The sequence below is a fragment of the Hordeum vulgare genome, chromosome 6H, assembly GCF_904849725.1.
Source record: "Hordeum vulgare subsp. vulgare chromosome 6H, MorexV3_pseudomolecules_assembly, whole genome shotgun sequence".
In the NCBI taxonomy this organism is placed as follows: domain Eukaryota; kingdom Viridiplantae; phylum Streptophyta; class Magnoliopsida; order Poales; family Poaceae; genus Hordeum; species Hordeum vulgare.
Genome location: NC_058523.1, coordinates 530,098,799 through 530,170,887, shown reverse-complemented (window position 1 = coordinate 530,170,887; position 72,089 = coordinate 530,098,799).

Genomic DNA, 72,089 nt, shown 5'->3' with positions numbered 1-72,089 from the left:
AAACAAAATACATAGAGTTCATACCAGCTTTTCCAGTCTCAGTCACTGATACGTCCATTTTGCATCATGCTTTCATGTTGATATTTCTTGCTTTTTGGGCTGTTATATTACTTGTGGTACCATATTTATGCCTTTTCTCTCTTATTTTGCAAGGATTATTTGAAGAGGGGGAATTCAGGCAGCTGGAATTCTGGACTTGAAAAGGAGCAAATCCTAGTCCACTATTCTGCACATCTCCAAATGCCCTGAAAATTTACGTGGATTTTTTCTGGAATATATTAAAAATACTGGGCGAAAGAACTACCGGAGGGGGGCCACCATGGCCCCACAAGCCCCCACTGCGCCACCACCCCCTGGTGGCGGTGGGCAAGCTTGTGGGCTGCCTGAAGGCCCACTAGCCCCCCTCTTTTGCTATATGAAGCGTCCTGGTCTGGAAAAAATCAAGAGGGAGCTTTTTCGTGGTTTCGCCGCCGCCACGGGGCGGAACTTGAGCAAATCCAATCTAGAGCTCCGGCAGGACGATCTTGTCGGGGAAACTTCCCTCCCGGAGGGGGAAATCATCGCCATCGTCATCACCAACACTCCTCTCGTCGGAGGGGAGGCATCTTCATCAACATCTTCATCAGCACCATCTCCTCTCCAATCCCTAGTTCATCTCTTGTAACCAATCTTCGTCTCGCAACTCCGATTGGTACTTGTAAGGTTGCTAGTAGTGTTGATTACTCTTTGTAGTTGATGCTAGTTGGATTACTTGGTGGAAGAGTTTATGTTCAGATCCTTGATGCTATTCATTACACCTCTGGTCATGATTATGATTATGTCTTGTGAGTAGTTACTTTTGTTCCTGAGGATGTGGGATAAGTCATGCTGATAATAGTCATGTGAATTTGATATTCGTTCGGTATTTTGATATGTTGTATGTTGTTCTTCCTCTAGTGGTGTTATGTGAACGTCGACTACATAACACTTCACCATATTTGGGCCTAGAGGAAGGCATTGGGAAGTAGTAAGTAGATGATGGGTTGTTGGAGTGACAGAAGCTTAAACTCCAGTATATGCATTGCTTCGTGAGGGGCTGATTTGGATCCATTAGTTTAATGCTATGGTTAGACTTTGTCTTAATTCTTCTTTTGTAGTTGCGGATGCTTGCGAGAGATGTTAATAATAAGTGGGATGCTTGTCCAAGTAAGGGCAGTACCCAAGCGCCGGTCCACCCACATATCAAACTCTCAAAGTAACGAACGTGAATCATATGAATATGATGAAACTAGCATGACAGAAATTCCTGTGTGTCCTCGGGAGCGTTTGTCCTCCTATAAGACTTTGTTCAGGCTTGTCCCTTGCTACAAAAGGTATTGGGCCACTTGCTGCACCGTTTATACTACTTGCTACTTGTTACTCTTTGCTTGCTACGTTTCACCTCGCTACACAATCACCTGTTATCGCTACTTTCAATGCTTGAAGTTATTACCTTGCTGAAATCCGTTTATCAGAGCCTTCTGCTCCTCTATGGGTTCGACACTCTTACTTATCAAAAGGACTACGATTGATCCCCTATACTTGTGGGTCATCAAGACTCTTTTCTGGCGCCCTTGCCGGGGAGTGAAGCGCCTTTGGTAAGTGGAAATTGGTAAGGAAACATTTATATACTATGCTGAAATTTATTGTCACTTGTCACTATGGAAACTGTTCCTTTGAGGAGTTTGTTCGGGGTATCTTCACCATGAACGGAAGCACGAGGAGTTGCTCCTCAACCTGAGGTACCTACTGAAAAATATCTTTTTATGAAATTCTTTCGGGTATGCTTGAGAAACTGCTGGCTAATCCTTTCACAGGAGATGGATCTTCACATGCAGACTTGCATCTAATCTATGTAGATGAAGTTTGTGGTTTATTTAAGCTTGCAGGTTTGCCCGAGGATGAGGTAAAGAAGAAAGTCTTTCCATTATCTTTGAAGGATAAGTCATTGACATGGTATAGGCTATGTGATGATACTGGATCATGGGGCTACAATCGGTTGAAATTGGAATTTCATCAAAAGTTATATCCAATGCATTTAGTACATCGTGATCGGAACTTTATTTATAACTTTTGGCCTCGTGACAAGGAAAGAATAGATCAAGCTTGGGGGAGTCTTAAATCAATGCTATATTCATACCCCAATCATGAGCTCTCGAGAGAAATTATCACTCAAAACTTTTATGCTCGACTTTCTCATGAAGATCGTACCATGCTTGACACTTCTTGTGTCGGTTCTTTTATGAAGAAGGATATTGATCACAAGTGGAATTTATTGGAGAGAATCAAACGCAACTCTGAAGATTGGGAGCTGGAGGAAGGTAAGGAGTCAGGTATGAATTTCCTGTTTGATTGCGTTAAATCTTTTGTTGAGACAAACACTTCTAGAGATTTTAGCGCTAAGTATGGACTTGACTCTGAGATAGTAGCTTCTCTTTGTGAATCTTTTGCTGCTCATGTTGATCTTCCCAAAGAGAAGTGGTTTAAATATCATCCTCCTGTAGAAAGCAACATAGCCAAAACCAATCTAGTTGAGGAGAAAACCATAGCTTTTAGTGATCATGTTGTTCCTTGTGCTTACATTGAGAAACCACCATACCCTGCTGGGATAAAGGATTATTCTAAAGCTCCAACTGTGATACGTAGGGGTTACATTAGACCACTTGCACCCCCTGAGGAGATTAGAGTTGAACCTAGTGTTGCTATTATCAAAGATCTCTTAGCCGAAGACATAGATGGGCATGTTATCAAATTCTGTGAGGACTCCGCTAGAATTGCTAAACCTCACGCGAAAGACAAACACGGACCTATAGTTGGCCTGCCCGTTGTTTCTGTTAAGATAGGAGATCACTGTTACCATGGTTTATGTGATATGGGAGCTAGTGTTAGTGAAATACTCCGTTCTCTCTATGATGAAATCAAAGATGAGATTGCACCTGCTGAGTTAGAACCCATTGATGTCACTATTACGCTAGCTAATAGAGACAATATCTGCCCTCTGGGAATTGTGAGAGACGTAGAAGTCCTGTGTGGTAAGACGAAGTATCCTACTGATTTCCTCGTCCTTGGTACTGCACAAGATAGCTTTTGTCCCATCATATTCGGTAGACCCTTTCTCAACACTGTCAATGCTCACATTGATTGCATTAAGCAGACCGTCACAGTAAGTTTCGAGGGTGTGTCTCATGAATTTAACTTCTCCAAGTTTGGAAGACAACCCCATGAAAGAGAGTCGTCTGGTAGAGATGAAACCATTGCTCTTGCTTCTATTGCCGTACGTCCTACGGATCCTTTAGAGCAATATCTGCTTGAGCACGAAATGATATGCATATGGAGGAGAGAGATGAGTTAGATAGAATTGTCTTAGAACAACATCCTATTCTCAAGAATAATCTCCTGTTGAACTGCTTGGGGATCCTCCCCCACCAAAGGGTGATCCTGTGTTCGAGCTTAAGAAGTTGCCTGATACTCTTAAGTATGCCTATCTTGATGAGAAGGAGATATATCATGTCATTATTAGTGCTCTCCTCTCAGAACGCGAAGAGAAGAAGTTACTAAAAACTCCGAGGAAGCACCGCGCTGCTATTGGATATACTCTTGATGATCTTAAGGGTATTAATCCTACTCTATGTCAGCACAAGATTAAAACCGATCCTGACTTTAAACCAGTTGCTGATCATCAACGGAGATTAAATCCTAAGATGAAAGAGGTCGTTAGAAAAGAAATATTAATGCTTCTGGAAGCAGGAATCATTTATCATGTTGCTCATAGTGATTGGGTAAGTCCAGTACATTGCGTACCTAAGAAGGGAGGTATCACCGTCGTTCCTAATGATAAGGATGAACTAATCCCACAAAGGATTATTAGCGGCTATAGAATGGTGATAGACTTCCGGAAACTGAACAAGGCAACCAGGAAAGATCATTATCCTTTGTCGTTCATCGACCAAATGCTAGAAAGGCTATCAAAGCACACACACTTCTGCTTTCTAGACGGTTATTCAGGTTTCTCGCAAATACTTGTTGCACAATCTGATCAAGAGAAAACCACTTTCACCTGCCTTTTCGGTACCTTCGCCTATAGACGTATGCCTTTTGGCTTATGTAATGCACCTGCCACCTTCCAAAGATGTATGATGCCTATATTCTCTGACTTTTGTGAAAATATTGTCGAGGTTTTCATGGATGACTTTTCCGTTTACGGGACTTCCTTTGATGATTGCCTCAGCAACCTTGATCGAGTCTTATAGAGATGCGAAGAAACCAACCTCATCTTGAATTGGGAGAAGAGCCACTTTATGGTTAATGAAGGTATCGTCTTAGGACACAAAATTTCTGAAAGAGGCATTGAAGTTGATAAGGCTAAGGTTGATGCAATTGAGAAAATGCCTTGCCCCACAGATATCAGAGGTATACGAAGTTTCCTAGGTCATGCTGGTTTCTATAGAAGGTTCATTAAAGACTTCTCTAAGATTTCTAGGCCTCTTACCAACCTCTTGCAGAAGGATGTTCCTTTTGTTTTTGATGAGGATTGTGAGGAAGCATTCGAAATACTTAAGAAGGCTTTGATAACCGCACCTATTGTTCAACCACCTCATTGGAACTTGCCCTTTTAAATCATGTGTGACGCTAGTGATTATGCTGTTGGTGTTGTTCTAGGACAAAGAGTTGACAAGAAGTTGAATGTCATTCACTACACTAGTAAAAATCTAGACAGTGCCCAAAGAAACTATGCCACTACGGAGAAGGAATTTTTAGCACTCGTGTTTGCATGTGAAAAGTTCAGATCTTGCATAGTTGACTCCAAAGTCACTATTCACTCTGATCATGCTGCTATTAAGTACCTCATGCAGAAAAAGGACACTAAGCCTAGGCTGATCAGATGGGTTCTCCTGCTACAGGAATTTGATTTGCACGTCGTTGACCGAAAGGGTGCTGATAACCCTGTAGCAGATAACTTGTCTAGGCTAGAGAATGTCCTTGATGACCCACTACCTATTGATGACAGCTTTCCTGATGAGCAACTAAATGTCATCCGCACTTCACTTAGTGCACCGTGGTATGCCGATTATGCAAACTATATCGTAGCCAAATACATAGCACCCAGTTTCACCTATCAACAAAAGAAGAAATTCTTCTTTGATTTGAGACACTACTTTTGGGATGATCCTCGCCTTTATAAGGAAGGAGTAGATGGTGTTATTAGACGTTGTGTGCCTGAACATGAACAGGGACAGATCCTGCAGAAGTGTCATTCCGAAGCCTACGGAGGACACCATGCTGGAGATAGAACTGCCCATAAGGTATTGCAATCAGGTTTCTATTGGCCCACTCTCTTCAAGGATGCCCGTAAGTTTGTCTTGTCTTGTGACGAATGCCAAAGGATAGGGAACATCAGTAAGCGTCAGGAAATGCCTATGAACTATTCACTTGTCATTGAACCATTTGATGTCTGGGGCTTTGATTATATGGGACCCTTCCCGAGTTCCAATGGGTACACTCACATCTTAGTTGCTGTGGATTATGTTACTAAGTGGATAGAAGCTATCCCCACTAAAAATGCTGATCACCACACCTCTATTAAGATGCTTAAAGAAGTCATATTCCCAAGATTTGGAGTCCCTAGATACTTGATGACTGATGGCAGTTCACACTTCATTCATGGTGTTTTCCGCAAGATGCTAGCTGAGTATGATGTCAACCATAGAGTTGCATCTCCTTATCATCCTCAGTCTAGTGGTCAAGAGGAGTTGAGTAATAGGGAGATCAAGTTGATCCTATAAAAGACCGTCAATAGATCTGGAAAGAACTGGTCTAGCAAACTTGACGATGCGGTATGGGCTTATAGGACTGCTTATAAGAATCCCATGGGCATGTCACTGTATAAAATGGTTTACGGTAAGGCCTGTCATTTACCTCTTGAGCTGGAACACAAAGCTTATTGGGCAATCAAAGAGCTCAACTTTGATTTCAAACTTGCCGGTGAGAAGCGGTTGTTTGACATCAGCTCGTTAGATGAATGGAGAGCCGAGGCATATGAGAATGCCAGGTTGTTCAAGGAAAAGGTTAAGAGATGGCACGACAAACAAATACAGAAACGATAGTTCAATGTAGGTGATTATGTCTTGCTATACAATTCTCGTTTGAGATTCTTTGCAGGCAAGCTTCTCTCTAAATGGGAAGGTCCCTATGTTGTCAAGGAAGTATATCGTTCCGGTGCCATCAAAATCAATAAAACGGAAGGAAATTTTCCTAGAGTGGTAAACGGGCAAAGAATCAAGCATTACATCTCTGGTACTCCCATAAATATTGAGACAAATATCATCAATGTCATAACTCCAGAGGAGTACATAAGGGATGTTTATCAGCCTGTTTCAGACCTTGAAAACGAAGATGTATCTATTTCGGCAAGAAATTGGACTCGGATACTTTTACAATAGGAAATTTCCTCAGTTTTGGATTTTTTGGAAAATTAGAAAAATAAAAAGCAGTCCGGAGAGCGAACGAGGCAGCCACGAGGGCCCACTCCGCCACCACCCCCTGGTGGCGGTGGGCAAGCTTGTGGGAACCTCGTGTGCCTCCTGGACTCCGTTTTCTTGCGGAGGACTCCTCCTGGCCCAGAAAAAATCAATATATAGTTGCCCGAAGGTTTTGATCTCTGTATCGCACAGTTTTCCTCTATTTTTGTTTTGAGCTTGTTGTCTGCCGCAGATTTAGGTCAAGATGTCTTCTCAAGATTCAGAAGAAGAGATCTATGTGGCCGATGATCGTGCCAACTCTAGGATTAATGGGGACTTGGAACCATATGGCTGGACCACTGATGAGGAAGAGGACTATGAGCCCAAAGGGAAGGAGCAAACGTGTTCCGATGAAGAGGAGGCTCCTCTACCTCAACCTACAAACACCCATGTGGAGTTCAAGAAGTCAAGCCTCCCTGACCATAGGAAGAAGCCTAAGACCTTGTTTATCCCTTCTCGTTTCTTGCAGGAGAGTAAGCAGGAGCTTTGTCACAGAGTTTTGAAACTTGAGGAGGAAAATGACGATCTAAGCGAGCAAAACTTTTTGCTCAAGTGGAAATTAGACAAGCTCAATACTGCTCCAACAACACCACCATCAACACCAAAGGAAGACAACTAAGCATTGGTATGGGCAATCCCCTTGGCTTCTGCCAAGCTTGGGGGAGTTGCCCTGGTATCGTATCACCTTTATATCTTTTGCTTTTACCTTTGTTTTAGTTCTTCCCTTTTCAGTTTTTATTTCTTCTTTTAGAGGAATAAGTCTTTAGTTTTTAGTTTGAGTCTTTTTCTTTTGTCTCTCCCCCTGTGTATTCAAGCTTACGAGCTATATAATAAAGAGTTTCTTAGTCAAGGGCTTTGCTTTGTGCCATGATCAATAGTATGAAAAGAATGATAGCATGAAAGATCATGAGACGATCTTATGGAAAGTGATAACTTCACGTATGAAAAGTATGATGATTGAAACTTGTTGAGAATAAATCAACATAGGCCTCAGTCATTGCTGCAATTCATAAGAAGTAATAAGGAAAGAGAGGTTCACATATAAATATATCATCTTAGACACTTTTTGCAATTGTGAGCACTCACCAAACTATTACATGCCTAGGAGTAGATGTTGGACAAGGAAGACAACATAATGAATTGTGTTTGCTTGGTTCCAAACAATGTTATATGATTAGAGATCCCTTAGCATGTGACGATTGCTTCCACCTCATATTAGCCAAAACTCCCGCACCAAGTAGAGATACTACTTGTGCATCCGTAAACCTCCAACCCATTTTTGCCATGAGAGTCCACCATACCTACCTATGGATTGAATAAGATCCTTCAAGTAAGTTGTCATCGGTGCAAGCAATAAAAATTGCTCTCTAATATGTATGATCTATTAGTGTGTGGAAAATAAGCTTTGTACGAACCTGTGATGAGGAAGACATAAAAGCGACAGACTGCATAATAAAGTTCTTTGTCACAGGAGGCAATATAAAGTGACGTTCCTTCGCACTAAGAGGACACGCATTCAAACCTCAAAAGCGCATGACAACCTCTGCTTCCCTGTGCGAAGGGCCTATCTTGTACTTTTACTTTTTACCCTTGTAAGAGTCATGGTGATCATCACCAATTCCCTTTTTACCTTTGTCTTGGCTACCGTCACATGCTTGGGAAAGATCTATATTCATATATCAACTTGGAGTTGAGTACTCATGCTTTATTATTGTTGACTTTACCCTTGAGGTAAACCGTTGGGAGGCAAAACTATAAGCCATATCTTCCTCTGTGTCCAGCTGAAACTTTGACACCATGAGTACCACGTGAGTTATAACAATTGTGGAAAACAAAAGAGATGATTGAGAATGTGGGTTTGCCTTACAAGCTCTTATTTGACTCTTTCTGATGTTGTGATAAATTGCAATTGCTTCAATGACTTTGGACTATTGTTGGTTACTTCCCGGTAAGGTTTTTGCTTCATGCTTTGCTTTGTGAAGGAATTGTTACTTTCCCATGAGAATCTTTATGATGTATTGTTGTCCTATGTGTGATCATGATGCCCTCTTGTCCGTATTATGTTTTATCGACACCTTCGTCCCTTAACATGCGGACATGTTTATGGAACTTGGTTTTCGCTTGAGGACAAGCGAGGTATAAGCTTGGGGGAGTTGATACGTCCATTTTGCATCATGCTTTCATGTTGATATTTATTGCTTTTGGGGCTGTTATATTACTTGTGGTACCATATTTATGCCTTTTCTCTCTTATTTTGCAAGAATTATTTGAAGAGGGAGAATTCAGGCATCTGGAATTCTGGACCGGAAAAGGAGCAAATCCTAGTCCACTATTCTACACATATCCAAATGCCCTGAAAATTTACGTGGATATTTTCTGGAATATATTAAAAATACCGGGCGAAAGAACTACCGGAGGGGGGCCACCAGGGCCCCACAAGCCCCCACTCCGCCACCACCCCCTGGTGGCGGTGGGCAAGCTTGTGGGCTGCCTGAAGGCCCACTAGCCCCCCTCTTTTGCTATATGAAGCGTCCTGGTCTGGAAAAAATCAAGAGGGAGCTTTTTCATGGTTTCGCCGCCGCCACGAGGCGGAACTTGAGCAGATCCAATCTAGAGCTCCGGCAGGACGATCCTGCCGGGGAAACTTCCCTCCCGGAGGGGGAAATCGTCGCCATCGTCATCACCAACACTCCTCTCTTCGGAGGGGAGGCATCTTCATCAACATCTTCATCAGCACCATCTCCTCTCCAATCCCTAGTTCATCTCTTGTAACCAATCTTCGTCTCGCAACTCCGATTGGTACTTGTAAGGTTGCTAGTAGTGTTGATTACTCTTTGTAGTTGATGCTAGTTGGATTACTTGGTGGAAGACTTTATGTTCAGATCCTTGATGCTATTCATTACACCTCTGGTCATGATTATGATTATGTCTTGTGAGTATTTACTTTTGTTCCTGAGGATATGGGATAAGTCATGCTGATAATAGTCATGTGAATTTGATATTCGTTCGGTATTTTGATATGTTGTATGTTGTTCTTCCTCTAGTGGTGTTATGTGAACGTCGACTACATAACACTTCACCATATTTGGGCCTAGAGGAAGGCATTGGGAAGTAGTAAGTAGATGATGGGTTGCTGGAGTGACAGAAGCTTAAACCCCAGTCTATGCGTTGCTTCATGAGGGGCTGATTTGGATCCATTAGCTTAATGCTATGGTTAGACTTTGTCTTAATTCTTCTTTTGTAGTTGTGGATGCTTGTGAGAGAGGTTAATCATAAGTGGGATGCTTTTCCAAGTAAGGGCAGTACCCAAGCGCCGGTCCACCCACATATCAAATTATCAAAGTAACGAACGTGAATCATATGAACATGATGAAACTAGCATGACAGAAATTCCCGTGTGTCCTCGGGAGCGTTTTTCCTCCTATAAGACTTTGTTCAGGCTTGTCCCTTGCTACAAAAGGGATTGGGCCACTTGCTGCACCGTTGCTACTACTTGTTACTTGTTACTCGTTGCTTGCTACGTTTCACCTTGCTACACAATCACTTGTTATCGGTACTTTCAGTGCTTGCAGTTATTACCTTGCCGAAATCCGTTTATCAGAGCTTTCTGCTCCTCGTTGGGTTCGAGACTCTTACTTATCGAAAGGACTACGATTGATCCCCTATACTTGTGGGTCATCAGTCACTTCATCATATATCATCATTATTGCCTTTCACTTGCACGATCGAACGATTTGAACAATAATAAGAGTGCTCATGCAATGGACTAAGCTGAATCTGCAGGCAAACACAAAGGAGAAGACAAAGTAATATGGCTCTTTGAAAGCTTAACAGGTATGCATGCAGAAGCCACTAAACATTGTAACAAATATCTTCTACCTTGACCCAAAGAAAAATAAAACTATTTACACGGGAAAGCTCCCAACAAGCAAAAGAAGAAAGGAAAATCTTTTTGGGTTTTCTCAAAAGGACACAAAACAAGAAAACAAGAAAAGGAAAATAAACTAGCATGGATGATACAGTGGCAAAGTGTAAACACCGACGAACAAAGTAAAAGCATAAGCATGAATGTAAGGTCGGGGAGAACACGTACTCCCCCAAGCTTAGGCTTTTGGCCTAGCTTGGTCTACTCCCAAGGGTGGTCCTGGCGAAACCAAAAATCATAATCGGGGTTATACGGGAGTGCTGCAGCCACTACCTGAATAGCTGCCTCACGAGGACGAGCAGCCGTCGCCTCCCTCTCATACTCCTCTGCCTCTCCTATGGTTATGTAGTATCTCCGTTTTACCTGAAAGTCAAAGAAAGCAGGAGCAGAAAGGGTAATGTGGAAGACACGCTGCCGGTTAAATATCAATCGGTATAGGAGGGATTCATCATCCCTCTCAAGAAACTGGTAGCGTGTCAAAGCGACGCGGTCAAGGAAAGCTGTATGGAGCGGGGGATCTCCTGCGCGGATGGGTACTCCAAGAAAATTTGCTATGCGAGTGGCATAGATGCCGCCAAAGAAATCTCCCTCGATAGCGTTCTTATTCAGCCTCCTTGCTATAATATCTCCCATGTTGAAGCTTTTGTCACCCGTAACTGCGCTCTTAAGGATAGTAAGGTCGGATGCGCACAGGTGACAATGTTCAACCTTACCGTTAATGCATCCACCTATGAATAGGGCAAAGTAGTGCAAGGCAGGGAAATGAATGCTTCCTATGGTAGCTTGCGTGATGTGTCTAGTTTCTCCAACAGATATACTAGAGAAAAAATCTCTAACCGAAAATTTAGCAGGATCTTTAAGATTACCCCCATCGGGTATTTTGCAAATCCTATTCAAATCCTCCAAATCCATGGCATAGGATTTATCATACAAATCAAACAGTATGGATGAGTCACTGCCAACTGAAAATTTAAATCTACGCACGAAAGAGGCAGTGAGCATAGCATACTGTTCACATTTATCTGAGAGGAATTCTTCTAACCCGGCATTGCGGACAAGTGTATCAAACTCATCCTTGAAGCCTACTTCGATCATAAACTCATCGGAAGGCCATTCACATGGTTGTACCGGTGCGTCCCTTAGTTGATAAGGATCGGGCTCCCGAAAAGAAAGACGGGGACCCTTCTTACTTGAGGAACCACCATGAAACTTCCTCCTGAACATAATTTCTCTGTGCTGAAATTTTGAAGTTCAAGAGAAAAGTGAATAAAGACCAACCACACCTTGTAGCAACTATTCCTACTAGTGCCTAGAGATCGTATCACGCGCTAAAACTACTTGGGACCAGCTAAAATCAACATTTCAAGCTCAAGAACAGGGTCACCAAGGTAGCAAGAATACGCGAAGGATAAAGCAGTAGAGCAAAAACTAATTGGACCAATGGAGGAGTCACTTACCAAGGAGTAATTTCCCCAAAACGGTTCGGAGAATGATGCTTTGAACAAGGAGATCGAAAATCACAGCCAAATGAGCAAGAACACGGGTTTGAGCTGTGAAACAATTTTTTCTGGAGGAAGAAGAAGAGGATGGAGATGGAATGAGTGGAGGGGGCCCCTGTGGGCCCCACAAGCTTGCTTGCCGCGGCCAGGGGGGTGGCCGCGGTGACAGGGATTGTGGCCCACTGGGGTGGCCCCCAGGCCAGCTCTCTGTCCCAGTATTTTTCAAAGATTCGAGAAAAAATCATACTAGATTTTCAGGACCATCGGAGAACAGGAAACAGGGAACTAAACTAAACATAACATTTTTCTTCTAAGCAAAAGAAAGTGAAAGCTTAAAACAGAGGTATGTGACTCTTTGATTCATCCATTTCATGGTCATCAAAAGAAATCCGTCAATGGGGTTGATCAAATCCTTATAAAAAAACTTTCTCGAATCGCAAGAGAGAATGGAGAATTTTCGAATAGCCACTAAGTCACCTCAATGGGGATATGAATATCCCCAACAAGCAAATCATACTTCATCTTGACACGAGGAATAGGGCATTCAAAGCTCCCAATAAGAATCGATGAAGTTTTTTCGATAGCATTGATGCAATGTACTTGATAGCGTTTCTTCGGAAAGTGCACAGTATGCTCATTACCATTGACATGGAAAGTGACATTGCCTTTGTTGCAAACTATAATAACTCATGAAGTGTTTAAAAAGGGTCTTCCAAGGATGACAAGCATGGCATCGTCCTCGCGAATATCCAAGATAACAAAGTCTGTCAAGATAGTGGTGTTAGCAACCACAACAGGTACATCCTCGCAAATGCCAACAGGGAAAGCAGTTCATTTGTCGGCCATTTGCAGAGAGATTTCAGTGGGTGTCAACTTATCTAGTTCAAGTCTACGATAAAGAGAGAGAGGCATAACACTAACACCGGCTCCAAGGTCCCATAAGGCAGTTCTTACGTAATTTCCTTTAATGGGGCAAGGTATAGTGGGCACTCCGGGATCACCAAGTTTCTTTGGAGTTCCACCCTTGAAAGTGTAATTGGCAAGCATGGTGGAGATCTCAAGATCTGGTATCTTCCGTTTATTGGTCACGATATCTTTCATGTACTTGGCATTCGGAGACATTTTGAGCATATCAACTAACCGCATCTGCAGAAAGACGGGTCCTAACATTTCAATAAAGCGCTCAAAATCCTCATCATCCTTTTTCTTGGATGGCTTAGGAGGAAAGGGCATTGGTCTCTGAACCCATGGCTCCCTTTCTTTACCATGATTCCTAGGAGTGAAGTCATTCTTATCGTATCTCATAGGTTGTGGGTTATCAGGATTAACCGTAGGTTCAATCTCCACATCCTCATCATTGCTACGTTGAGCATTATTATGAACATCACTGTCCATATTGTCACCAGGTTCATGTTCATCACCAGATTGTGTTTCTGCATCAGACGCAGAAATATCATTTGGTTCTTCAGGTGTGACAGTATTTGGTGAACTAGCATGCAGGTTTCTATCATCCTTCTTCTTCTTCTTAGGATGATTGGGTGTATCAGCATTAATTCCTTGAGAATCTTGATCGATTCTCTTAGGATGACCTTCAGGATACAAAGGTTCCTGAGTCATTTTGCCTCCTCTAGTAATGACTCTGACAGAGTTGTCATTTAATTCATTGAGCAGGTCATTCTGAGCTTTAGGTACTTGTTCTACCTGAGTAGTAATCATAGAGGCATGTTTACTCAGAAGCTTCAGATCATTGACATTTCTGTCTACACAAGCACTTAAATGACTAAGCATACGAGTACTTTGTTCCAAATGTGTGCTAACATAATCATTGAAACTCTGTTGTTTGGCAACAAAGTTGTCAAATTCATCAAAGCATAGGCTAGCAGGTTTATCAAATGGAATATCACTCTCATCAAACCTACGCAGAGAATTTACTTCTACTACCTGTATCGGGTTATCGAGACCATGGATCTCTTCGATAGGTGGTAGATTTTTGACATCTTCAGATCTAATGCCTTTCTCTTGTATAGATTTCTTGGCTTCTTGCATATCTTCGGGACTGAGGAATAGAATACCTCTTTTCTTCGGAGTTGGCTTAGGAGGTGGTTCGGGAATAGTCCAAGCATTATCATTGATCAAGATGTTATTCAGTAGGACCTCAACCTGTTCTACAGTTTGTTCCCTAAAAACACAACCGGCACAACTATCTAGGTGGTCTTTAGAGGCATCGGTAAGTCCGTTATAGAAGATATCAAGTATCTCGTTCTTCTTAAGAGGGTGATCAGGCAAAGCATTCTGTAGCTGGACGAGCCTCCCCCATGCTTGTGGGAGACTCTCTTCTTGGAGTTGAGCAAAGTTGTATATTTCCTGCAAGGCAGCTTGTTTCTTATGGGCAAAGAAATATTTCTCACAAAAGTAATAGACCATATCCTGGGACTACTCACACATCCAGGGGCAAGAGAATTGAACCAGGCTTTATCGTCATCCTTTAGAGAGAAAGGAAACAGCTTAAGGATATAGTAGTGGTGGATCTTCTCCTCACTAGTGAAAAGGGTAGCTATATCGTGTAGTTTGGTAAGATGGGCTACGACCGTCTCAGACTCATAACCGTGGAAAGGATCAGATTCGACTAGAGAGATCATCTCAGGATCGAGAGAGAATTCATAATCCTTATCGGTGATAAAGATAGGTGAAGTGGAAAACTTCGGGTCGTATTTCATCCTAGCTTTCAGAGATTTTTCCTTCCACTTGAGAAGTAATTTCTCAACGTCATAGGCATCCTTACACGCAAGGAAATCCTCAGCTATCTCTCCCTCCATAATGTAACCCTCAGGTATATCAGGCAATTCATATCTAGGAGAGCTAGATCTAGCAGGAGCAAAAGCAGGTTCTATCTCAATATTATCGGCAGTTTCAGAAGCATCACGAGCATTGGCAGTAACTCTAGCAATATGAGCATCAAGGAACACCCCTAGTGGCACATCAGGCAAAGTAGTATCTCTAGCAGTATCAAGCATAGCATCATCAGGCAAAATAGCATCTCTAGCATCATCAGGCAAAGCAGTATCAGGCATAGCATCTCTAGCATCAGGCATAGCATCTCTAGCAGTATCAGGCATAGTAGCATCATAAGCATCATCAAGCACATGCGACATATCAAGATTTCTAGCAGGAGATGATGTCGCAAACTTACTCATAACTGAAGGTGAATCAAGTGCAGAGCTAGATGGCAGTTCGTTACCTCCCCTCGTAGTTGAGGGCAAGACTTTGGTTTTTGGATCCTTCAGATTCTTCATAGTGATCAGCAGATATAAATCCCAAGTGACTCAAAGAATATAGCAATACCTTCCCCACCAACGACGCCAGAAAAATGTTGCTTAGCAGTCCCCGGCAACGACACTAGAAGAAGGTTGTTGACGAGTCCCTGACTTGATGCCTTCGCGACAACAGAGCCAGAACTGCTCCCGGTTGCTCAACAATTAGCAATTGTCTTGCAATGGCCCACCAGCGCGTGGGTTCGCGATAGTTTTCGAGGGTAGAGTATTCGACCCAAATTTTTTGGTACGCCAGTCAGGAGGTGAGAGAATACTCTCTAGTATTAGCAGTTGAATGTGTCAGATTCAACCACACCTGAAAGATTAGTATCTACAAGCAAAGTATCAACAACAAAGTAGTATGATAACAACGGTGTCAGAAACGATCTGTTGACGGCACACTATTCCTAACTGTCGTATCAATGGCGCCAGAAGTTGCCCGTTGATGGAAATTGTCTTTTCCCGTCAACGCCGAGCGAACCAGAATTGTAGCAGGTAGCAGCAGTGTAACGAGTAACAGCAGTGGCAAGGAACAACAGTAGTGATAGCGGTAGCAAGTAGCAACAGTAGCAAGTAGCAGGAGAGCAAGCGACAGTAGTAACAACAGTAGCAAGTAGCAACAATAGTAACAACAGCAGTGCAGAGCAAGTAACAACAGTAACAGCAGCAGAGCAAAACAAGTAATAACAGCAGTGGGACGAACTCGTAGGCAATGGGTCGGTGATTCGTTTGGATGATATTCATCATGCAACAGTTATAACAAGGAGAGATATGTGGCTAGCTCCCGTTCGTCAATGTGATGTAGGCATGCATTCTGTGTGTAGTCATACGTGCTTAGGGAAAAGAACTTGCATGACATCTATTGTCCATCCCTCCCGTGGCAGCGGGGTCCAAAAGGATACTACAGGATATTAAGGTTCTCCTTTTAATAAAGAACCGAAACAACGCATTTGCACTTGGTGAACACATGAACTCCTCAAACTATGGTCATCACCGGGAGTGGTTCTGGTTATTGTCACTCCGGGGTTGCCGGGTCATAACACATAGTAGGTAACTACAACTTGCAAGATCGAATCTAAAACACACATATATTGGTGACAAAATAATAATTTCAGATCTGAAATCATGGCACTCGGGCCCTAGTGACAAGCATTAAGCATGGCAAAGTAATAGCAAAATCAATCTCAGAACATGGTGGATACTAGGGATCAATCCCCGTCAAAACTAACTCGATTACATGATAGATCTTATCCTACTCATCACCGCCCAGCGAGCCTACGAATAGATTACTCACGAATGATGAAGAGCTTCATGGAATTGGAGAGGGAAGAAGGTTGATGATGACGCTGGCAACGATTTCCCCTCTCCGGAGCCCAAAACAGACTCCAGATCTGTCCTCCAGATGAACAACAGGATGTGGCGGCGCCTCCGTATCGCAAACGCGACGAAATCTTCTCTTCTAATTTTTTCTGGGCGAAAGTGAATTTATATAGCTGAGTTTGGGGGCGGCAGAGCCACGTGGGCCCCACAAGCTTGGTTGCCGCGGCCAGGGGGGTGGCCGCGGCAACAGGGCTTGTGGCCCACTGGCCCATCCCCTCCGGTGGATCTTTGTGCAGGTATTTTTCATATTTTCCAGAAAAAATCTCCGTAAATTTTCAGGACGTTCCAAGAACTTTCATTTCTGCACAAAAACAACACCATGGCAATTCTGCTGAAAACAGCGTCAGTCCGGGTTAGTTCCATTCAAATCATGCAAATTAGAGTCCAAAACAAGGGCAAAAGAGTTTGGAAAAGTAGATACGATGGAGACGTATCACCCGCCGACACCGACGGGTGGGGAAGGAGGGAGGAGGGGGCCGACGGAGGAAGGAGCTCGGGCCGCCCCGACCGCCTCCCGGGGAGGGGGCGCTAGGGCGAGATCTAGAGAGGGGAGGGGGCGGGGGAGGAAGGGAAGGGGGCGGAGCCTCGGGTAAGGGCAGCCGGTGGCGGGGGAGGGGTGGAGGAGGGGGGACCCTAACGGGAGCGGGAGCGGGAGCTCAGGTTTGTTGGGGGAAGGGGACAATCTCCAATTTCTAGTATTTCAATGTAACTCACAATGACTTGCACTGAAATTTCCACTTTTTCATTTTTTCTTATAGTGATTTTCACTGAAAATTCTAGTCGAAATTTAGTTTAATTACATTGTGGTCTTGTATAATTGCATAGTAGTGTAGAACTCTGTAACTTAAATTAGTTTGAACTGAAAATTCGAGTGTAATCCATATTGTAAATTCAGAGTGCAATTTTGTTGTATTTACTGTGTAATTACACTGTAATATCAGTGTGCTTACATCATAAATCACAGTGTAGAGTGAATTACAATGTAATCATAGTGATTACATTTACATGTGCTTCATGGCATAGTTGTGCCATACTTCTAGGTGATACTTTATGTGTGTGTCTTAGTTGTAGTCCTCATTGACTAATTCCTATCATCTTTAGTTACTTATACAAGTGGGTCTATCTATAATATATTATTTCGGTGAATGATAGTGTAGAATTGAAAGTATGTCTAAAGAAGAGGTGATTAGACTACTTGATAAGATTAAAACTTGGCCTTTTCTCAATTTTAAGTGTGGGCCAGTTTTAGCAATTTTGACTAGTCAAGTACACCCTACACATGCACATCTAAGAGTATCGCAGCGGAAAGTAAGACATGCAAATGTAAAGTAGAGGGTAAGGTAGGGAGATCAAACGCAAAGGTTGACACGGCGATTTTTGGCATGGTTCCGACAGGTGGCGCTATCGTACGTCCATGTTAGTGAAGACTTCAACCCACAGAGGGTAACGGCTGCGAGAGTCCACGGAGGGCTCCACCCACAAGGGGTCCACGAAGAAGCGGCCTTATATATTCCACCAGGACGTCCATCCACACAGGACTCGCCTCACTCACGGTAGATCTTCATGAAATAGGCGATCTCATTGCCATTACAAACATCTTGGTTCAACTCCACAACACGAAGTAGGAGGCTCCCAAGCAACACCTAATCAATCTAGGAGGCACCACCCTACAAAAGGTAATAGATGTGGTAGAACGATGAACTCCTTGCTCTTGTGCTTCTAAAGATAGTCTCCTGAACACTCAATCACTCTCTCTCAGATTTGGTAGGGGTAGGAGAGATTGATCTTGTGGAAAGCAACTTGGAGAGGCTAGAAAAAGGTTCGAATGGTTGGAATGGAATCTCTTGATCTCAACACATGAGTAGGTGGCTCTTTCTCAGAAAAATTGATCTGGCAAGTGTAAGTGTGTTCTGAGTGCTTCCTCTACGAATGAGAGGTAGGTGGAGGGGTATACATAGGCATCCCCCAAAATCCAACCGTTACAACATTATTACCCAACTCGGTGACACCGAAATGAATCTTGGTGGTACTGAGTTGCACTAAATGTCGCAACTTTTGAATTCTCGGTGAGACCGATATAGGAATCTCAGTGGTACCGATATGATGACCTAGACCACTTTTCAAATCTCGGTGAGATCTATTTCAAACTTGGAAATTCCAATTCTTGAAATCTTCTCAACAGAAAGTTGGTCACTCAATCTCGGTGGCACCAATGTGAAAGTTGGTGGTACCGATATGGTAGGGTTTGGCACAGGATTTTTCAAGTCTAAAATTGGTAGGGCCGGATGGAAATAGTTAGTGGCACCGATTTTGCAGGTTTGGGTTCGGACAGAGATATCTTGTGGGGGAATAGTGAGTATTTTTGATGGCTAACTGTAAGCACTTTAGCAACCAATTCATCATAATACATCACCCCATTTAATAGTATTGACTTTTCTATGGACTCAAAGTGATTTCTCACAAATGTAAAATGTAGAGTCTTCTTGCTTGAATCTTGAGCCAATCATATCCCTATCCTTCCATCAAGGGGAATCTCCTCACAATCCTATAGCCAAAACATCTTTGATTTTTTCTAAAATATATTTGGATAAGATCATTATCCCAATGATGCATATATTGTGATAATCAAGCCTGCATTGCCTGCTCATCAAGCCTTTAGCTTGGATGGGCTTGGCCTTCTACTTTGGCGGTGGTTTGTGCACAAAGAGGTGATTCTATCGAAAGATAATTTTATAAAATATAATTGAAAGGTTAGTCAAAGATGCAGCTTCTGTGATCAAGATGAAATCATCAAACGACATGGGGCCAGTGCCAGCGATAGTGTCTCTCTTCTGCCACCCATTTCTACTTCCCGTTGGCGTTCAGAGTCTAGTAGACGCGATCTCCAAGCCATCTATCTTCTCACATTTAAATATGAGTAATATTGCCACGAGCTTAAATAGGAGTTCTTAGACATCGGGTGCATATAGACCTGAGCCAAAGTGAATTTTCATAATGTTTCATCTTTCTTCTCAGGTTTTAATTGGAGGGCCATGATCTCACGCTTAAATAGGAGTACTACTACATTAACCATTTATTTGATTGCACCCATCTATTTTAAACTGACATAACGAACACGTGGATATTAATACACTATTGTGAGAGCTCCCTGGTAAGCATTATGAGCTTCCTTGGATGATCGAATTTAATATAATCATCATAGAATTTTTTGAATGTTTACCTTTTCAAAGTTTATCTAAACCATGTTCTAGAGCCTCCTGCATCATTCCCTCAGTGGTATGCCACTAATGTTGGATCACAAGATATCCAGGCTCACTCTATACATGTGAGCAACACTTCACATTCTATCATATTCTTCACTATACCCCAGATATAGTTAGGACGTTACACTACTATGTATGTCATGATCACTATATCCGTACTATCCTTGAAGCGGAGAGGTTGTGGAGGCCACCTCTCCCCCAGGAAAAACCAACCTATTGCGCAGAGTGGCATGCCACGTTGAAGAATGCGAAGACTGTGCTAGTGCAATCACCAATACACAGCCATGAAACCAATGTGGCACCAAATGTTCTCTAGCAAGCGCCAATGACTAAAGACTTGATGCACTAGTGGGGACAGGGCCTATAGCCCCGGCCCGTAAGGGGCTTTAGTCCCGGTTCACCAACCGGGACTAAAGGGCGGGACTAAAGGCCTAACCTTTAGACCCGGCCCTGTTACAAGCCGGGACTAAAGGTGCTCCACGTGGGCGCCTCGTAGCGCCCCACGGGCAGGACCTTTAGTCCCGGTTCATTACACGGGCCGGGACTAAAGATTTTCAGATTTTGCTGGTTTTTGGGTTTTTTTTGAATGAAATTATTTTTGGGTTTTAGGGTTTTAGGGTTTAGGTGTTCGGGAGATTAACGTGATGCCTCGTTTGGTTTTCGGGAATTAGTTTTCATATAATTTAAATAGAAATAATTATGCGTATATATATAAGATTAACTTATCTTACAAGCGAGCATATATATACAATTATATGCAGATCTGAATTATCGGGACTAGAGCCCGTCTATTCGATTACATGGACGAACATCAGTAATGGCCCCTAGCTACACTAAATCGTCCTTTGTCATCTATAGCTTCCGTCCTCAGAAATCCCGCAAGCTCCTCTGCAACAGCAATCGCGCGTTGGACCTTCGTCCTCATGGCCGTGTGCTATATAAGAAGAGGAGATGAATATGAATATCAATCATGATAACAAAGAATGACGGGTAAAAATAGAGGTGTGAATGTTCATTGCTTACATCGAATCTGTGATCCTTGAGCTCAGAGGTAAACGTGCGAATGGTCTCGCAAACATAGTATCCGCATAGATGCGTTCCCCGTGGCTGCTGGTCGCACTTTACGAGAATAGAATATATATAATCAAAATAATAATCTAGCATCATAAATGTATTGAAAATTAATATAAGTATATCATACTACTACTTACCTGAGCCGCTTTAAAGGTCAGCTTCTCAGGAAAGTTACCGGGAGTCACGCACTTGAACCGCTTCCAAACCCTGCCCGACAAGTATAATGATTTGCTAAGTTTTTCATTAATTGACATATCAGAAAGTCATCGAAAGAGGCCGATAGAGCGCAAGAATGATTAAAATTACCCTTGGAGCATGTCCTGCAGGCTTTGGAACTGTTCCAAGGGTCTCGATAATGGGTCAAAGGCATCAATTCTTCCCTTATCAATTTGAATGTCCAACAGAATTCAATGGAAGCTGCACATGTATATATATATATATATATATATATATATATATATATATGTCAGTAACTTATCAATTACACTTATAAGTGAATGGACACAACAGAGTAAAGACCCTCACTTGAAGTTGTCTGGAAACAGTATGTGGTCACAGAAATTTTGATCTGTTAGAAACCTTAGAAGGTTTTCCTCCGTATCCTTGGGATAATTAGTTAGCGTCGCTATATGTATTTTATCTGGGTCAATAAACCCAATATTTATGATGCTCTTACTTTTACAATCCAGAATCTTCATTCTGCATAATAGAGTACAAGTTATATATAGACAATGAATTGAAATAACTAAACAAGTTATATGTAGACAACGAATTGAAAAACTTACAGACAATAGCAACTCATAAGCGATTTGTCGAGGGCGTCGCCATTGTACATCTGGAAGAGTTCATCAAAGTCGATATGGATTTCTTCGGGGCGGCTGTAGTACTCCCGTGGCACACTCAGCACGATCATCGTTCTCCCCTTCTTTGATTCACTTAAGTACCATGTATGCAAGTAACGCATATTTGTTGGGACATCATCTTTGCTGACCAAAGGCTCACCCATGACAAACTTTGGCTTAGGGGCTACCACAGCCTTGGGTATCTTGTCGTCTTGGGAAGACAGCAATTCTTCAACCGAGATACCACATTGACCGCCAACTCCTTTGCTCTTTCTAAAGCTAGCCCCTGCACCGGAGGGGGAACATTCTCGGTTAACACCTTGAGGGGTGGGATCGACTGTTTGGCCTGTTGTCCAAGCTGAGGAACGTCTGATTTTTTTCTTGCTTGTAGTTGAACTGCTCTTTTTCACTTCCTTCTGCAATGTGCGTGTATAGTCATCAGGCTTATGGTGTAAGTCATAAGGTCTGATAGGAAGATTAGCAAACGTACCTTTGGGAGGGGCGACCGTTTGCGCTTTGGGGTGCTCTGTGGCTTAGGAATCGTCGACGGAGCGTTCTTGGTGGCACGCTCCCGCTTAGTATCCGGAGCGGGCGGCGGCAGAGACGGACGACCCAAGTCCGGCGGTGGTGATCGAGATCTTCTCTTTTTCACTTCCTTCTGCAATGTGCGTGTATAGTCATCAGGCTTATGGTATAAGTCATACTGTGATGGAAGGGTCGTGAAGTATTTTGCAAATGCTATTTGCTTCTAGGTGTATTCCGGGCGAGGCTCGGGTTCCTTCTTTTTCATCTACGCATCATGATGTTCCTTTGCTATCCTGGCGTTTTCCTCGGGGGTACGATCATAAGGTCCGATAGGAAGATTAGCATGACGTACCTTTGGGAGGGGCGACCGTTTGCGCTTTGGGGTGCTCTGTGGCTTAGGAATCAGCGGCGGAGACGGACGACCCAAGTCCGGCGACGGTGATCGAGATGGACTCGTGTTGTGCTGGCCGACGTCATGTGGAGGGCTTGGAGGTAATGGAGGTGTAGGTGACCTGCGACGACTCGGAGGCGGTGTTGTCCTTGGGGCCGAGCCTGGAAGCTTGATGTAGTTCTTGTCCCATAGGATGACTCCACCCAGTACTTCTCCGAGTGTCCTCTCATCTTTGGGTCCAGCTATGTCGAGCTCCATATCATTAAACCCTGTCATGATTTCATCCACCCCGACTTTAGCAAAGCCAGCTGGAATCTCACGGCCATGCCAGCGTGCATTAGGGCCAGAAGGTAAAGCTTGTCCGACGGCCACCTTCATGGATATGTTCTTGAATTTCTGATAAAGTTCACATGATGTTGAATCCTTGATTCCATCCACGGGTTAGCCGGGACCGCCCTCTATCATTCTTCGTTCATCGGCGGGCGGGGCCTCAGATTCAGCCACGCTGCTTTTCCGCTTAGATGGGGCGCCGCTAATATCAAGTGCAGGATCTTCCTGGCGCGGTACTCCTCTAAGCTCATCAATCTGCTTCTGTTGCTCGTTAATCCTAGCAAGCAACTGGTTGAACTTGTCATTCTCCTCATCCTGCTGCCGCTTCTTTGCTCTCTCTCGGCTTCTGTAAGTGTCTTGGTCTTTGGCAAACCCAAGCCACCACGGGTAAGATGGACCGAAGCCTCGCGTTCGTCCTCCATGTTCGTCATTGCCGAGGACCAGTGTGAGCAAATATTTATCTCTATCTGCAGTGAACTTTCTTTGTCCCTCCTTAATTTCTTTCACTATCCTTTTCCAATTCTCCCTGGGTATCCTAAGATTGTCATTGCAGATGAGGTCCCCTGTTTTTTCGTCGTACGACCCACCATGCGCAAGGAACCAATTTCTTGCTCTCAGTTCCACTCATCACGGAGTGGTTCAGGTACGATGCCTTTATCTATCAGATCTTGCTCTTTCTTTTCCCACTTTGGGATGGCAGTCTCATAGCCCCCTGGCCCCAGCTTGTGGTGATATTTCTTCTTGTCGGCATTTATCTTGTTCTTTTCTGATAATGCATGGGCATCTTCTGACTCCTTGAACTCTTGAAATTCCTTCAAGTGATTCGCCTGCTTGGCTAGATACCCCTCGAATACTGGCACTTTCTTTGTCTTCAGATAGTTTTTCCATAGCTTCTTCTTCCAGCTACGGAACAGTTCGGCCATCTTCTTTAGAGTCCACTGCTTGACTTTGGCCCTCAGTTTGTCTGCGGCGTCTTCATTCTCACATTCTGGCAGGTTGAAATGTGACATGAGATCATTCCAAAGATTATCTTTGTACCTTTCGGCGACATAGTCACTATCGGCTGCCCCTTTGCGCTTGTACCACTCCCGAACGCTGATCGGGACATGATCCCTAACGAGAACTCCGCATTGCTTCTTGAATGTGTCAGCGGCATTCTTAGGAAGCTTGGGTTCACCCGTAGGCATTATCACCTCAAAGGTGTAATGCGTCCGTGCATCCAACTTTCTAGTCGGGCCTCGTTTCGTAGATTTGCTCGATGTGGAGGCCTAAGAGGGAGAAACATTCGTCAAATGAATGTATATGTATACAATATAGAGCTATCTCCAATATTTTTCACATATTACAAGTGATTGTCGAACTTCATATGTATACCTCGCCGGACTTTATTATTTCTTCATCGGCTTCTCCACCGGCTTCTGCATCAGTGGAGCTATCACCTTCTCCATCATTGAACCTATCTCCTGCCCCATCGGCTTCATCTTCGTGTCGCTCGACCTCCATTCCATATCCGGAGTCGTTTAGATATGACGTCGGAGATTCAGCTGGTTCAACGTCGGGGCCGTCTTTGATTATATCTTCGAGAAGTTCTTCCTCTTCGAGGTTCCTGATATGTGGATCCATAGTTCTGCAAAAAACGAACATTTGATTAACTAATAAACTAACAAACTATATAAGAGGGGTTGGAAACTTCGAAGGCTCGTTTTATATAGGAGGACCTTTAGTCCCGGGTCTTGGCTAGAACCTAAACTCTAAAATACCAGCCGGGCGGAGCCCAGTCCCGGACACTTAAGCATATACAATAGCAAAATTAAACTAGTTCTATTAATTTTCTTGCTAAAATAAACTATTAACACTTAAGCATATACAATAGAAAAATTAAGCAATAATCTAAGAAACACTATTAACACTTAAGCATATACACTATACAATAGCAAAATTAAATGACAAAAAAAATAGTTCTTCTTCTTGTAACCCTAAACTAATTTTTCCTCTTCTTCTATTTGTCCTCTTCTTCTTCTTCTTCTTCTTCTACTTCTACTTCTCCTCTTCTTCTACTACTTCTCCTCTCCTCTTCTTCTATTTTTCCTCTTCTTCTCCTCTCCTCCTCTTCTTATTCTCCTTTTTCTTCTTTTTTTCTCCTCCTCTTCTTATTCTCCTTTTTCTTCCTTTCTTCTCCGTTTTCTTCCTTTCTTCCATGTTTCTTCTTTTCTTCTCCTTTTTCTTCTTTTCTTCTCCTTCCCTTTTTCTTCCTTTCTTCTCCTTTTTCTTCCTTTCTTCTCCTTTTTTTTTCCTTTCTTCTCCTTTTCTTCCTTTCTTCTATTTTTCTTCCTTTCTTCTCCTTTTTCTTCCTTTCTCTCCTTTTTCTTCTTTTCTTCTCCTTTTTCTTCCTTTCTTCTCCTTTTTCTTCTTTTCTTCTCCTTTTTCTTCCTTTCTTCTCGTTTTTCTTCTTTTATTCTCTTTTTTCTTCCTTTCTTCTCCTTTTTCTTCCTTTCTTCTCCTTTTTCTTCTTTGCTTGTGCTGGCCGGAGTGTTGGGGAGAAGGGGGCGTGGGGCTTACCGGCCGGAGGTGTCGACGGCGCACGGCGAGGAGGACGGCGGCGCGCGGCGAGGAGGACGGGGCGGCGCGCGGAGAGGAGGGCGGCGCGCGGCGAGCAGGACGGCGGCGGCGAGCAGGACGACGGCCACGAGGAGGACGGCACGCGGCGGCGAGCAGGACGGCAGGCGGCGGGGAGCAGGACGGCGGGCAGCCTGACGGCGTCGTCGAGTTCGTCGCTTGCCGCGCCGGGCAGGAGAACGAGAGGAAGAAGAAGAGAAATGGACGATTTGGGTTCGAAATTTTCTAACTCCCGCTTATACAGGTGGATCTTTAGTCCCGGTTCGTGGCTCGATCCGGGACTAAAGACCCTTTAGTCCCGGGTGGAGCCACGAACCGGGACTAAAGGCCCTTTTTCGGCTGACCAGAAGGCGGGAAGCAGGGGCCTTTAGTCCCGGGGCGTGGCTCGAACCGGGACTAAAGACACCCCTTTAGTCCCGGGTGGAGCCACGACCCGGGACTAAAGGCCCTTTTTCGGCTGACCAGAAGGCGGGAAGCAGGGGCCTTTAGTCCCCGGGCGTGGAAAGAACCGGGACTAAAGTTTTGCCTATATAAACCCTCACCCTGCCCACCATATCCCCTGTTTTTTGGTTGTTGAAGTGTGACCATGCCATGCTCTTGCCACTCTAGTTCATGCACATGACGTGTTCGATGAAATGCCCGAGCCACTCTACTTAAGCTTTCTCCTCTCCAAGCTCGACCTCCAAGCTCCATTTTCCTTAATATTTGTCTAGGTTTGGCGTGCACCAACTGCGAGCACCACCGTGGTGAGCCTCTTGTTCTTATCTTCTTTTTAAAATTAAAAAAATCTTACTTGTATGATTTACATACATACTTGTATAAATTACTCACTTTCATTATTTTTTGTTATTATATAGTTCGATGGTTTTGGTATCCGCCTCCGTCGGCCCTCGTCCTGTCTATGATTCGGATGTGGTATATATTATCTTTTATAACTATTTGTTTTATTTAGTGTTTATGACAATTATGACATATATTTTTTTAATCTAGGAGGTATGTGAACCGGAAATTCCAACCCACATAAAAATTCTTGTCGAGAAGTTAAATTTGGTTGAAAAAGAAAACAAATACTTGAAGAAAAAATTGAAAATAATTGAGGATAAGAATATGGAATTGGAGTTGCATGTCGCCGATGTCATCGATGATCGCAAGATGAAGATCGATGCGATGCGGTTGAAGATGGATGCAATGCGCTTGAAGATGGATGAAATGCGCTTGAAGATTAGGAATATTAGAAAATATGCCATTGATAAAGAGGCTTGGTATCATTATGCTGTTGGGTCAATTGTTACCTTAGTTGCGATTTTGATCGCGTTTGTTGTTGCATTTAAATGTTTTACATAGTTGTATGTTGTTTTATGAGAGAACTTTATGTATTTATTTTTGCAATAATAACATTTGATCACTACTGTTCTTTGGCTTTAATGTGATGATGAACTTGTATTAATTTGGTCATATGTTCTGCAATGGTTTTTTGATATATTTGATTTCATAATAGAGATGAATCGTCAATGATAATATTTAATTTCATAATATGGTTTTTTGAACTCCATACTTTTTGACTTCATTTGGTATATTTCGTGGATTTACTTATTTGTTTTGAGCTAGTTGACCCTGAAATTGAAAAGCACTACAAATGAACTCTGAAAATGTTGAAAGTTAGCATGCTATCATCATTTCACCCACATAGCATGTGTTAAAAAGTTGAGAGGGCTACGACAAAAACTGGATGCACTTCGTGTACAAAACGGACAATCTCTCTCGAAGTATCAGGGTTTCGAACGAGAACTCATCTCTTACAAAGGGATTTCATTTTTGTGAACTTATTTGAACTCCATACTTTTTGTGTGTTCAAAATGCACCATTCAAAGGTACAACACAAAATTTCAACAATTTCTGACTTCATTTGGTATATTTCGTGGATTTTCTTTTTTTTTGAGCTAGTTGACCCTGAAATTGAAAAGCACTACAAATGAACTCTGAAAATGTTGAAAGTTAGCATGCTATCATCATTTCACCCACATAGAATGTGCTAAAAAGTTGAGAGGGCTACGACAAAAACTGGATGCACTTTGTGTACAAAACGGACAATCTCTCTCGAAGTATCAGGGTTTAGAACGAGAACTCATCTCTTACATGGATAATATGAAAATGAAAAGTGTTTGAAATTTAGTACGTTCCATACATGCATTACATAAAAGGTTTAATACATTATTACATTATTGCACCAATATTCCTATCTATTATTTCTGTTTTCTTCTGGGGGAGAATCTTCATCATTCAGTAGGATGCTTGGGTCAGTTTTCACTTTGAAGGGCGGAATTTCATGAAACTTATTATAATCTTCTGACATGTCTATCTTGTCATCTACTCCCACGATGTTTCTTTTCCCTGAAAGAACTATGTGGCGTTTTGGCTCATCGGATGATATCTTCTTTTGTTGATTTCTTTTTCTCGTTAATGTAGACATGTCCTTCACATAGAAAACCTGAGCGACATCATTGGCTAGGACAAATGGTTCGTCCATGTACGCAAGATTGTTAAGATCCACTGTTGTCATGCCGTACTTTTGGTCTACAACTAACCCGCCTCCTGTCAGCTTCACCCATTTGCACCGAAATAAAGGGATCATAAAAGTAGGTCCATAGTCAAGTTCCCATATCTCCTTTATGTACCCGTAATATGTTTCCAAACAGTGCCCATTCTCGTATGTTGCATCAAAGCGGACACCACTATTTTGGTTGGTGCTCTTTTTATCTTGGGCAACCGTGTAAAATGTATTCCCATTTATCTCATACCCTTGGAAAGTACTTATAGTCGAAGATGGTGGCCTGGCCAAACAGTACAGCTCATCTTCAACGGTGTCGTCATTCATGAGATGTGTCTGCAACCAACTGCCGAAAGTCTTCTCGTGTTCCCCTTTAATCCAAGAGTCAGCCTTCCCCGGGTTTTCGGAGCGTAGAATATTCTTGTGTCTCACGATATACGGAGCCACCACGGTGGAATTGTGTAGAACTGTGTAGTGTGCTTGAGAGAAAGAATGCCCGTCCATACATACTTTGGCTTTCCTTCCTAGTGTGCCTTTTCCTGTCAGCCTACCCTCATACCGAGATTCAGGAACACCAATCGGCTTAAGGTCAGGAAGAAAGTCCACACAAAACTCAATGACCTCCTCTGTTCCATAGCCCTTGGAGATGCTTCCTTCTGGCCTAGCACGGTTACGAACATATTTCTTTAAGACTCCCATGAACCTCTCGAAGGGGAACATATTGTGTAGAAACACAGGACCGAGAATTCTAATCTCTTCGACTAGGTGAACTAGGAGGTGTGTCATTATATTGAAGAAGGATGGCGGGAACAACAACTCAAAGCTGACCAGACATTGGACCACATCAATCTGTAACCCTGATAGACTTTCTCGATCGATTACCTTTTGAGAAATTGCATTGAGGAATGCACATACCTTCACAATTGCCAGGCGAACATTTTCCGGTAGAATTCCCCTCAATGCAACCGGAAGCAATTGCGTCATAAGCACGTGGCAGTCATGAGACTTTAGGTTTTGGAATTTTTTGTCTTTCATATTTACGATTCCCTTTATATTCGACGAGAAGCCAGTCGGGACCTTGATACTGAAAAGGACTTCAAAGAAGATTTCCTTCTCTTCCTTAGTAAGAGCGTAGCTGGCACGCCCTTGAAACTGCCCTGGATGCATGCCATCTCTTCCTTTATGACGTTCCTGGTCCTCCCGTGCTTCCGGTGTATCTTTTGACTTCCCATACAAGCCCAGGAAGCCTAGAATATTCACGCAGAGATTCTTCGTCAGGTGCATCACGTCGATTGCCGAGCGGACCTCATGGACTTCCAAGTAGGGTAGCTCCCAAAATATAGATTTCTTCTTCCACATGGGTACGCGCTTATCAGGGCCGTTAGGAACAGGTTGGCTGCCAGGACCCTTTCCAAAGATTACTTTTAAATCTTTGACCATATCAAATACTTCAGCACCAGTACGGATGACAGGCTTCCCCCGGGGTTCTGCCTTGCCATTGAAATGCTTGCCTTTATTCTTTAAGGGATGCTTGGGCGGAAGAAAACAACGATTGTACGGATACATATTCTTCCTACAGTTGTCGAGATATATACTTTCTGTCTGATCCAAACAGTGCGTGCATGCATTGTATCCCTTGTTTGACTGTCCTGAAATGTTACTAAGAGCAGGCCAATCATTGATGGTTACGAAAAGCAACGCTTGAAGGTCAAATTCCTCTTGTTTGTGCTCGTCCCACACACGTACACCTGGTTCGGCCCACAGCTGTAAAAGTTCATCAACTAATGGCCTTAGGTACACATCAATATCGTTGACGGGTTGCTTTGGACCTTGTATAAGCACTGGCATCATAATGAACTTCCGCTTCATGCACAACCAAGGAGGAAGGTTGTAGATACATAGAGTAACGGGCCAGGTGCTGTGACTGCAACTCTGCTCCCCAAAAGGATTCATGCCATCTGTACTCAGACCTAACCATAAGTTCCTTGCGTCAGCTGCAAATCTCGGGAACTCTCTCTCGATTTTTCTCCACTGCCGACCATCAGCGGTGTGCCTCAACTTATCGTCTTTCATACGATCTTCCATGTGCCATCGCAACAACTTCGCATGATCTTTATTTCTGAACAAACGTTTCAACCGTGGTATTATAGGAGCATACCACATCACCTTGGCAGGAACCCTCTTCCTGGGTGGCTCGCCCTCAATATCACCAGGGTCATCTTTTCTGATCTTATACCGCAATGCAGTGCATATCGGGCATTTATCCATATTCTCGTACTTCTCACCGCGGTAGAGGATGCAGTCATTAGGGCATGCATGTATCTTCTGCACGTCTAATCCTAGAGGGCAGACAAGCTTCTTTGCTTCGTACGTGCTGGCGGGCAATTCGTTCTTTCTTGGAAGCATCTTCTTCATCAGTACCAGCAACTTTTCGAATGACGAGTCAGTCACACCGGTCTCTGCCTTCCACTTCAGCAATTCCAGTGTGCTACCCAGCTTCTTCTGGCCATCTTCACAAGTTGGGTACAACAATTTGTTGTGGTCCTATAACATCTGCTCGAACTGCGACCTCTCCTTTTCTGTGTCGCAACCTCGCCGTGCATCAGAAATGACCCGGCCAAGATCATCAGCGGGCTCATCTGGTTCCCGTTCTTCATCCTGATCTTCTTCTTCATTGTCTTCCATTGCGGTATCAGCATACTCAGGGAACATAGATCGGTAGTTGTCATCATCGTTCTCTTCTTCTTCATCATCGTCTTCCATCATAACCCCTCTTTCTCCGTGCTTGGTCCAAACATTATAGCCCGACATAAAACCGGACCGAAGCAGGTGGCTCTGAATGACTCTTGAGGAAGTGTAATCCTTCTCATTCCGACATTCAACACATGGACAAAACATATAGCCACCACCATGCTTGTTCGCATCGGCTGCATCTCGAAAAGAATGCACACCTTCTCTGTAAGCAGTTGTGCGTCGATCACCGTACATCCATGGATGGCTCATCTCTGCGTTATACGACAGTATATCAAATACAATCACGATCCTAAAAATTAGTACCGCACGGTCTAAACGAGGAAATATAGTTGCTAACCTTTTAGAATAAGTAGAAATAAAGAGGAAGAGGTTTAAGCGTGGCTCAGGCATCTCATATCGTAGTTGTGTTCGGTGAACTGAAGCGGCATCGCTCTAACACACATTTCAACAAACACCTCTAGTGCATCAAAAAAAGTGGAGAGCAAGCACCCACCCACAATCCTCCATCCAAGAAAAATGCAACGAAGAGGGGAGAGGGGGGCTGTGCTATATATAGGCAGAGGACTTTAGTCCCGGTTTGAGACACAAACCGGGACTAAAGGTGGTGCACATGCGGGCTGCCCACCGCGTAGCCCTTTAGTCCCGGCTTGGGACACGAACCGGGACTAAAGGCTCCTTACGGACCGGGACTAAAGCCTCGAGGGAAGATATGAGAATTGGGGCGACGTGGCCGGGCCTTTAGTCCCGGCCCAGAGGCAGGCCGGGACTAAAGGGTCCAGGCCAAAGGCCCGTTTTCTACTAGTGATGGTCAGTCAATGGAGTCCTTTTTTTAAGCTTTAGAGACTTTTTTTGGCTCCGGCTCAAATAGAAAATGGTGTTCATTGCCTGCTCATCAAGCCTTTAGCCTGGACGGGCTTGGCCTTCTACTCTGGCCGTGGTTTGTTCATAAGGAGGTGGTTCTAACGAAAGATAATTTGATAAAACATAATTGAAAGGGTAGTTAAAGATGCAGCTTTTGTGATCAAGATGAAACCATCAAACGACATGCGGCCAGAACTAGCCATAGTGTCTCTCTTCTACCACCCATTTATACTTCCCGTTGGTGTTCAGAGTCTAGTAGACGAGATCTTCAAGCCATCTATCTTCTCACATTTAAATATGAGAAATATTGCCATGAGCTTAAATATGCGTTCTTAGACAAGGGGTGCATATAGACCTATGAGCCAAAGTGGATTTCATAATGTTTCTTCTTTCTTCTCGGGTTTTAATTGGAGGACTATGATCTCACGCTTAAATAGAAGTACTACTACATTAACCATTTATTTGATTGCATCCATCTATTTTAATCTGACATAACGAGCACATGGATATTCATACACTTTTGTGAGAGCTCCTTGGTGATCATTATGAGCTTCCTTAGATGATTGATTTTAACATAATCGTCATAGAATTTTCTGAATGTTTACATTTTCAAAGTTTATCTAATAGCTGTTCTAGAACCTTCTGCATCATTCCCTCAGTGATATGTCATTCCAGGCTCACAATAGCTATTTTTCTAAATAATATGTTTTATTTATGAAATTTGTCACATATTACACGGGATCAAAAAATTATAAAAATGTGATCCACTCGGCCTAGAGGAAGCCGACTGGCTCCTGTTGGCTACGTGGAAGCCGGTTAGTACCTATTGGCTTCGGCTAAGCCGGCAGGCCAGTCGGCCGCATTCAAGTGACATAAAAAATATTATTTTAAACTAATTGCCTTAGCCATGACCAATTAGCTTCAATCGACTTAGCTTTGGCCAATTAGCTCCAATCGATGTTGACAAAACCGATAGGTACATGTATTGATATTTTCCCATCATCCCCACCACCACCACCACTCCCGAGCGGGTCGTTCGTTCAACTCTACATACATACGCGTGCATAACGAGAAAACCTCTACACGAGACGCCGCCTCGATCGCGACCTGGTTTTCTCTCCCGACATATGTACCTACCAAAAACGTTATTCTGTTGCTAGGCTAGTTTTCTCTCCCGACTCGAATGCTACTCTACTCTCCAGGGCGGCTGAATTTTTTCTGTGCTTTAACGGCGAATGCATCCACCTGCCGCTGCGAGCAACCAGTCACTACGGGCAAGCAGCGCCTCTACCGCCCGCCGCACCGCGACCTTTACTCTGCCACCGTCGGGTCCTCTAGCTAGCTAGGCCAACACCAACATGCGCGTGCGTCCAACTGCCCGGCCACCGTCCGGGTGTCCGGCGATGGCCTACGTCTACCTAGCTCACCGTCCGCAATGGAAATTAACCCTCACCGGCTGGCTTGATCCTCCATGAGTTGAATCCGCCATTGCCCCTCGTCAAGTTCCAAGCTTTTCATCACGCGGCATGAAGAATTCAGGATGCATGCATGTGACCTGCTTAATTCGAAATCACTAGTTAGCGAATACACATTCCAACGATTACTTTCACCTTCACATGTTGCGACAAGTGGTGTCGCAACCTGGAATTTTTTCCTTTTTTCGTAGATCCGTATTTTCAAAACGTTTTATCTCTTAAACCGTGTGTTCAAATCTCGAACCGTTTTCACCGTTGGCTTTCTTGCGTCGAGATCTTCAAAACTAGATCCCATGTTGGTAGGTTTTGACAAAAAAAATTTATAAAAAAACCGGAAGAAAAAAACCGGACGAAAAAAACATGCCTCACGCGATAGAAAAAACAAACAAAAAACACGCTTTTTTCCCTTTCTGAGAGGCACGGGTCGTGCCTCTCGCGAAGGCAAAACCGTGCCTCTAACGGAACCTAAACCGTGTCTCTCGCGGAAAAAAGAGAAAGGAGAAAACACATATTTTCCCCTTTTCAGGAGAAGCACGGGCGTGCCTCTCGCAAAGGAAAAACCGTGCCTCTCGAAAAAAACCAAGAAAACACGTTTTTTTCCCTTTCAGGAGAGGCACGAGCGTGCCTCTCGCGAAGGCAAAACAGTGCCTTTTGCAGAAGCAAAACCGTGCCTCTCGCAAAAAAAACACGAAAAACGCGTTTTTTCCCTTTCAGAAGAGACATGGGCGTGCCTCTCGCGAAGGCAAAAAAATCGTGCCTTTCACGGAAGCAAAACCATGCCTCTCGTAAAAAAAACAGAAAACGTGTCATTTTTTCCCTTTCGGGGAGAGGCATGGGCGTGCCTCTCGTGAAGGCAAAACCGTGTCTCTCGTAAAAAAATAGAAAACGCGTTAATTTTTCCTGTCTGAAAGGCACGGACGTGCCTCTCGCGATGGCAAAACCGTGTCTTTCGTGAAATCAAAACCGCGCCTCTCGTAAAAAAATGAAAACACGTTTTTTTCCTTTCCAAAAGGCACGTCCGTGCCTATCGTGAAGGTAAAACCGTGTCTCTTGCTGAAGCAAAACCGTGCCTCTCGTACAAAAAACAGAAAACAAGTTTTTCGTGTAAAAATACAGAAAACGCGTTTTTTCGCGAAAATAATTTGATTTTTTTTATTTTTTTTACGTCCAAAAATTACAAAAGACCGATGAAAAACCATAACATTTTTTTAAAACCACTCAAAAAAACGAAAATGCGTGCAAAAAAATAGAAAAAACAAAATCCAAAAACAAAAACGCTCAGAAGACGACACGTGACAGCGGCTAAGTAACCGAGCGATCGTTGAAAGGGTTCTGAGGGAAACACCAGGTCCTGCATGCATGCACGCATGGCCCGTCCCACTTGCCCAAAACCAGCAAGCCTACTCCAGCTCTAGGTGCATGCATGCCGTCGTCCTCCAATCGGTTTTGGCGAAGCCGATTCGGCCCTGTCGACTACGCCCAGGCCGACTAGACAGGGCTAGGCCGAGTAACAAGGTCCACCCAATAGAGAATCGCCACATGTATGAAGAGTCACTAATCGGCTGCCGGGAGAACGACGAGGTTCAGTCGGCTTCCGTGTAGCCGATAGGATCCAATCGGCTTCCTCTAGGCCAACGGGATCACATTTTTGTAATGTTTTCATTCGGTGTAATATGTGACAAATTTAATAATAAAATATACTCCATCCGTTACAAATATAAGACCTTATAGAGATTTCATTATAGACTACATATGAAGCAAAATAAATGAATCAATACTCTATAATATGTCTATATACATCCGCATGTAGTTAACTAAAATCTTTAAAATGTCTTATATTTAAAAACGGAAGGAGTATTATTTTAAAAAACTAGCCTCACTCTATACACGAGCAACACTTCACATTCTATCATCGTCTTCACGACCCGTGGACGGGTTTGGGACGTCACACTACTATATTTGTCATGGTCACTGCATCTACAACAGTGGCAAATCTAGGGGTGCTTCAACAGGCTTGAGCCCCCTTTAAAAATTAAAAAACAAAATATACTAGTATTCATCATAAAAATAATAATAATATTTTAATTAAAAACTGAGAGTTAGTGCATTTTTCTTCACACACTTAATATTGAGCCCCTCCTTCATTTTCTTGCAATATTCGTCACTGATCTACAATACCAACTGTTGAGAAATAAAATATGTGATCAATTGTATGGGAGGGATGCCTCCCAGTAAGTGTCTGTTGGGGGAAAAGGTGTCCGCCCAACACACCCATTTATCTTGTATATAAGTGGGTCTCCCACATTGCAATGAAACTAATGAATCATTTAGATTCTTTATTTGTCTCTTTGCTTTCACAATTCAATACGTTATCAGCACATAGTTTCTATCGCTAGAAAAAAAAAGGCCGAGACAACAGTTACGCATTGTGCGTGCGGCGGCGAGATTCCGGTTGTGCATCGGAGATCCAGCCTTTCACGGTGCAAGCCAGACTATCGGATGAAAACGCGCAGCATCTGCAACCGGCAGCACGTGGGACGACGAGAATTAATGAACCGGACTGTTTTTCAATCAGCGGTGTGATTGTGCTTTGTCTTTAAGTGATCAATTCATTAATTTATCTTGCGCGTGCATGCACTCCCAAGATCGTGGTGGCACTCCCAGGTTTGATAACCACATGAACTCCCGTCTCCTTGCGGAACGGTGGCCGCACACCGCGGAGGTGCAAGGCGAGACGACGACTCCCCATCGGTCTGGCGAATCTCATCGCACGCGACGCGTTTCCTGCAACTGGTGGCGACTCGTTTTGGCAACTGCCTGGTTCCACATATGGATTGGAATCTGTCAATAGATTGCTTAATTAATTAATCTTTCCCTGATAATAAATAACGGAGTGCTTCTGTCGTCCGTCCAGACTTCGTTCGTAGCAGCGTACGCTTCCTATTTTCACGCACAAGCCCTATTCTTTCACGCACAAGCAAGTAGCGGGGTGGTTTCACTCTTTCTACGCCAGCCTGAAGACCTGGGTTTGAGTCCCACCTTACACCTTTTTTCGTTTTCTCTTTAAAATCCCTTTTCTTCAACAGGTTTACGCATTCCTATTCTCACGCACAAGCCCTATTTTTTCACGCACAAGTAGCGGGTTGGTTTCAATCTTTTTATACCAGCGTGTAGACCTGGCTTCGAGTCCCACCTTTCACCTTTTTTCGTTTTCTCTTTAAAATCCTTTTTTTTTCATGCACGCGCTAGCTGTGGTGGCTCAGGTTCGATCCCTGATTGCCGCGCTTTTTTCATCACCTATTATTATTATTTGTTATGTAATTAAAATGCACATATGTATTGTATTGTCCCACCTCGCTCCCGAAAATATGTAAGGAGTTAATCCGTCTCTCCATAGAATCTTATCTTACCTACTAATAAAGCAAATATTGCTTCTTCCGTACGTCATCCAAATTACCCTTAAAGTTGACTAAAATTACCCACCAATGTCACCTATAAGTCATAAAAAACGTTTCAAACAAGAAAATCTCCGGACTGGGCCGGCTTATTTAAGCACCTCCTATATTACGCTCTGGGTGTTGAAAAAAGATGCAACACACCTGTTTGGGCCGGCCCATGCGTGGGCGCCTGTTTTTTTAGTTTAGTTTTTTATTTTTCTTTTCAGTTCCGTTTTGTTTTCTACTTTAAATAATTTAGAACTTCAAACAACTTTTCTCAATTTTAAGAAACTGAGAATTTCGAAATAAAATATTCAAAAAAACATTAAAAAAAATTAGAATTCAAAAACTACTCAGGAGTTTTGAAAAATGTTTGCATATAAAAAAATGTTTAAACTTTGAGAAAATGTCCATAAAATAAAAAAGTCAACGATTTTAAACAAAAGTCCGTGTAAAAATCTTAAAAACGGTTCATGCCTCTGTTTTTAGTCTCATTTTTTATTTTCATTTTTTTGTTCCATTTTTTAGTTTAAATAATTTATAACTTTGAAAAACTTTTGCAATTTATAAAACTGGGAATTTTGAAATAAAAGTTTGAAGAAAATATGAAATGTTTGTGAATTCAAAAAATGCTCACGATTTTTGTAAAAATATTCGCATATTCAGAAAAATGTTCATAATTTTGAGAACAATGTTGGTGAAAACAATAAAAGTCCATGATTTTGAAAAAAAGTTTGTGTGTTATTTTTTGAGTGCAATTGAAAAAAATGTTTGCTAATTCAAAAAATGTTCATGCATTTCAAGAAATGTCCTAAAATTTTAAAGACATAATATGATCAGCACCATTGGAGATTATAATTGTTTTTCTCCCGTTGCAACGCACGGGTCCTTTTGCTAGTTAATTAAAATGCACATATGTATTGTATTGTCCCACCTCGCTCCCGAAAATCTGTAAGGAGCTAATCCGTCTCTCCATAGAAAGAAAACTTGTGGGATTATTATGGGGAAGATTACTGAGGGAAAGAAAAAGACCGGGAGACGGAGAAAATTGTGGGGTTATGAAGAGAGACAAATCAGGAGAAAATTGACATGCAACAAATGAGAACGGAAGATTGCGGGATTATGGCATAGAATTAATGGCAGAGAGTGGCATAGACTTAATGATAGAGAGAGACCTGGAGAAAAAAATCAGAATTGATGGGAGAGCATCCACGCTGCCCTCAAAAAACATGTGCTATGTATGCATCCAGACCAGAAAGAAGATGACATGCTTAATGTTTCCAAAGATGGACACTAGAGGTGGCATGGATGAAAATTGTTAAAAAATATTAACAATTAAAAAGTTGTTTGCAAATAACAAAAATTGTTCATGAATTAAGGAAATGTTCTTGGTTTTAAAAAATGACAAAAGATTGTAAAAGTGTTCATGAATTTGAAAAATATTCACGATTTCAAATATGTTCATGAGTTTAAAAAATATTCATGAATCGCGGAATTGAGAATGATAATGTATCTCGATGATGCAGCAGAATGTGATCATGATCATTTAATATTATGGTTTTTTTTTCTCCCGTTGCAACGCACGGGCCCTTTTGCTAGTGATCTTTCAATTAATTTTCTCCTGTACATCTAGCACTCACGAGATTTACTTCTATCTGAGCACGTACACAAGGAGAAAACAAGAAGGAACTCACCGATTCCAAAAAGGAGAAAAAGATCATGGTGTGTTGACGAGCCTCATGACCAAGACGAAGATTGCTACCCGCCCAGCGCGTGATGCAGCGTCGTTGGGCACACCCGACGAACGAATTGTGTCGGCGAAGGCATCATCAGCTCGGTCCCTCATGACCGTGAATCCAGGTAGGGAGGCATCCATGGCCCCAGCGTGTCATGGCGGCGGAGGCGGTGCCAAGTGCACCCGTAGCCGACGGCTCTGGGGCGGCCTCGACCACGCGGTGGTCCACTCGCCGTGCGGTGAAGAGCTCCAGCACAGCCCAACCATACGGACGACGATGGTCGTATTCCCGTGAGGAATCGGCAACCGCACGGAAGAGAAATCCTATCTATTTGCTGATTTTGCAAACCAACCCTTGGGTTGTACATGAATCATGTAAAAGTCCTAGCACTTTCTGAGATAGCCCTGACGCTTATCTGAATTTGCTGCTAAGCCTTTGGCTTATTGAGAATTACAAATGAGCCATCAGGCTCATGGGACTTTGAAGTTTAGCCCTCAGGCTTGCTTTTTTTAACATTATAACCATAAGGTTATCGATATTTGCGTTTTATGGCCCGAGCATTCAGAGCAAATATACATAATAGACCATCAAGTCTTGCGGAATTGCATAATAATTGATTATGTACCATTTTACATCATGTAAAATTACCGCTTGAGGCCTCAAGTCCTCATATATGTTGCACAAGTATGGTCATACTTCTGCATCGATTTGTATTACATGTGTAATACTGTTGCAATGCAAAATGGTGATTCCATTATTCACATGGAATATACAAGTGTTTGACACTCCCTGGTTATGTCAAATTTATATTTGTCACACGGAATCGACAAATGGTACCTACTGCTTAATTGCAGATTATCCAATGTTATTATAGGTCTTTATTTTGTCGTTTCGACATAACGACCACCTTCAATTTTGCACATAACTTATGGATTGCTTTATGGCAATGAATTAAATTTCATTCACAACTGCGAGGTCTACACCATCATGTGGTGATTACCTTCAATGTGTTTTAATTAACATAAGGTTGTGAGAAGCTCCATAAGAAGTGAGGTATGCACTACTCAATAGTGTTTATCTCAATATGTTCAAAGCATACTGAAGGCACAAACTTATGACATAACCATTATGAGGCCTACGCCGTTGGTGCCTACCTTCATGATGTTTGTTCGAATACTTATCAATTTCATAGTATTTGTCATTGGTTTTGACTACAGTGTCACATACTCCATCAGGGGAGGAATCCAGGGCATTAGTAGCGACTATGCTACATATTGTGCTATCAAGAGAATTATGCAAAAACTTGCATACTTTGGTGATTACCTTCCATGAGCACACAACTTATGAGATGTGATCTTAGCAACGAATTAAATTTTGTGCGGAACTGAGAGGTTTATGCCACTTCGTGGGAATTACCTTCATGTGTTTTAAATAACATAAGGTTGTGAAGGCTATGATTGATTGCAACTATCCATAAGAGTGAGGCACTACTAGGTGGTTGATTACCTCTATGTGTTTTATGGAAATTAAAGGTTTGTCCTTTATGAGATGACTACATTTAATTTGAAGATCTGCACCACATAATGGTGATTATCTTCATGTGGAAGGGCTTAATTACCCTATGAATCACTAAGAGTCACCATGATAGTGATTATGCTTAGCCATAACATTTTCATTGTACTTAATTTACTGAAGGTAAATTAATGCATGAGCATTTCATGCAACATATGGCGGACCTTTTTCGAAAGGAAATGCGATGTGATGACATAAGGTGGAAGTAACTATTGAAAATAGGTCATTGACATTAATGATTTTGTTGACCCGTGGCCTTGTCGCCATAGAAATTCCACCTGCAGAGAATGTCATGGCTATTTTATAAATGCCTGAAATGTGCAAATTTGCATTTATGTGACATCGCAATGTCTTAGTTCTCAACTATTTAATGGATGATGAATATCCATTTGCCCTTTTGGTACCACCTTAAGGAGAGATATGTTCTCATAAGCATCACTCGAATGAGTATTCATTTGTATTAAGGACTTCAAGTCCATTGATGCTTATAATTATGTTGTCTATAAATCAGCACTAAGTTGAGGATATGTGATAAGGAAGTCTCAGATCTTGATCTGATTATATGTCCTTACTGCACTTTACATTCTCCTATGATGGTAAAAGAAATACCATCTTCATTTCACGGTAAAAATATGATGACCTTCTTGTGAAGAATCGTCTGGTACACCTCAATGGGTGCTATATCATTACCTGAAATTTGTGCTAGTGCTTTCAGTACTAAGCAATATGTGGTTAGAGAACCACGAGGAGTTGAAAGTAAAGTGGAAAAAAGAGACGAGCAGAAATGGAGTGTATATCTCACAAAGGAATGTGTCATCTAAATAAATGATTACAATCACAACTCCTAAGTTTGTCAAAGAGGTGGTTGTATGAAATATCGTACTAATGATTACCGAACTTTTATGTTTTTGGTTGAATCATGTCACCGACTCACTCGAGAAGGCGAATGAGTTTAATGGGGTAAGTTTGAAGTTCTACTTCAAATGGACAACCAGAAAATATTCTGGTGCAGTAGAAGGAGAATACAGTCCTCTACATTGATGATATGCTTGTCGAATGACATTCCCAAGATATTTTGGAGATCTTATGTAGTCTCCTAGTTATTGTAGGGTAACGTCGCAAGGGAAACAAAAAATTTCCTACGCGCACGAAGACCTATCATGGTGATGTCCATCTACGACAGGGGATGAGTGATCTACGTACCCTTGTAGATCGTACAGCAGAAGCGATTAAAGATCGCGGTTGATGTAGTGGAACGTCCTCACATCCCTCGATCCGCCCCGCGAACTATCCCGCGATCAGTCCCACGATCTAGTACCGAACGGACGGCACCTCCGCGTTCAGCACACGTACAGCTCGACGATGATCTCGGCCTTCTTGATCCAGCAAGAGAGACGGAGAGGTAGAAGAGTTCTCCGGCAGCGTGACGGCGCTCCGGAGGTTGGTGATGATCTTGTCTCAGCAGGGCTCCGCCCGAGCTCCGCAGAAACACGATCTAGAGGAAAAACTATGGAGGTATGTGGTCGGGCAGCCGTGAGAAAGTCGTCTCAAATCTGCCCTAAAAGCCCCATATATATAGGAGGAGGGAGGGGGACCTTGCCTTGGGGTCCAAGGGAACCCCAAGGGGTCGGCCGAGCTAGGGGGGAGGACTCTCCCCCCCCCAAACCGAGTCCTACTTGGTTTGGTGGGAGGGAGTCCTTCCCCCTTCCCACTTCCCCTCCTTTTTTTTTCTTTCTTTGATTTTTCTTCCTTGGCGCATAGGATTTGGTGGGCTGTCCCACCAGCCCACTAAGGGCTGGTGTGACCCCCCCAAATACCTATGGGCTTCCCCGGAGTGGGTTGCCCCCCTCCGGTGAACCCCCGGAACCCATTCGTCATTCCCGGTACATTCCCGGTAACTCCGAAAACCTTCCGGTAATCAAATGAGGTCATCCTATATATCAATCTTCGTTTCCGGACCATTCCGGAAACCCTCGTGATGTCCGTGATCTCATCCGGGACTCCGAACAACATTCGGTAACCAACCATATAACTCAAATACGCATAAAACAACGTCGGACCTTAAGTGTGCAGACCCTGCGGGTTCGAGAACTATGTAGACATGACCCGAGAGACTCCTCCGTCAATATCCAATAGCGGGACCTGGATGCCCATATTGGATCCTACATATTCTACGAAGATCTTATCGTTTGAACCTCAGTGCCAAGGATTCGTATAATCCCGTATGTCATTCCCTTTGTCCTTCGGTATGTTACTTGCCCGAGATTCGATCGTCAGTATCCGCATACCTATTTCAATCTCGTTTACCGGCAAGTCTCTTTACTCGTTCCGTAATACAAGATCCCGCAACTTACACTAAGTTACATTGCTTGCAAGGCTTGTGTGTGATGTTGTATTACCGAGTGGGCCCCGAGATACCTCTCCGTCACACGGAGTGACAAATCCCAGTCTTGATCCATACTAACTCAACTAACACCTTCGGAGATACCTGTAGAGCATCTTTATAGTCACCCAGTTACGTTGCGACGTTTGATACACACAAAGCATTCCTCCGGTGTCAGTGAGTCATATGATCTCATGGTCATAGGAATAAATACTTGACACGCAGAAAACAGTAGCAACAAAATGACACGATCAACATGCTACGTATATTAGTTTGGGTCTAGTCCATCACGTGATTCTCCCAATGACGTGATCCAGTTATCAAGCAACAACACCTTGTTCATAATCAGAAGACACTGACTATCATCGATCAACTGGCCAGCCAACTAGAGGCATGCTAGGGACGGTGTTTTGTCTATGTATCCACACATGTAAATGAGTCTTCATTCAATACAATTATAGCATGGATAATAAACTATTATCTTGATACAGGAATTATAATAATAACTATACATTTATTATTGCCTCTAGGGCATAATTCCAACAGTCTCCCACTTGCACTAGAGTCAATAATCTAGCCCTCACATCACCATGTGAATTACATTGTAATAAATCCAACACCCATACAGATCTGGTGTCGATCATGTTTTGGCCGTGGAAGAGGTTTAGTCAGCGGGTCTGCTACATTCAGATCCGTGTGCACTTTGCATATATTTACGTCCTCCTCCTCGACGTAGTCGCGGATGAGGTTGAAGCGTCGTTTGATGTGTCTGGTCTTCTTGTGAAACCTTGGTTCCTTTGCCAGGGCAATGGCACCAGTGTTGTCACAGAACAAGGTTATTGGATCCAGTGCACTTGGCACCACTCCAAGATCCGTCATGAACTGCTTCATCCAGACACCTTCCTTAGCCGCCTCCGAGGCAGCCATGTATTCCGCTTCACATGTAGAATCTGCTACGACGCTTTGCTTGGAACTGCACCAGCTTACTGCACCCCCATTAAGAATAAATACGTATCCGGTTTGCGACTTAGAGTCGTCCGGATCTGTGTCAAAGCTTGCATCGACGTAACCTTTTACGGCGAGCTCTTCGTCACCTCCATACACGAGAAACATCTCCTTAGTCCTTTTCAGGTACTTCAGGATATTCTTGACCGCCGTCCAGTGATCCACTCCTGGATTACTCTGGAACCTACCTGCCATACTTATGGCCAGGCTAACATCCGGTCTAGTGCACAGCATTGCATACATGATAGAGCCTATGGCTGAAGCATAGGGGACGGAGCGCATATGCTCTCTATCTTCATCAGTTGCTGGGCACTGAGTCTTACTCAATCTCGTACCTTGTAACACTGGCAAGAACCCTTTCTTGGACTGTTCCATTTTGAACCTCTTCAAAACTTTATCAAGGTATGTGCTTTGTGAAAGTCCTATCAGGCGTTTTGATCTATCCCTATAGATCTTAATGCCCAGAATGTAAGCAGCTTCTCCTAGGTCCTTCATAGAGAAACTTTTATTCAAGTAACCTTTTATGCTCTCCAAAAGCTCTACGTTGTTTCCAATCAGTAATATGTCATCCACATATAATATTAGAAACGCCACAGAGCTCCCACTCACTTTCTTGTAAATACAAGATTCTCCAACCACTTGTATAAACCCAAATGCTTTGATCACCTCATCAAAGCATTTGTTCCAACTCCGAGATGCTTGCACCAGTCCATAAATGGATCGCTGGAGCTTGCACACCTTGTCAGCATTTTTAGGATCGACAAAACCTTCGGGTTGCATCATATACAACTCTTCCTTAAGGAAACCGTTAAGGAACGCCGTTTTGACATCCATCTGCCAAATTTCATAATCGAAAAATGCAGCTATTGCTAACATGATTCTGACGGACTTAAGCATTGCTACGGGAGAGAAAGTCTCATCGTAGTCAATTCCTGGAACTTGTGAAAAACCCTTTGCCACAAGTCGAGCTTTATAAACGGTCACATTACCGTCAGCGTCCGTCTTCTTCTTAAAGATCCATTTGTTCCGAATAGCCTTGCGGCCCTCAGGTAGCATCTCCAAAGTCCACACTTTGTTCTCATACATGGATCCTATCTCGGATTTCATGGCTTCTAGCCATTTGTTGGAATCTGGCCCCACCATTGCTTCTTCATAATTTGCAGGTTCATTGTTGTCTAACAACATGATTGATAAGACGGGATTACCGTACCACTCTGGAGCAGCGCGTGATCTCGTCGACCTACGTGGTTCAACAGAAAAATGAACTGGAGTTTCATGATCATCATCATTAACTTCCTCCTCAACCGGCGTCGCAATGACAGAGGTTTCCCCCTGCCCTGCGCCACCATCCAGAGGGATGAGAGGTTCGACAACCTCGTCAAGTTCTATCTTCCTCCCACTCAATTCTCTTGAGAGAAACTCTTTCTCGAGAAAAGTTCCGTTCTTAGCAACAAACACTTTGCCTTCGGATTTGAGATATAAGGTGTACCCAACTGTCTCTTTTGGGTAACCTATGAAGACGCATTTTTCCGCTTTGGGTTCCAGCTTTTCAGGCTGAAGCTTTTTGACATAAGCATCACATCCCCAAATTTTAAGAAACGACAACTTTGGTCTTTTGCCATACCACAGTTCGTATGGTGTCGTCTCAACGGATTTTGATGGTGCCCTATTTAAAGTGAATGCAGCTGTTTCTAATGCATAACCCCAAAAAGATAATGGCAAATCAGTAAGAGACATCATAGATCGCACCATCTCTAATAAAGTACGATTACGACGTTCGGACACACCATTACGCTGTGGTGTTCCAGGCGGTGTTAACTGCGAAACAATTCCACATTGTCTTTAAGTGAGTACCAAACTCGAAACTCAGATACTCACCCCCACGATCAGACCGTAGGAACTTGATCTTCTTGTTACGATGATTTTCCACTTCACTCTGAAATTGCTTGAACTTTTCAAATGTTTCAGATTTGTGCTTCATCAAGTAGACATAACCATATCTACTTAGATCGTCAGTGAAGGTGAGAAAATAACGATATCCGCCGCGTGCCTCCACGCTCATTGGACCACACACATCGGTATGTATGATTTCCAACAAGTCACTTGCACGCTCCATTGTTCCGGAGAACGGAGTCTTAGTCATCTTGCCCATGAGGCATGGTTCGCACGTGTCAAGTGAATCAAAGTCAAGTGAGTCCAAAAGTTCATCAGCATGGAGCTTCTTCATGCGCTTTACACCAATATGACCCAAGCGGCAGTGCCACAAAAATATGGCGCTATCATTGTTCACTCTAACTCTTTTGGTCTCAATGTTATGTATTTGCGTATCGCTATCGAGATTCAATATGAACAATCCTCTCACATTCGGTGCATGACCATAAAAGATGTTACTCATAGAAATAGAACAACCATTATTCTCAGACTTAAAAGAGTAACCGTCTCGCAATAAACAAGATCCAGATATAATGTTCATGCTCAACGCAGGCACTAAATAACAATGATTTAAGTTCATCACTAATCCCGATGGTAGTTGAAGTGACACGGTGCCGACGGCGATTGCATCAACCTTGGAACCGTTTCCTACGCGCATCGTCACTTCGTCTTTTGCCAGCCTCCGTCTATTCCGCAGTTCCTGTTTCGAGTTGCAAATGTGAGCAACAGAACCGGTATCGAATACCCAGGCACTACTACGAGAGCCGGTTAAGTACACATCAATAACATGTATATCAAATATACCTGATTTTTCTTTGCCCGCCTTCTTATCTGCCAGATACTTGGGGCAATTGCGCTTCCAGTGACCCATACCCTTGCAATAGAAGCACTCTGTTTCAGGCTTAGGTCCAGCCTTGGGTTTCTTCGGCGGATTGGCAACAGGCTTGCCGCTCTTCTTCGAATTGCCCTTCTTGCCTTTGCCGTTTCTCTTGAAACTAGTGGTCTTGCTCACCATCAACACTTGATGCTCTTTACGGAGTTCAGACTCTGCGACTTTCAGCATCGCAAACAACTCGCCGGGAGACTTGTTCATCCCTTGCATGTTGTAGTTCAACACAAAGCCTTTATAGCTTGGTGGCAGTGATTGGAGGATTCTGTCAGTGATAGCTTCTTGCGGGAGTTCAATCCCTAGTTCAGCTAGACGGTTTGAGTACCCAGACATCTTGAGCACATGTTCACTGACAGACGAGCTTTCCTCCATCTTGCAAGCATAGAATTTATCGGAGGTCTCATACCTCTCGATCCGGGCGTTCTTCTGAAAGATAAACTTCAACTCCTGGAACATCTCAAATGCTCCATGACGCTCAAAGCGACGTTGAAGTCCCGGCTATAAGCCATACAAGACTGCACATTGAACTATTGAGTAGTCCTCCTTACGTGCTAGCCAAGCGTTCTTAACATCCTGATCAGCCGTAGCGGGTGGTTCATCTCCTAGCGCAGCATTAAGGACATAATCCTTCTTTCCAGCTTGTAAGATTAGCTTAAGATTACGAGCCCAGTCTACAAAGTTGCTTCCATCATCTTTCAACTTAGCTTTCTCTAGGAACGTATTAAAATTGAGGATGACACTTGCGTGAGCCATGATCTACAACACAAATATATTCAAAGTGGACTTAGACTATGTTCAAGATAATTAGAGTTCAACTTAATCAAATTATATGCTAAACTCCCACTCAAAAGGTACATCTCTCTAGTCATTTGAGTGGTTCATGATCCACTTACACTATCCCAAGTCCGATCATCACGTGAGTCGAGAGTAGTTTCAGTGGTAAGCATCCCTATGCTAATCATATCAACTATATGATTCATGATCGACCTTTCGGTCTCATGTGTTCCGAGGCCATGTCTGCACATGCTAGGCTCGTCAAGCTTAACCCGAGTGTTCCGCGTGCGCAACTGTTTTGCACCCGTTGTATGTGAACGTTGAGTCTATCACACCCGATCATCACGTGGTGTCTCGAAACGACGAACTGTAGCAACGGTGCACAGTCGGGGAGAACACAATTTCGTCTTGAAATTTTAGTGAGAGATCACCTCATAATGCTACCGTCGTTCTAAGCAAAATAAGGTGCATAAAACGATTAACATCACATGCAATTCATAAGTGACATGATATGGCCATCATCACGTGCTTCTTGATCTCCATCACCAAAGCACCGGCACGATCTTCTTGTCACCGGCGCCACACCATGATCTCCATCATCATGATCTCCATCAACGTGTCGCCATCGGGGTTGTCGTGCTACTTATGCTATCACTACTAAAGCTACATCCTAGCAAAATAGTAAACGCATCTACAAGCACATATGTTAGTATAAAGACAACCCTATGGCTCCTGCCGGTTGTCGTACCATCGACATGCAAGTCGATATTTCTATTACAACATGATCATCTCATACATCCAATATATCACATCACATCGTTTGGCCATATCACATCACAATCATACCCTGCAAAAACAAGTTAGACGTCCTCTAATTTTGTTGTTGCATGTTTTACGTGGTGACCAAGGGTATCTAGTAGGATCGCATCTTACTTACGCAAACACCACAACGGAGATATATGAGTTGCTATTTAACCTCATCCAAGGACCTCCTCGGTCAAATCCGATTCAACTAAAGTTGGAGAAACCGTCACTTGCCAGTCATCTTTGAGCGAAGGGGGTTACTCGTAACGATGAAACCAGTCTCTCGTAAGCGTACGAGTAATGTCGGTCCAAGCCGCTTCAATCCAACAATACCGCGGAATCAAGAAAAGACTAAGAGGGCAGCAAAACGCACATCACCGCCCACAAAACCTTTTGTGTTCTACTCGAGAAGACATCTACGCATGAACCTAGCTCATGATGCCACTGTCGGGTAACGTCGCAAGGGAAACAAAAATTTTCCTACGCGCACGAAGACCTATCATGGTGATGTCCATCTACGAGAGGGGATGAGTGATCTACGTACCCTTGTAGATCGTACAGCAGAAGCGATTAAAGATCGCGGTTGATGTAGTGGAACGTCCTCACGTCCCTCGATCCGCCCCGCGAACTATCCCGCGATCAGTCCCACGATCTAGTACCGAACGGACGGCACCTCCGCGTTCAGCACACGTACAGCTCGACGATGATCTCGGCCTTCTTGATCCAGCAAGAGAGACGGAGAGGTAGAAGAGTTCTCCGGCAGCGTGACGGCGCTCCGGAGGTTGGTGATGATCTTGTCTCAGCAGGGCTCCGCCCGAGCTCCGCAGAAACACGATCTAGAGGAAAAACTATGGAGGTATGTGGTCGGGCAGCCGTGAGAAAGTCGTCTCAAATCTGCCCTAAAAGCCCCATATATATAGGAGGAGGGAGGGGGACCTTGCCTTGGGGTCCAAGGGAACCCCAAGGGGTCGGCCGAGCCAGGGGGGAGGACTCTCCCCCCCCCAAACCGAGTCCTACTTGGTTTGGTGGGAGGGAGTCCTTCCCCCTTCCCACTTCCCCTCCTTTTTTTTTCTTTCTTTGATTTTTCTTCCTTGGCGCATAGGATTTGGTGGGCTGTCCCACCAGCCCACTAAGGGCTGGTGTGACCCCCCCCCCCCAAATACCTATGGGCTTCCCCGGAGTGGGTTGCCCCCCTCTGGTGAACCCCCGGAACCCATTCGTCATTCCCGGTACATTCCCGGTAACTCCGAAAACCTTCCGGTAATCAAATGAGGTCATCCTATATATCAATCTTCGTTTCCGGACCATTCCGGAAACCCTCGTGACGTCCGTGATCTCATCCGGGACTCCGAACAACATTCGGTAACCAACCATATAACTCAAATACGCATAAAACAACGTCGAACCTTAAGTGTGCAGACCCTGCGGGTTCGAGAACTATGTAGACATGACCCGAGAGACTCCTCGGTCAATATCCAATAGCGGGACCTGGATGCCCATATTGGATCCTACATATTCTACGAAGATCTTATCGTTTGAACCTCAGTGCCAAGGATTCGTATAATCCCGTATGTCATTCCCTTTGTCCTTCGGTATGTTACTTGCCCGAGATTCGATCGTCAGTATCCGCATACCTATTTCAATCTCGTTTACCGGCAAGTCTCTTTACTCGTTCCGTAATACAAGATCCCGCAACTTACACTAAGTTACATTGCTTGCAAGGCTTGTGTGTGATGTTGTATTACCGAGTGGGCCCCGAGATACCTCTCCGTCACACGGAGTGACAAATCCCAGTCTTGATCCATACTAACTCAACTAACACCTTCGGAGATACCTGTAGAGCATCTTTATAGTCACCCAGTTACGTTGCGACGTTTGATACACACAAAGCATTCCTCCGGTGTCAGTGAGTCATATGATCTCATGGTCATAGGAATAAATACTTGACACGCAGAAAACAGTAGCAACAAAATGACACGATCAACATGCTACGTATATTAGTTTGGGTCTAGTCCATCACGTGATTTTCCCAATGACGTGATCCAGTTATCAAGCAACAACACCTTGTTCATAATCAGAAGACACTGACTATCATCGATCAACTGGCCAGCCAACTAGAGGCATGCTAGGGACGGTGTTTTGTCTATGTATCCACACATGTAAATGAGTCTTCATTCAATACAATTATAGCATGGATAATAAACTATTATCTTGATACAGAAATTATAATAATAACTATACATTTATTATTGCCTCTAGGGCATAATTCCAACAGTTATCCCAATATATCATTAGCCTATAATTGTACTACTACAGGTGGTATAATTTGCAACATCTTGTCCACGGGACATGATAGTTGTGACAAATTGAGTGTATGAATCAGTTCATACTCAATATTGTTGCGTACACAATAATTTTTCCTCCTTTATCAGTTTGGTATGAGGACGATTAGAAAAATTATTGGTAATTCAATTGGCCACAACAAAGTTGCAATATTCCCGACAATCGTAAGATTTTATGTGCACTGCATGTGCCATAGTGAAATTAGTTTTAAGGCACTCTCACCTTAAAATTTGAATGGGCCACTCATTATTCTTGAACGGATTCAAGAATGATGCAAAATATTCAACCATTGGCTGGGTTATTTTGGTACTTCATGGTATTCATAGACACATCTAGAAGATGGTCTTAGGTGTGTATCATCCACACAAAACCATGTGTTTACTGAATTAAGTGCTCAAATTGACGAATTTGGAGCAAAGCAAATGATTATATGCATGGGATAATTCCATTGGAATGGAAATGTCATTGAATTTGATTCACGAGAAATCCATGGTCATATTCAGTACATCGTGTACCTACTCAGAATGGTGTGGCTAGATCTCTTGTCAAAGAGAGTCAAGTTGCATGGTCATTGCTACAGAATTGTGATGATCCAACATTTTGTTGTTGGTAACATGAGTCTCACACGCCGCATATTTGGTCTATATGAGATCAAATGCATTTAATACCGTATCCCCTTACGGTTTGTACGTGGAAATCAGTGAAGTATTTCCCATCTGCGATAATTCGGTTGGACACAGATATCACCACCCCAGCGTACATTACGGCCTTCACATATATTTGGAATCTATGTGAGGAATAACTATGGTATGATTGTTAATTCGTCAAATACCTTAACCCTGGTGAGAGAGTTATTTGCAGCTCGTACGCTGATTGCTTTTGCAATAAGGACATTTTCTGGCATTAGGGGACAAATGTACCACATAGAATGCCAAGAAATGCAAAAGAAATGTAATAGAGATTTTGTCCACGTACTTCAGAATTTGAACTAAAGATTCAGATTATGAGAATTTTCAACATATTGCAAATAAACTGCCATATACATTTACTGATGACAAAGGTGTCACTGAATTTTCGTACCAGAACGAGTGGAGGTACCTAATAACCATTCGTATCCCCAAATGAGAGCAAGAGGGGGAGAATTCTGGTCACATGGGATTAAGTTCTCATATGTTTCCGCGGAAATAGAGGAAACGGTCTCCTCGGTCAGTAAATGTGATTCAACCTCGCGTTGAATGACACGTGATGGATGCGCGTCATCCATATCCCAACACCGATGTGCACACATTTTTTTATGGTGTTGGGACATCGAAACATCTTGACTCCGTTGTTGTGGGAAATCACAAGGAGTTAAGAGGCATAATGAGAATTCCACTAATGATATTGATTCATGAGAGAATCGTATATTAAAGTCTACATATGTCGACATAAATTTCTTCTTGAGAATTGCAGAAATCCTTTTGGGCCCTGAACCAAAATCCATGGAAAGTGTTGTTGACACTTATATTGGTTCAAATGAAAGGAAGTAATTAAGAAGAGTAGCACTCGCTCATCAAAAGAGAGGTGTTTACCATAGTAAAACCTGCTCCTCATAAGTATCTTCCGTAGTGAAGAGAAGTGACTTTTCGTTCAGAAACGAAATAGAAGAGGTGGTGAGAAAGCGAGACTTGTAGCACATGGGTTTCCGCAGAGACCCGACATCAGTTATGATGTAGCATACCTTCTAGGTATGAGTGGAATTATGTTTCGATACTGAATTGGCAGTACAAATCCATACCGTTGATGTATGTAATGGCTACATACTCACATGGATCATTCAGTTCGGATATATATATTGAAGTCGTTTAAATGGCTTAGTATTCCGAATCCAATGATAAATCGCAACATGTATGTGAAGCTTCAGAAGTCATTTCTTTGACTCTGAATTTGGTCGGAGAGTCGTGTGGTACAACCGACTAAGTGAGTTACTCCTTGACAAGGATTACTCTAGTACTGATGATTGTTGATGTGTATTCATGAAGATATCATGAATTGGATTTACATCTTATTATTGATGTGGATGATCTTATCATCAATGTCTATACAAGACATATTAAATACACACAATCATTTTGAGACGGATATTTGGGTCAAACCAAATGATGCTAAGTTTATAGCTTTAGCAAAATCCCTCGGGAATAAATGTATGTCAGCCTTTATATATCTGGAAATATTGAAAACGTTCAATATGGATATATCTTACCAAAGACACATATGGTCATATTATACCTGACATGGGACACAAGTCCATGGGAGATGGTGAAGTGATAATGGACATGAAGTTCCACATCTGAGTACCATCGGAGCACTCATATATATTGCAAAGTAAGTCAGGCCTGACACTATTTTTTGGCAATTTATTGAGAGTGCAATCCCCAATAAAAGGTATAATGGTTGGTGTAAGGAATATCTTCGGATATGTCCAAGACACAAATAGTCTTGATTAATTCCATTGAGATAATCAAGATGGGACCATGGTGTGATATCCTGATAGTGGCTGATAATCTGATCCCAACAATGCCATATCAAAGACTGGATTTAATGGAAGAGTATTCTGAGTGAAGCCTTCAGAATAGACTCTAAATGAGTCCTTCCTATAATCATTCTGCCATAACTATGTTTGAAGCATGACAAGATATACATGTCTTCGCAGAATGACTGGTCACATGTGAGATCCTGTGGAGATTCATTGGAATCAAAGATCATTATCTACCAAGATAATATCACTTGTATTGCTTATGGGTTATATTTATCCTCGTGGATTACAGAAATGTAAGAGGATAATCTGCAAACAAATTATTGTGAGGTTCACAATGTCTCTACCAACGTTTATATTCCAGAATCGCATTCGTGGAATTGGTATGAGACAACATTGATGTTTGCGAAATTCAGGGGGAGTAAAATCCCATGTTATAACCTCTTGGTGATCTTCAGATCATTCATATTGTACTCTTTTTCCCTTTATGAGTTTTCCAAGATGGTTTCTCATATAAGGTGTTTAACGAGACAATATAAATACAAGTGCGGATGTATGCCATATTGGTTTCTCCTTGTATTTTTCCCACTGGGTTTTAAAGGAGTTTTCGATGGCATATTATTATAAGGTTTCTCCTTAATTTTTCCCACAGGGCTTTTGGAGGAGTTTTCAGTTTTCAATATACAGATGATGAATTGATCAAGGAGGAGTGTTGAGAAATAAAACATGTGATCAATTGTACGGGAGGGATGCCTTCCAGGAGGTGTCTGTTGGGGAAAAGGTGTCTCCCCAACACACCCCTTTATCTTGTATATAAGTGGGTCTCCCACATTGCAATGAAACTAGTGAATCATTTAGACTCCTTATTTGTCTCTTTGCTTTCACAATTCAATACCAACGATGAGGACAGGTTGTGGAGGTGACCTCTCCCCGAGGAGAAACTTAATCTATTGTGCTTGTGCACAGTGTCATGCTGCATTAAAAAATATGGAGACTATGCTAGTGCAGTCACCAATACGCAACAACATATTTGTTCAAGGCTGCATGTCAAGCTCACAGTCACAAAGACGTTTCGTTGTGTATAAATCCGAGTCGGTGCACATGCAAATCCTGGTGCATCCAAGGCCTAGGACGTTGACAACATTGTAAAGGCAATTCAAGACCAAGTGTAATGAAATGGACTCTACTCCTTGCTCGGCTCATGTTTCAGTTATGACTCTTTTTTATGAATAATCACAATGCATGGTCCATCCCTCTTCCCCCCTTAAATAGAAGCACTATTTTCTCACTTATGACTCAGGTTTCAAGTAGACTCTTTTTCATGAATAATGACCACGCATGTTCCATCCCTCCTCTCCCCTTTAAATAGAAGAACGATTTTCTCATTAATAACATGGATCTGATGTGAAGCAACAACCACTTCTATGCATTTTAGTCCTGACATGATGACCACATGGTCATCCATGACTACATATATATACAGCCCCGAGAGCTCCCTGATAAACGTTGTAAGTGTTGATTAATACACTGAAGATGCCCTTTGTTTTGAATTTGTTTAAACCATCACACTTAAAATAGCCTTCGCCTTCGTCGGTGCTTGCCTTGCTAACCTGTGGATCTCGAAACGAACAAGGTAGGAAGAGACACATAGTGGAGTTTGAATATTTCATAGATCGTGCCGCTTGAATCGTGCCGATTGCTGAACGAACTAGAGTTGCGAATTCCATTTCCCGCTAAGATTATGTGAAACACCTACGGGTCTGCACGTACCGAAAATGAAATTTCCCCGCTTTGTATTTCAAAGCAATCAACACCGTACATAAAACATTGCCAGTGCGAACAACACATTAAACCCAAAAAACAAAGAAAACATAAATGCCAATAACGGCAGCTCGACAAAGAGCGGATGATCCGCCACCGTTGCGTCTCATAGAGACAATCCACCACAGCTCGAGGCTCCGATCCGCCGCGTGCCATGCAGCACCTTCAAGAAGGGATGCGACGTCGACGACGACGTTGCTGACGAGTCCTAGGGTTTCCCCGGTACGCAAAAGGAGGTAGGGGATGGCTACCATCGGCATCCTCCAGGAAGGAATGGTGGCACCCGCCACTGTCACCGCATCAAAGTCGGACGAACCGGCAAGGATTTCTCCCGCACTCCAAACCCCGCCCTCCAACCGGAGCCGATCAGCCAAACCACCGCCCAACCCCATGCGCCATCACGGTTCCACCGCTATCCACGTTGTCCCACTGCGAACACCAACACAAGGTCAACGAAACCGGAGAAAGGTGCCAAACGATGGAGTAGCAGCACCGAAGTCGAGCAAGAGGAAATCCACCTCCACCACCCACATGCGAGAGGCAAAATGACTGCTCTATACGTACAATCCAGGCATGTGCGGTTGCTTCCATTCATTGGTTCAATCGAAGATAATACAGGTAGAGATGCATGAGCGCCAACAATCTATGCTTCATAGTTCCATTCCACGCCAAATTCCACAAAAGACACTGCACTCAAACTATCCATGAAGCAAAGAGAATGTGGAGGCCCCCTCCTCCAGGAAAAACCAACCTATTGTGCACAGTGTCATGCCACATTGAAAGATGTGGAGGCTATGCTAGTGCAGTCACCAATACACAGCCACATATTTGTCCAAGAATTCATGCCTGGCTGAATGTCGCAAAGACATCTCGTTGTGTACAAGTCCAAGTCGATGCCCTTGGAAATCTTTTTTTCAAGAACACACAAGTTGTGTGTCTTCTGCATTATGACAGGAGAGAAACACAATACAAAGTCCTGTATAAAACAGATATCAGCGTGCGGCGCGAATCGATGGAGTCTGGCAGGAACCAGCATCGAGAACCAAACTTGCCGCGTGAAAGGGCAGCCCAGCAGTATGTGGTCCGCTGTCTCCTGCACATGGCAGCACCTCGGGCATTAGGGCAGGCGTTGCATGCTTTGCTTGGTGAGACGATTGGCAGTCCAAAGAGGATTATGCAGCCCTAACCAAACGAAAATCTTGACTTCCAATGTCGTCGAAGAAGACCAGAGATCCACCATGCCCGGAGAGAACTCTCTCCCGAACAAGGGTGCAGTGTATGCTGTTTTCTCAGAGAACTGGCCGTTCGCGGCTAGGCGCCACCTGATGATGTCCTAGGTATTTTGAATCTCAATCTGTTGAAGAACGTTCCACAAGTTGGTGATCTTCGCCAGAGCCAGAGGACAGAGAGTGCCTCTGATGGCCTGCAACCACTTCGCCTCGGGTAGGACGCCGGCCACAAAATCATGTCGAATATCCAAGGCGCGATCTGCTGGACGCTAACATCGTTGAGCCAGCGATCCCATTGCAAATCCTGATGCCTCCCAGGCCTAGGGCGTTTGATGGGGTCATAGTCCTAGGGTAGGGTCATAGGCCTGTCCTATAGGTCCTACCCAAGGACTACCCCACGCAAGGGATAGGACCTTAAGTATGCCCGACTGTATTAAGGTGTCCCCATCATCCAGTCGGTAACGGACCCAGAATCATCCAGTCGGAGACTAAGACTCAGAGAACACCGGACCTACCGACTGGATACACTCGGTGCGTCGTAACCTTCCTGGAGGGAAACTGCCGTACGTTTCCGGGTGCATTAACTAGCATTTATAGCATACGTTACCTGTAACGCATGCATTCAATCGCCACTACTCCACCTTTGAATCAGAACCGTTGTGGAGGGCAGCGCACTCTATATAAGCCGCCCTCCCCCACTGGTAAAAGGGTTAGAAAAACATTGTACTCCATATTACACTCGGTAACCAGCTCCAAGAGCACTGAGACGTAGGGCTATTACCTCCATCGTAGAGGGGCCTGAACTCATACAAGCTCGCCGTAGCTAGGACTCTGCCCATCTCATTCGTACCCTACACATCTACTGTCAGGCTTATACCCACGACAGTTGGCGCCCACCGTGGGGCAGGCGTCTAAGCGACTTCTGGCGAGTTTGCGACTACTTCCTTTCGTCATGCCGTCCGGTGGAGTTTCGAGCATGGGTCACCAGATCCTCTTCGGCGCTCTCTCTCCTTCGTCGTCGACGATTCGGCGTGGCTTCGGGACGCACCTCTCGACGTCGAGGCGCTTCCCCGTCGCGGGGCCACGCACTTCCGTGCTGGCTCTCGCGGCGTTCTTCTTCTCCAACAATCGGCTCCATTGCCGGCTTGCACCTTCGTCACGCGCCGCAGCAGGCGATCGCGCAGTCCGCGTCTACAACGTTGGGTGCAGCATGCCCGAGCGCGCCAGTTCGCGTCTTCTCAGGTGGCAGTCCTGGAGTCTGTTGTAGTCGCCCCACGCTCCCAGTGCTCGGACTCGGTTCCGACTGAGCTTCCTACCGAGTACGTGGGTCGTGGGCCTGCAGCAGAAGTACACATGGCCAACTCCCATGAAGATCCTCGTCAAGCCGACCGAGGTGAAGTTGGCGAAGCATCCGGTGTGTGTCGTCTGCCTCGTCGTTCTGCCAGCCGACACACTCGGCGGAGCAACGTGGAGGTGTTCCGCACACCTCTCCTCAACCTGGCCGCGGCTGCCCAGATCGCCGATTCCCTCCAGCCGACTGATTCAGAGGCAGGAAGGGGAATCGAACAAATCCGAGCCCTGTTGCGCACGGCGCAGCAGCAGAATTCGGCAGTCTCCCAGTCGCACAATCGGATCCGCAATAGTTCCGTCCATGCAAACACGCATAGATCGGTTCACAGCCCTGGATCTCATCAGTATCGCCGTCGCTCACGCACCCCTCCGCGGGGTGGGCCCTACGGGTCCCGGCATCATGATGATCGGCATTCAGTCGGCGACACATACGACCCAAGACCCGACGCAAGGGGCCGAATCGCCCAGCGAAGAGTTGACAGGGGTCGAGCCCACCGCGATGGCCGCGATATGGATCGTCCGAGTGGAAGCAGGGCCATCGTATCTGGCCCCGAGTGTTTTAGTCGAGCCATCCGCTCGGCTGATATCCCGCCCAACTTCCGATTGGCTGCGGGAATCGGTAAATTCTCAGGAGAGTCCAAGCCCGAAACATGGCTACACGACTACCGAGTGGCGGTCCAGATCGGAGGAGGAGACGACCATGTCGCTATGAAGCACCTCCCTCTGATGCTGGACGGCTCGGCCCGAGCTTGGCTGAATTAGTTGGCCCCCTCAAGCATTTACAGTTGGGCAGATCTAACCCGAGTGTTCATCAGAACCTTCGAAGGAACGTGCAAGCGCCCTGCAGGTCTTGTGGAGCTTCAGCACTGTGTCCAGAAGCCGAATGAGCCCTTGTGCGACTTCATCCAGCGATGGATGACTCTTTACCACACGGTGGAGAACGTCACCGAGCATCAAGCAGTCTGCGCCTTCAAGGCAGGTGTGCGGTACAGGGAGCTGTACTTGAAGTTTGGTCGAACCGGCGACATCTCCATGAGCAAGATGATGAAGATAGCAACTCGCTATGCAAATGGCGAAGAAGAGGACCGCATCCGGAGCGGTAAACACAAGACAGTCGGCGATGCCGACGGAGGTAACACTCGGAAGCAGAAACCGAAGGTTCCGCCCACACCGCAAGCAGAAGCTGCAGCTGTAACCAGCGCCAAATTCAAGGGCAAAGGGAAAGCGCAGTTCACCCCCAAGAAAAAGCCTTTCAACAATCCCATCCTGGACCAGCCTTGTCCAATCCATACGAAGATGGATGAGGAAGGTAACCCCATATACGCAAAGCACACCACTCGGCAGTGCCGTCTCCTGATCCAGGGTTTCAGCGAAGGGCAGCCGAGTGAGAAGAATCCTGAACAGGATGAGGAAGACAAAGAGGATCCGTTCCCCAAGTCCATGCAACCCTCATGATCTTCGCTGACGTCGAAAGCAAAAGTCGACTGAAGCTAGTAAACAGAGAAGTCAACATGGCCGTTCCGACTGCCCCCAAGTTTCTCAAATGGTCTCAGACTGCGATTACCTTCGATCAGTCGGATCATCCAACACATGTCCCCACCCCAGGAAGGCAGGCTCTGGTCGTCGACCCGGTGGTGGAAGGAGTCCGACTGCGCAAAGTCCTAATGGACGGCGGAAGCGGATTGAATATTATGTACGCCGACACTCTCAAGGGGATGGGCATTCCGATGTTCAGACTCAGCGAGAGCAATATGCAGTTCCACGGAGTCGTCCCAGGGCGAAAGGCCAAGTCACTCGGCCAGATCGCGTTGGAGGTCATCTTCGGCTCCGACAAGAATTTTCGCAAGGAGAAGCTCACATTCGATGTGGTGGATTTCCAGAGTGCTTACCATGCAATTCTGGGCCGCCCGGCGTACGTGAGTTTCATGGCACGCCCGTGCTATGTGTACTTGAAGCTGAAGATGCCGGGCCCAAAAGGCGTTATCACCATCACCGGCAACCGCCAGCGAGCCGAGGAGTGTCTGCAGGAGGGGTCGAGGATCGCCGACCAGCAGATGGCTGTACTCGAGCTCGAAGAGTACAAGAAGACAGTCGACCCCGCCGACTTAATGCGTTCAAAGAAGCCAGCTTCTGAGTCCGCGTTCCAGTCGGCAGGAGAGACTAAGAAGGTCAGCATCCACCCGACGGACGAGTCTGCCGCCCCGACGAATATCTCCACCACCCTGGATCCCAAATAGGAAGCCGAGCTCACCCAATTCCTCCGTGAAAACTGGGACATCTTCGCATGGAAGCCATCTGACATGCCGGGTGTACCTAGGGAGTTGGCTGAGCACCGACTGCATGTGGATCCCGCTGCTCGGCCCGTCCGAGAGCACCTGCGCCGGTCCGCCGCGCACAAAAGGAAGGCAATCGGAGAGGAGGTGGCTAAGCTGCTAGCTGCCGGATTCATTCGCGAGGTTCACCACTCCGAGTGGCTCGCCAATGTAGTCATGGTGCCCAAGAAGGACAAGTCACTCTGAATGTGCATTGACTTCAAGCACCTCAATAAAGTCTGCCCGAAAGACCATTTTCCGCTCCCCCGCATAGATCAAATTGTCGATTCGACTGCGGGGTGCGAGCGTTTATCATTTCTTGATGCCTACTCGGGTTATCATCAGATCCGTCTGTATGGTCCCGATGAGTTGAAAACAGCTTTCATCACCCCGTTTGGGTGCTTCTGCTACATCACCATGCCTTTCGGTCTGAAGAATGCAGGAGCTACCTTTATGCGTGTGATCCAAAAATGTCTCCTCGACCAGATCGGTCGCAATGTGGAGGCATACATGGATGATATCGTAGTCAAGTCCCGCAAAGGTTCCGACCTGCTGACTGACTTGGCAGAAACATTCGCCAACCTTCGTAGGTACGATATCAAGCTAAATCCTGCCAAGTGTTCATTCGGTGTTCCCAGCAGAAAGTTACTCGGTTTCTTCGTTTCCGAACGAGGGATCGATGTTAACCCCGAAAAGATCGGGACCATCGTTCGAATGGAGAGGCCGGTCAGAATACACGATGTTCAACGACTCACAGGTTGCTTAGCAGCTTTGAGCAGGTTCATCAGTCGACTCGGCGAAAAAGCACTTCCTCTGTACCGACTCATGAAGAAATCAGATACCTTCGAGTGGACAGACGAAGCCCAAGTCGCGTTCGACGACCTCAAAGTCCTACTTTCCACCCAGCCAGTTCTTACTGCTCCGCTCAGTAAAGAGCCCCTTCTTCTGTATATCGCGGCTACAAATCAAGTCGTCAGTATTGTTCTTACAGTCGAGCGAGAAGAAGAAGGCAAAGCATACAAAGTTCAGCGGCCAGTGTACTACGTCTCCGAAGTCCTGACACCTTCCAAGCAGAGGTATCCCCATTATCAGAAGCTTATCTATGGGATCTACATGACTGCAAAGAAGGTGGCTCATTATTTCCAAGACCACTCAGTATCTGTCGTTTCTGATGCTCCGTTGTCGGAAATTCTCCACAATCGGGACGCATCAGGCCGAGTGGCGAAGTGGGCGATGGAGATGCTGTACTGCGACATCAAATTCGAGGCCAAGAAAGCTATTAAGTCTCAAGCCCTGGCTGACTTTATAGCAGAATGGGTAGAACAACAGCAACCGACTCACATCTACTCGGCTCATTGGACAATGTTCTTTGATGGGTCTAAGATGTTGAATGGATCCGACGCTGGCGTTGTGATCGTATCACCAAGGGGTGACAAGCTCAAGTATGTGCTTCAGATACACTTTGATTCCTCTAACAATGAGGCAGAGTATGAAGCTCTTCTCTACGGATTGCGCATGGCCATCTCACTCAGACTTGGTGGTCAACCAAGTGATGAAAGAGTGGGACGTAAGGAACCCCACTATGACAACCTACTGCAATGCAGTCAGGAAGCTGGAGAAGAAGTTTGAAGGTCTAGAACTTCATCATGTTCCAAGACTGAAGAACCAAGCGGCGGACGAGTTGGCGAAGCTCGGATCCACTCGGAGACCCGTCCCGAGTGATGTCTGCCTCGAGCACCTCCATCTTCCTTCAATCAAAGAAGATCCCTTCACGGAAGAGCCAGTACAACCCAAAAGTGCAACAGACCCGACTGAAGTCGATGTACCTGCTATGGTTGATCTGGTCACAGAGATTCTGGTAATCATTTCCGATTGGTCTGTGCCGATTTTGGCATATATCCTAAGGCACGAACTTCCAGAAGATGAAGTCCAAGCCCGACAGATAGTTCGCAGGTCGAAGGCATTCACTGTCATTGACGGTCAACTGTATAAGGAGAGTGTTTCAGGCGTTCTCCAACATTGCATTTCCCCAGAGGAAGGGCAGTTGATCCTAGAGGATATCCACTCGGGAACCTGCGGCCATCATGCTTCTTCAAGAGCAATCGTTGCCAAGGCGTTCAGGGCTGGATTCTTTTGGCTGCAGGCTAACGAAATGGCCAAAGCTATGGTCGATCGATGCGAAGGCTGTCAGTTCTAATCCAACAAGTCCCACAAGCCAACATCTGCACTAAAGACAATCCCACTTGTGTGGCCGTTTGCAGTTTGGGATTAGACACAGTCGGACCATTCAAGACATGCCAAGGAGGCTACACACATCTGTTGGTGGCAGTCGACAAGTTTACAAAGTGGATAGAAGCCAAGCCCATCAAGAAACTCGACGCCTCCACAGCCGTGAAGTTTGTCAGAGACATCATCTCCAGATTCGGAGTGCCTCACAGCATAATCACGGACAATGGGACAAACTTCGACTCGGACAGATTCAAGGGTTTCTGCGCGAGTCAAGGTATCCGAGTGGATTTTGCTTCCGTAGCACATCCGCAATCCAATGGACAAGCTGACCGTGCAAATGGACTTATCCTTCAAGGTTTGAAGCCTCGTCTTTTGCGAGAGATAGGACATGCTGCTGGTGCATGGGTAATCGAGTTACCTTCAGTACTTTGGGGCCTCCGCACCACTCCGAACAGATCAACAGGGCGTTCACCGTTCTTCCTCGTCTATGGAGCAGAAGCGGTCCTTCCGAGTGACCTGCTTCACAATGCCCCGCTAGTCGAACTCTTCTCCGAAGCCGAAGCAGAACAAGCAAGGCAAGATGGGGTCGATCTTCTAGAGGAGGAGCGCGAGATGGCACTTACTCGCTCAACAATCTATCAGCAAGATATGCGACGTTTTCATGCACGACATGTCAGAAGCCGCACGTTCCAGGCTGGCGATTTGGTGCTCCGAGTAGATCAACAAAGACCACACAAGTTGGCTCCGGCCTGGGAAGGTCCTTTCATCATTTCAAAGGTGCTGAACAACGGGGCATACAGACTCTACAACATTCAGAAGGAGACCGACGAACCCCGCGCGTGGAACGGAGACCTCCTCAAGCGTTTCTATGCGTGATCGCCGACTGAAGCAGTGTAACGAACAAGTTTTGGAGAAATAATATACAACAGTTTCAATTTCTTTTGCAGATTCAGAGTTCTTCCGTGGTTGCAGACTACGGACACACACAAAAAACTTAGTTGCGATCACGCATCGCCTAAGTACTAATATTCCTCCGAGTGTGCACTTCACGTCGCACTCGGGAACTTAGCCGCGATCCTGCATCGCCTAAGTATTCAATTCTTCCGAGTGTGCACTTCATGTCGCACTCGGAGACTTAGCCGCGATCCTGCATCGCCTAAGTATTAACTTCCTCCGAGTGTGCACTTCACGTCGCACTCGGGGACGTAGCTGCGATCCTGCATCGCCTAAGTATCAACTTCCTCCGAGTGTGCACTTCACGTCGCACTCGGAGACTTAGCTACGATCCTGCATCGTCTAAGTATTAACTTCTTCCGAGTGTGCACTTCACGTCGCACTCGGAGACTTAGCTGCGATCCTGCATCGCCTAAGTATTAACTTCTTCCGAATGTGCACTTCACGTCACACTCGGGGACTTAGCTGCGATCCCGAATCGCCTAAGTAACACCTTCCTCCGAGTGTGCACTTCACGTCACACTCGGGGACTTAGCTGCGATTCTGCATCGCCTAAGTATTAACTTCTTCCGAGTGTGCACTTCACGTCGCACTCGGGGACTTAGATGCGATCCCGAATCGCCTAAGTAGCAACTTCTTCCGAGTGTGCACTTCACGTCGCACTCGGGGACTTAGATGCGATCCCGAATCGCCTAAGTAACAACTTCTTCCGAGTGTGCACTTCACGTCGCACTCGAGGACTTAGCTGCGATCCTGCATCGCCTAAGTATTAACTTCCTCTGAGTGTGCACTTCACGTCGCACTCGGGGACTTAGATGCGATCCCGAATCGCCTAAGAAACAACTTCTTCCGAGTGTGCACTTCACATCGCACTCGGGGACTTAGCCGCGATCCTGCATCACCTAAGTATTAACTTCCTCCGAGTGTGCACTTCACGTCGCACTCGGGGACTTAGCTGCGATCCTGCATCGCCTAAGTATCAACTTCCTCCGAGTGTGCACTTCACGTCGCACTCAGAGACTTAGCTGCGATCCTGCATCGCCTAAGTAACACCTTCCTCCGAGTGTGCACTTCACGTCACACTCGGGGACTTAGTTGCGATTCTGCATCGCCTAAGTATTAACTTCTCCGAGTGTGCAATTCACATCACACTCGGGGACTTAGCTGCGATCCTGCATCGCCTAAGTACTAATCTTCCTTCGAGTGTGCACTTCACGTCACACTCGAGGACTTAGCTGCGATCTTGCATCGCCTAAGTACTAATCGCTCCTCCGAATGTGCACTATACGTCGCACTGAGAGACTTAGCTGCGATCCCGATTCGCCTAAGTAATACCTTCCTCCGAGTGTGCCCTATACGTTCCACTCGGAGTCTGCGTTATTAACAAGAATCACCTAAGTCCTAATATTCTACAAGTACACGTTAAGTGTTCAACTCCAAACAGCATTCAAGCAAAAGAATAAGTGTTTTCGTTGTGACTCCAGCAGTCTACAAACGATAACAGACTCGGTGTGGATCAAGCTTACCCGCACTGATTTAAAAGTATGACGGCCAACAGCAGTGGCCAGAATATCTTACAGGAAAACACTCGGCATACCGAGGATAAAGTTCGATCATGAGTCAGCTGGGCCTGCGTCAGGACTGGAGGGTTCCACAAAGGTATCCAGGTCGATTCCATCAGCAATGCGGGTCGCAGTCTCCAGGAATGTCTCCATGAAGTCTTCGAATTGAAGCTTCTTCGTGTTGGCAACTTTCAAGGATTTCAGCTTATCTTCCCGCACTTCTTTGCAATGGACTCGGACCAAGGACAGCGCCACATCAGCACCGCAACGCGCTGCCGATTTCTTCCAAGATTGCACTCGGGCCGGAATTTCCCCCAGTCGCCCCAACAGAGTCTCCATCTTCTCCCGCGACTCGTCTTCCGGCCAAAGCTCCTTCTCAATGCGACCGAAGATTTCTCTCAGTCGGTTGATGAACGGACCCACTTTGCTTACGCGGATATGAGCCCGGAGTAGATTCCGGTTGGCGTCCTCGCTGAGTGGTACATTGTCCTTCAGGGATCGTTCCACGGCCGCCACTTCAGCTTCGGCGTCACCACAAAAATCTGCAACAAACGAGCAAATAGAAATTACAAACCGAGTGTTCGTCACAAGATACAACCACTCGACAAATCATCAGACTTACCAGCCAGACGACTCATCATCTGGACAGCCCAGTCGTTCACGTACTTCTCCTGAGCTGTCCATCGTTTGTTCCAAGCAGCCATTTGATCGTACACTTCGGTCCTCTGTTTCTTCAGCCTCTCCACCTCCGCCACCAACGCCCTGTTTGCCTCCAGCGCCTCCTCCAAGGATTTCTCTCGAACTTCCAGCGCGTTCTTCATACCAGCCATGGCGAGCGTTGCGGCTTATAGTTCACCAGCATATTGGTTCTTCTCAGCCCTCAAGGCTTCATAAGCGCTCCCCATCTCACAAGTTTTCTACAAAACGAAACAAAGGGTTATCAGCAACTTTCTCAATACACACTACGTTCTTCAGACCCCTGCCGACGCAAGCAGTCGACAGCGGTCTCGGGGACTACACCCAGTGGGTTCACTAAGAGTGACCCCACTGGCATGCACCTCAAGCAGGTCTGCCCTATTGAGGTGCACGTTTTCACCTACGCCTCCGAGGCTACAACTACTCCACCTGTGTGCAGTTTACTCTAGGGAACTCTTACCGCAAGAGTGCTCCGACTACAGTAAGTACTTGCATTCAGAAATCTTTTCTACGGACACGACAAAAATAAAGACCAAATGTATAAAGACAACTGTCGGTGCAAGCACTCGACAGAAGTCTCGGGGACTACACCCACTGGGTTCACTCGGAGTGAACCCATTGCAAACAACAGACTACGACAACACCCAGTAGGTTACAAAAGAAAAGTAAGTACTTACTAGACTACTTACTCGGATGTCGTCGCGCAGCTCCAAGCTCCGCTGGTACAAAGCCGCAACAGAGTCATAAGCCTTCTTGGCCTCCCCGGTCATCAGCTCCGCTTGGATCATGGCTCCCTTGGCCGCTCCCACCTCCTCCTCTGGGACACACCGAATGCTGAATTCAACATTCGACGAACCGGGAACCGTGGGAAGATCCTGGAGCATCCCAAGGTTCGCCCCAGTCAGTTCATCGCCCACCGGCACCGGTTCGGTCGGTGTAGGCACTTCAGTCGGCGGAGCGTCGGCGGCAGGGGCAGCAGCAGGAGGAGCAGCCTCAAGGACAGGCTCCACGCTAGGCTCCGCGGCCGGGTCGGCTCTCCCTTGCCCGTCTTCGTCCGGGTGAATCGCCCCTGACAAGCCAAATAACACAGTGCTTCAGAAAAAGAAAAGGATAGTACAGTCTACAGGAATAAAACACCTGACTCGCCTACAACATACCCGGCTGGGACGAGACGACGTTGTCTGTGTCCATGGGGTCATCCCCTTGGCGGACCAGAGAGGTTGTAGAAGTGGCGACCCTGTCAAGTGAAGCCCATTCGATTTGTAAAGCGGGAGTTCACTCGGATAACATAAGAAGCCGAGAGTTGGATTCGCTTACGTGGATGTGACGGGGATGGCAACCCTCATGTGCGGCAGAGCCCTCCGAGGTTTAGGCCCACTCGGTTTGGGCGCCCTGGAAGATTGGCCTGCAGGCTCAGCGGGGACGTCCCTGGACCTCTTCGTGCCTCGAGCACTCGGGGTCGCCAGAGCGGTAGGTAGAGCACTCGACAACGCGGGGGGAGCCGAAGGGACGACAGGCTCGTGTCGACGCTTACTCCGTTGTTCTGGCGGTGGAGGCGGAGAGTCGCGCTCTTCGTCTTCTTCCTCCTCCTCGCTGTCCTCCTCCTCTGACTCCCTGCTGTCGGAGACATATTCAGCGCTATCCACGCTCCCCTCCTGGCTACCTTCTTCCTCCTCCTCCTCCGGATCCCCATTCGAGACAGGGGACGACCAGTTGGTCCATTCGTACATGAGATTCAGTCGTGGACCATTAAGCATCACATGAGGATATAAATGAACAACTGAAATCAAAACAGTCCCATATATTCGGTTAATGCTACTCACCTGATTCGGTGGCGAGTTGTCCGCGCTGTAAGGCACCACTCGGCGAGCTCCTTTAGGGTTCTCGCAAGGTCCCGTGATTTGGAGCACTATCGAGGTCACCTTCTCCTCGAGTATGCCCACCGCGACGGTCCGAGTGGAATCCTCGGGCCCCGTGTAGAGCCACATAGCATGGTGGCGAGCTTGTAGAGGCTGGATCCGTCGACCGATGAAGACTTCCAACAGGTCAATACCGGTGACCCCCCTCCTGACAACATGCGCGAGTGCCTCGACCAAAGGCTGGATGTCATTCCTCTCGGCTTTCGAGAGGGTGAGTTGCTTGGGTGGAGCAGGGCGGTCTAAACTAAATGGAGGCAGCCCAGTCGACGCGTTCGGACAGGCTATGTCCTGGCAGTAGAACCACGTCGACTGTCAGTTCCTAATCGACTCATTCAGCTGGAGAGCAGGGTAACTACTCCGACTCTTTTTCTGAAACCCTAAACCCCCGCAGAGCTGGAGGAGATGCGTCTTGTCATCCGACTGACTAAGACGTTTGATGGTTTGAGAGCGGGCGGAGAAGATATGTTTGAATAAACCCCAATGAGGGGGGCAACCGATAAAGCATTCGCACAGCACGATGAAGGCAGAAAGGTGGGCAATGGCATTCGGAGGGAAATGATGGAGTTGTGCACCAAAATGATTCATGATACCCTTGAAGAAAGGGTGGGGGGGGGGCAGAGAGAAACCTCGGTGAACGTGGCTGAGGAGCAAGACGCGCTCCCCCTCCCGTGGCGCCGGCTCAACCTCGTCGTCCGCCGGCAACCTCCAAGACTTATGCACGAGCTGGTCGTGCTCTACCAGCTCCAGCAGGTCCCCCTCCGTCACTGTGGAGGGGAGAAAATCTCCCTGGATCCATCCCGCTGGCAATGGCCGCTGCCGCCGCTGAGCAGCCGCCGCCTTGCCCTTCTTCTTCCTTGCCTCCATCTTGCTGGTCTGGCCCTTGGTCATGGCGGCGATGGCGAGCTTTCGAGAAGGATGGGAAGAGAAAGGTGTATGAGCGCAAGAGGTGGCGAGGAAGACGGAGCAAGCGAGAGCAGAGGATTCGGCGAGCGTAACCGAAGGGTCTCGTCGGCCGGAGTTAAATAGAACACCGGCTGGGTCGCTGGCGAGCGGGCCCGAAATCTTATCCGCCCAACCAGTCGCGGCGATATCGGCGGAAGAGTTGAAGGCGCGAGGATCGAGGAGTCAGGCGCTACTCGAGCGCGCTGACGTCGCCCCCGCTAAGCGCGCGGAACCCGAAATTGGAGATCCCGGAAAATCCGCCGCTGTCAGTTGACCGGTCGTGTCAAAAGATGCCGCGAAGGCACTCGGTTCCCGACAGTCCGTTCTGCAGAACACATTCACTTGGGTCATCGGCCAAGAGAGATAGAATGGATAGAGGCAAGCAACGCCTAGTCCAGTCGGATCTGAGCATCGGGCACTGCTTTGACGTTTCAACCCCAATCCATTCGGGGACTAATGATGGGGTCATAGTCCTAGGGTAGGGTCATAGGCCTGTCCTACAGGTCCTACCCAAGGACTACCCCACGCAAGGGACAGGACCTTAAGTATGCCCGACTGTATTAAGGTGTCCCCATCATCCAGTCGGTAACGGGCCCAGAATCATCCAGTCGGAGACTAAGACTCGGAGGACACCGGACCTACCGACTGGATACACTCGGTGCGTCGTAACCTCCCTGGAGGGAAACTTCCGTACGTTTCCGGATGCATTAACTAGCATTTATAGCATACGTTACCTGTAACGCATGCATTCAATCACCACTACTCCACCCTTGAATCAGAACCGTTGTGGAGGGCAGCGCACTCTATATAAGCCGCCCTCCCCCACTGGTAAAAGGGTTAGAAAAACATTGTACTCCATATTACACTCGGTAACCAGCTCCAAGAGCACTGAAACGTAGGGCTATTACCTCCACCGTAGAGGGGCCTGAACTCATACAACCTCGCCGTAGCTAGGACTCTGCCCATCTCATTCGTACCCTACACATCTAATGTCAGGCTTATACCCACGACAGCGTTGACAAAGTTGGAAAAGCAATTCCAAACCAAGTGTAGTGAACTGGACTCTACTCCTTGCTCGGCTCATGTTTCAAGTATGACTCTTTTTTATGAATAATGACCAACCCTCTTCTCCCCTTTATTTAAATAGAAGCACTATTTTTTCATTTGTAACTTGGATCTGATGTGAAGCAACAACCTCCTTCTATGCATTTTAATCCTAACATAATGAGCACACGGTCATCCATGACTGCATCTGCATATACAGCCCTGAGAGCTCCCTGATGAAAGTTTTAAGTATCGATTAATATATTATAAAAAGATGCCCTTTGTTTGAATTTATTTAGACCATCACACTTAAGATAGCCTTTGCTTTGTCGGTACTTGCCTTACCAACCTGTTGAACTTGAACAAAACAGAGGTAGTAAGTGACCCAGAGGAGTTTGATATATAGATCGTGTCGCTCGAACCATGCTGATTGCTTAGAAACAGGTACGGGTCCTGATAGAAGGCACGGTTTCTGTATGTACACTGGAGACTGGACCGTGCATGGCTGCGTAATTATTTTGCTGATCTCCTCGTGGGCATAGCTCATGGTTGGTTACTGGATCAACGAAGCCAACTTGTTCCTAGCTGCTCTGGATCCGGATCGTGACAGGAATTTCCTGCCGTGTGTCGCCCAGCTCCGGATCGAAGCTGCTCTACCGCCCGATACCCGCGTACGCCTGCTCCTCGCTAGCGTTCAAGTCGTTGGCCGCCTGTAGTTCACACCTACGAAGCACCGATACGGCGATACGGGTACGGCGATACAGAATACGGCAATTTCTAAAAATAGCAATACGGCGATACGTCAAGCATATATAAATAATGATAAAATAACATGTAAAAAAAGCTAACATAATAAAATGTATCAGATGAGATCAAAACACCGCACCACTGGTTGCCTAATTGATTCCATACCTTCGTGTTTCTCATTTTAAAAATCACACTATCATCAACGGGGTAACACAACCAACCGGTCATAGACTGCCACAAGCTAATTTGGATTGTAATACATATTAACATGACAACATAAAATCAACAAATCTTTTAGGAAGTAAAAAGATGCCATGATTTATACTTATATCTTCTTCCCTAGCAATAGGAGACAACAACAACATCAGAAAGTAATTTTATGCCATAAAAATCAACAAGCAACAAGCCAATAGCATCAACAAGCAATTTTATCCAACAAACAGTATCCTTAGGAAGCACTTTTATCCAACTACTACATCAGTACACAGTACACGTACACTATCTATATGAACAGATCAATGATAATCAAGTTATGAGCAATACTCAGTGACGATACTTCAAGGATACCTGTATCGCCATTTTTTTCTTTTATTTTTAAATTGAAAAAGACGATATTTCGAAGATACCCATATCGAAGGCGTATCTGGCGTATCGGAGTATCGGCGAAGTACTGAACGGCGATACACATATTTCTGAAGTATCGGTGCTTCGTAGGTTCACATGAGTCAGTCGCGTACTTGCATGTACCTGGCCGACGTGCCGGATCTGCTGCATCTTGATGTCGAGGCCAAGGTTCAGCTCGACGCAAAGGCATCGATGCACGCAGGGCCGGCCCATAGGCCAGGGCAACGGGGCTACCGTCCTGCCCCTGGGACGTAGAGGACCCTTTCTAGGTAGTAGTACATTTTACGTATTAGGATATTTTTTTCCTTTAGGTTAAATAAAAGAGGGAAAAAAGGCCCAAGCCCATTACGTAGCTAGCACTCCCGGACGGAAAGAATCGATCGCTTGTTCGCTAGGCTGCTGCATCACTCCATCGATCACCTCTAGTCACCTCGCCTCTTCGGTTCTTAAAAAACCTCGCCTCCTCGGCTCCTTCCCCAAATTCTCCAATCCCACAGAACAGCGCCGCCCTTCGTGCTCTTCCAAATTCGAGGTGGTGTTTCCTGCATCCATTAATGGAGACCGATGGTGTTATCCCCTTCCCCAATCACCTATTATTGCATCCTCAACGTTGCCCATCAATAGACGTTTGAGGCATCACCACATCAACATCACCACATCAAAGATGATACGTCTCCCTTCTTCGCCTAATCAAGTACTCTTTTTCATTCCTGTTAAAAAGCCCGCCTCTCCATCTGACATCTTTAATTCTTCTCTTCCTAGTTTCTACTCTTTTGTTGGCCTGTTTTTCAAACCTTCATTCGATCCAGGGATGAGAAGGGGGGACGGGGAATGAGTATTGCAACCTTGTAGATCTCGGAAACTACATCGACAATTCGACATCAAGCCATATGCCCATACTCAGGTGCTTTTGTTCCCTGTATATATTGACAGTTTTTCTACAATTATCTGGTGACATGTGTTCTAAAAGTTGTTTATCTGTGAGAAAAGAAAGTGAAAAATAAATAAAATGTTCAAGTTGCTATCAGTTTTGACAAGTTTTCATACTTAAAAGAGCGAGATGATAGTCTCTTTTGTGCAACTTAGAAGAGCGCTCTTTTATATAACTATATTGTTTCCATATGGTTCCCAGTGGCGGAGCCAAGAATAGTTCTTAGGTGTGGCAGATTTTATGAAGAAGAAAACCGTGTATAATATAACTATATGCAAAAGCTTACTTATACTATGTATATATACTTTATGTATAGCTAAAACAACTGAAATCCAGAAGCTAAGTATTGACACTCACATACCTGACTAGTACATGGATGACCGATCACCAATTTACCATCTATATAAACTCGATAGACATAAAGATCTTCTACAAAACCTATAATTTCTATGCTGAAAATCTACAGAGATCTATAAGTCGTATATAAATCATGAATTAGTAGAGCTTATTTCCGTAGTGTCCGAAAATACCTTTCATTATGTATTGGTTCTTTTGCGTCGGCGCCGTATGCGTATATAGACGTACTACCGTAATGGGCTTGCTGCTCCCTGATCGCCGCTTCACCAAGTGTCTTGCCTCGCCAGCAAATGTTCACTGGTTGTCTTAATTTGCACGTGTGCAAGTGCGGCCATGGCGCCGTTAGTCCGAGCCAACTTTCCATGCCGCCTCTCTGTAGTGCATTATGACGATTGATAGTGTCCAGTGTGATCACTTAATTGATTAGTTGCACGTGCAGAATCAAGTTTGAAGACCACACCACTAGTGCATCACACCACCAACACGGCCAATAAAGAACCAGACTGTCAGGCAAGTGTGGCTAGCACTACATATACCTACTATTTGCAGCTTGGTTTAGGTATGGCGTACGCCAAACAAAGCCATATTGCTGGCTTCGCCCCTGATTATTCCGATGTACTCCCTCTGTCCCAAAATAACTGTCTCAACTTTG